General features: G+C 44.3%; 1 pseudogene; it reads right to left on the bottom strand.

Moving 5' to 3' along the window:
- Positions 1-49,352: 49,352 nt before the first annotated feature.
- LOC123450483 lies at positions 49,353-53,965 on the bottom strand (annotated as a pseudogene).
- Positions 53,966-72,089: the final 18,124 nt, after the last annotated feature.

Genomic DNA, 72,089 nt, shown 5'->3' with positions numbered 1-72,089 from the left:
CTAGTACACATCCATTTTTCCGCCTCGAAGACCGGCCACACCCGGGTTACGCTGCCAAGGAAAAACCATAAGACGGGGAGGCTCCAACCTCGACTAGCATGGCATCAAATTTCAATCGCGTGCTATAAGGGGAGATCTCTTCCAATCTCGGTCCTATACGGGAAACACCCATGCCCCCTGACCGGATGACTGGATTTAGTCCAGTGCCCTGTATACCTTCATCTCGGCCCCTCTACTTGGTGTGTACCTGATAATAGGTTTACGACCTACTGGAGCATATTCCCTTTCAGGAAGACCTGTGGCAGCACAAACGGGTTAAGGTGACACACAGACAAGACTCGATCATGGTCGACTCACGAGGTTTAAGCTATTCCCTGCATGATTAGCACAATCAAAGTGTTTCATCACCGCAGACAGAGTCGTGTCCCATCGTGGCTTCCCACGAGATGTTTGTCCCAAATTTGTATCTCCCCGAGACACCGGCTCTCTTTGGATCCCATCCGGTAGGCATGTGTGGCAGAAAGATATGACTACTTTCTCATGTGTCTCAATTATGCAATAAATGCACTTTCAATCATAAAGTCATATGCATGATCATCACATGAAATGTCATCACTCATTTAACATAACCATAGTGTTTCCTTCATCAAGCAACCCACACACAACCAAGATATATCAAGGTTCAGAATGATCCCTTCAATGTGTAGACAGGTGAGGTGCACAGCAAAACTTGTGAGACTTTCGATCTTTCTTCAAATTCCTATTTAATAAAAATTCTCAAATCAACATTCAATACAAACAACACTCAATAGTTCTTTGGAAAAATTTAAATTAAATACTAAAATAAACTACACCAAATTTGAAAGAGGTGAGAAAAAGAATCAACTCATTTGGAGTTTTATTTTAGAAACTAGGGCCAGTCAAAGTTTTGTCAAGAATATATTTTTAATATAAAATCACAAAAGAGAACACTTCAGAATAGGATATGCTTGCACGAGGGGAAACGTACTCTGTCGAATGCGCCCCCACTTATGTGGGCGACACCTAGTTCTTCCGCTGACAAGGGGGCCCGCTCGCAGGTTTGACTCTGGTCAAGCCGGTCATCTCACTCCTCTGGCCGAAGGGGAGTGAGGCCTCTCGCGGTGCCCGTTGGCGAGTGGGGCCACCAATCGAGAAGACGAAACACCAGCATGCTCACGGTTCTGAGGCGTTCCCGGAGAGTGGCGATTTGTTCGCCGGGGAGCTTGGGACCTCCGGTTGCTACTAGGCTGGCGGACGGTGGCGTGGACCAGCAAAGGGGTGCTAACCATGCTCCATCTCAGGCTCAAAGAAGACGGGGAGAAGGCTTGGAATGCTTGTTTTGTTCCATTCCGGGGAAGAACGGAGCCGGAGAGGCATCAATGGGTGCAAATTTAGACCGAGTGGGTGGCGGCCAAACCGGTACCGGAGGTGAGGAAGACGATCCTCCCTAGTCGATTGGCTGCATTGGGGGATCAAGAGGGGTCATAGGAGCTCTTCTATCCTCCTGGGCGAGCTTGGTGGGCCTTAAATACCCGACCTACGTTGGTTCTCGGTGGCATTTGCATAACTCCGGCGATAGAGCTCGCAAGCTACATGGCAAAGGCAGAAGGTTGTCAAAGGGGGTCCTGGCTGGCGCTGAGCTAAAGGACGAGGTTCATGGCTGCACGGACGGGCGGCTGGGATCGACGCCTGAGGCGACGCTGCCATTGGCGCAGCAGGTGCTGCTGGCTTCGACGACCGGCTTGGCTGAAGGTGTGAGGGCCAGTCGGTTGGGCTTGGCATGGTGCTGAACGGCTCTGCGAGTGGGGGAAGGGCCAGAGAGTGTGGGGTTAGGTGGAACGCGGTGAGTCGGATGCGCATGCTGCAAAGCGGGTGCTCTAGCTCGCTCTAGAGATGCCCCAGAGGTGGTCGACGAAATGCCAGGGCAAACTAGGCTCTTAGGTTTGAGATGGAATTCCACAGGGTGGCTAAGAGGTTTACCCAGGTTCTATTAGACATGCTAGTTGGGCATAGAAAGAAAACCTCCAATGAAATCTAAAAAATATGCCAATTTTGGTCAGGCGCACAATGTGCTTGACAGAATGCCATGGACATCTAGCGAGATTTCCTGGCCACCAAAATTTCCAGTTCAAGGTCTCTTAGGGAGCTACCAAGGATGGCATAGTTAGATTGGGCAATACAAGAACTTCCTAGTGCATGTTTTGAGAAAATACAATCCTGGACAGAAACAAAGTTAGGCTACAACATGGTCTAAAACAATATCAATGGGGTTGAAAGTCTGGACTTAAGGGTCTAGTACGGTTCTCTATGGGCACTAAATTTTCACCAGCTTTAGGGAAGAAAACAATAGGGTTGCAGTGCAAATTACAAAACTCCTCTAGAAAAGAAAAGATGTGGTTCTCAAAATTTTGAAAATACCAAAGTGAGTTTTTGCATAAAATAGATTAATAAGAATTCCTTGATTACTCCAAATATTTGTAGAATTTTTGAAAGTGTATAGCTAGGTGTTGTAGTACAAAGCATCAGATTGGACCACAGGAGAAAAGGAGATAATGAACTCAATTTTTCCAAAACACTTGGCTACGTTTTTTGCATAAAATTGACCTAGGGGCATCACAGATCATCCACAATCTTTGTGAAATTTTTAAAGAACTTACCAAATGTTACAGTGCAAATCAGGTCTTTAAAGAATTAGGAATTCAATTTTGAATAAATGAAACTTAAAATAAAATATTTCTAAAAAGTCCTTCACTAGATTTGGCAATGAAGGGGGAAATATTTGAGGCAAACACTCAAGTCAATTTATATATTTTTTAAACTCGTACTTAGGAAAGATATTTTTTTATAAAATAAAGCAAAGAATGGATCTAAAAACAGCAGAAAACCCAAAAATAAAATTTTAAATAACCATGCCCAAGTTTTAATACATAAAATCATGACTAAATTTTTGGTGTGTTACAAACTCTACCCCCATTAGGAAAAATCTCGTCCTCGAGATTTGTTAGGGACGTTGCAAAATATTTACTCCTACCACACTGCAGTATCTGCACAAAAAATAACTAATCTACGAGGTTAAAGTTAGAAATATAATTGGTGCAACTATGGTGAGGTACTGGTGCTAAAGACAATTCCTACGGTTGGGTAATCCAGACGTTCTTATGAATGGCTGCGACAAAATTTCGAAAATGGAAATACTTCAATTTATGAATTGCCCTTGTCATACCCGAGTGCATAGTGCTCTCTCTAGTTGACAGGTGGACCTAGGGCCTACTGTCAGTCCCTTCTTCTTCCTCTGGCTTTCTCCTTTCTTCTCCCTCTCTCGCGCTTTTCGCGCTTTCTCCACTTGTGGCGTCTAGCACGTAGGGCGTCTAGGGTCATACTTCTGCAGTGCGCGACTTGCTAGCTGCCAGCACAGCGTGCACTCACCTTGCATGCTAGCGTCTTGTCCGCACTACCCACAGATTCGCGTCCGAACACCATCGATCGAGCAACGAGTGGCGTTGGTGGACTGCGTCCACCGCATACCCAACTCAGGATATAAAACGACCGCGTCATTCTCCTCTGTGCCTCACATCTGTCCTCACTCCTCATGCTTCCTTCTCCTTCTCCATTACTGTGTGCAGGAGCTTGGGAGAGGCTTCAATGGTGGACGAGCTTCCGGGTGGCTGGTGATCCTGATGGCTGGACTAATGGTCGCACTGGTCAGGCTCTCGGTGTTGCTGTGCGCGATGATCCAAGACGATCATCGCGATACTGCTTCTCGAGTGGTGGTTCTCCGCAGAGGCGGTGAACACGATGACTAGGCATGCGCAAATTGCATGGGAGGTTGCTAGTGTGCTCGCAGCACTCTGCAATAATAAAACACCAACAATGTATTCCTCTGAGAAAGATTGTGGCGCTAGCGAAGGGATTAGTTCGGTGTTAGTGTGTGAGGTTCTGCCCTCAGTGCGTTGGCAGAGCGAGTGCTGTTGTGAGCCGGTTGGAAAAGAAGTTAATGAACTCAATTTTTCCAAAACACTTGGCAAGATTTTTTCATAAAATTGACCCAGTGGCATCATAGGTCATCCACAAATTTTTGTGAAATTTTTAGAAGAAGTTACAAAATGGTTGCAGTTCAAATCAGGTCTTTAAAGTATTAAGAATTCAATTTTGTATAAATGAAACTTAATAGAAAATAATTATCAAAAGGCCTTCACTCGATTTGGAAATGAAGGGGAAAATATTTGGGGCAAACACTCAAGTCAATTCATATTTTTCAAAAACTCCTACTTAGGAAAGATACTTTTTTATAAAATAAAGCAAAGAAGGGATCTGAAAACAGGAGAAAGCCCAAAAATAAAAATTTAAAATAACCATGGCCAAATTTTAATAAATAAAATCATGGCTAAATTTTTGGGGTGTTACAGCGTCACTCTGGGCTCGATCTCCTGTGGTAGCAGTTGATGGAGTCGACAGGAGAGTGTTGGCGAAGGCTTCACCAGATGTCCTCTGAGTTGGAGGTGTTGACACTGGAGGTGCAGGAGATGGTGTAGCTGAAGGAGATGAAGGTGATGATGCTTGCGCCAATTAAGTTGATCTAGCTTCCGGAACTGGCATAGATGCATACCTAGTATGAGTCATGAACCGAGTATTTATAGGAAGAGACGTATCATCATCATCACTGTTCGAATGAGGTGTGTGCACTGCATCAACTTCATGCTTGAGTTGTTCAACTGTGGTAGCCAACTGCGTTACTTTGATATCTAGGTAATGGAATTTAGTCTCCATGATCCTGTCAAGGGTCTTCTGGTTCAGCAGAATCTCAAGAATATTCTTCCCCATCCCTTGGAGGGTGCTAACAAGAAATGATATCTTCTCCACTATGGATCTTAGTTGTGGTGTAGGATCCGCTCTGGCTACCTCTCCCTATGCTGTTGCTTCTGCTTGCTGACGAGCTATAGCTGACCTCGGATGGTTGTGGTCCATCACTAACTCATTGTCTTCGAACTCTCGCTGAAGTGGCAGGTGTGGACGATCAAGTTGATATGCATGCTTCCCAATCTTGGCATTGATGGGCATGTGAATGTACGGAGCATATCCACATGATCTCTTCCGATCAGCAGCTCTCTTCCTGACTGTCTCAAGTATTAGATCCATCACTCTAATCCTTGTATGAGAATCAATGTGGTGCAACATATTGATGCTATACCCTCTCATCATCTTCTCATGTCCGTACTTGGCCATCAGGGTGTACCACGTAATGGTGTTGGTAGTGGGTAGCCCTGCTTTCGGAAAGTAGATGGAGCCAAACTTGTGTGTATTCAAGTACTAGTGGGGCACTGGATTGTACATATTCGCCATAGTGTTATGATTCATTTTTGGCTAAGAGTACACATCCTAGTCATCCTCTTGGGCTTTATGAGCACCAATGATCGTAGCCCATTCATCCACAGTTGACTCATACCTGTGACCTTCAGTCATCCATACAATCCTACCATCTCGATAAAAATGTGAAGTGGATTACAATTGCATGATCATCTCATCATTCCAGGTAGTCATCTCTTTGCCGACAAAATCTTCAACGTCAATTGCCCTGAAGTTGTGTCTCACATGAGGGAAGAAATCCTCATGTTCCTTGATGTATTACCAGTCCACATATCTCATGTCACTCACTTCAGGACTCTTGTCAAATAACACTGTCTCATAGAAATCTTGTTGCTTTTTGTGTGAAAAGTAGGATCAACAGTTGTTCTCCTCCTAACAGCATAGGGTTCTACAGTTCTCCACTTTCTGAGACCATGATACCTTCTCTTCTTCATGTCCTCATCAATTGGATGAGCATCACTGTGCAGTGGCAAATGGGCTCTCTATTTCCTCAACACAGAAATATCTTCATCCTCCTTTGCAGAAACATCTCTAGATGCAGAGCCCATGTTCTTCTTTGCTACAGGTATACCCTAGTAGTTTTATGGGAGCTACTGGCTTCTTAGAATTAGGATCGAAAGGCTTTGTCTTAGATGCATACCTGCTTGGCATAGCATCTGCCATAAGCTTCTTATTCTTGGAAGGAGGTGGATTGACAGTTTCCTCTTCCTCTTCTTCCTCAGCAGCTTCTGTTGGATCTTCATACATGGAACTTGGCCTTCCAACAATGTGCACAACTCTCTTCGTGGCTCTCTTCTGCCCTGGCTTCTTAGCCTAGTTGGAAGAGGGGTTCTCAAGGGTGAGTTTCATCCCTTGCTGAGTTGTCCCTGGTGATATAGGCGAGGGTCCCGATCTTTCGATGAGATGGTGGCTATCTATTTTGTAGAGACGACTTGGACGATCCGACTACAAACGTGCACCATGTTGAGCCTTAGCAATCGCTAAACCAACTCCAAGAGGTTACTGACCACGCCGGAGCACGATCAACCTGACCACGAAGGTCTATTCCTTCAAGCAATCGAAGAACAAGCAAGAATATGATATTGCAATCTGAATATTGCGAATATATATGAAGTATTGATAAGGGTGGGGATCGAAAAGCGGTCTTAGTCATGTCGTTGGACACAAACGAAGTACACGAAGTTGCAATGGCTAACTTTTAACTAAAAAAATCCCAAGCAAAAAGCTACTAGGTTGATCTACTCATATAGGAGCAAGGGGTGGCGGCCAAGGACGTGGGGGGACATCCCATGGCAGCCTAAAACTAACCCTAGGTCGTACAAGGCCTATGGGCCCAAGTGGAGGTGGTGCAACACCGTAGGACTTGTTGTTTGACTCGGATTCTGGTGCAACGTCATATTGTTTGGTCTATATCTCCATGCTCCGTGCAAATTTGAAGGTGATTCCAATTGGGCCTGAAAGCACATACTATTTGTTTTGCATCCGAGAAAGAATCACGCAATTCGGGGTCCGGATGAAAAAGTTGAAGGCGTTTTGGTTCAGGTATGTTTGTGTTGTCCGAATCTGAGTCCAGAACGTGAAAGACTTGGACTCTATCTTCTCTTGGACTAAAATTGACGTGAGATAACTTCTTGAATAGCAACTAATTATTTCCTTTGACATGAGAGGACCTCTTGAATAGCATCCACTACTGGAATCCAGAAATTTGCCGTCTGCTTGGCCTTTGCCGTCAGCTCACACATGGCAAAGGTACTCTTTGCCGTCAGCTCCCACAGTGCTGACGGCAAAGAGGTGGCAGATGGAAAAAGATTATTTTGCCGTCTGCCACTTCTTTGCCGTCCGCTGGCCGACGGCAAAGAAGCCCTAAGCGGACGGCAAAGGGAGGAGGACGGCAAAGCCCCGCCACACAACGCAAAGGGAGGGCGGCGGACGGCAAACGTGTCGGCGCCCACCAACCCAACCACCCACCCGGTGCCCTCCCCCCCCCCCCCCCGGGACCTTTGCCGTCGGCCTTGGCTACCTTTGCCGTCAGCCTAGGAGCGCGGCGGATGGCAAAGGTGTCGGCGCCCACCAACCCAACCACCCACCCGGTGCCCTCCCCCCCCCCCACGGGGACCTTTGCCGTCGGCCTTGGCTGCCTTTGCCGTCAGCCTAGGAGCGCGGTGGACGACAAAGGGCCGGCAGCCTAGCCACGTCCACGCGCACCCCCGCCCCCCTTCCAACCGTTCCCACGTAGCCCCCCTCCAACCCCCGCCGCCTACCGACGTCCCGCGCCGCCGCTGCCCTGCGCCGCCGCTGCCCCGCGCCGACGCCTGCCCCGCGCCGCCGCCTGCCGCCGCCTGCACCGCGCCGCCGCCTGCCCCGCACCGCCGCCTGCCCCGCGCCGCTCCTCCTCCCTGCCCCGCGCCGCCGCCTGCCCCGCGCCGCTCCTCCTCCCTGCCCCGCGCCGCCGCCTGCCCCGCGCCGCCCCCTCCTCCGTGCGCCGCCCACTCTCCTGTCGCCTGCCCCTCCCGGCGCCGCCCCTCCTACACCGCCCCTCCTGCGCCGCCCCTCCTCCCTGCGGCACCCCTCCTCCCTGCGCCGCCCCTCCTCCCTGCACCGCCCTTCCAAGATAGGTAAATTTATTTCTGTTTTTTTGTTTTTTTCTCTTTTGTCATTTTTAGGTTCATGGTAATTAGTTTGTGGTAATTAGTTTGGGGAAAATCTAAGTGGAGGCGTGCGCATTGCTTCCTTCCCGTGCGGCGGTGCAATTATCTTAAATATTTATGGGTACATGCAGCTGTAGCGCAGCAGTGTGGCTTTAGATAAAAAAATCTCTCTTTTTGTGGGCCCACAACATCATTACTGGCTCCAGCGCGTATTACCTCATGGCTACAGTAACAGCTGCTACAGTGGCTTGCTTCTTTTTATAACTACAGTTGGCTTGTTGTGCAGTGTACGGATGCCTTCTCCATTGTCTAATGAGTACTCGCTATTGGAACCTATCCGAGAAAAGTTTAGTAGCTGACAAAAAATTATGATAATTAATCTGAAAACATTTTATTACTGAGATAATAATTTGATAACTACAAGTTTCTTCACCAGGTAACTACACTGATTTGTTGCTTAAATCTGACAACTACGATCGCTTAAGTCCGAGAACTACATCTATTTAAACTGATAACCATGTGTAAATATGTGACAACCGTATCCACTTAAATCTGACAATTACACTTGCTTAATCATGGCAATCCTGTACTGAGAACATGTAATGCAACTTAACATGTTTAATTTTTTTGGCAACTAAGCACTTTATAATCTGGTGACTAATACGTTTAGCTAGCAGCCAATTAGTATTTATGTATGTGGCAACTAATCACTTTATAATTTGGAAACTAAATATTTTTAATTTGACAAGTACAATAATACAACCAATCATGCAATAATTAACTTGATAATTGGCTGCCGACTCTACCTAGCTCTGACATGCAATGCATGCTCCTCGTTTGGGACTTTTGCGACCCTTTATATGCGTGAGCTTGCATGTCATCTCGCCCCTTATTTTTTTTCTAGAAGAAAAAAGCCGATGCATGTGGCACATACATGCCGCTGTTGTCCATGAAAGGCCTAGAGAATTGTGTCGCAGGTGCACGGGAGCTAAAACGTGATTTCACATGTGGATTATTGTCATGCCCCTGATGATGTGTTTCAAGAAAAAAGTGGTGTCATTAGAAAAGAAAAAGGTTTAGGGTTGAGCACATTATTCTATCTTCGAAGATCGACCCGGTACCCTCCCAAAAAAAAAGATCGACCCGGCCCAGCTGATTCATGAGCACAGCGACGTGGGAAGCACTATGTTGTGGTGTGTGTGCTTCCACCGGACAAAACAATGAAATTTTGAAACATGGACGCGGCGCCGGACCAGGCGTTGACGGCGGAGGCGGCGGCTGTGCTCTCCCCGAGCGGGCCGGTCAGGTAGCTGATGAAGTTGGAGGAGATGCCGTAGTACGCGAACCCCCGACCCCCGACGCCACTGACCCCTGGCCCCCGACGCCACTAACCCTCGACCCCCGACCCCCTACCCGACCGTGAAGCCATTGACCCCCAACTCCCGAGCCCGGACACCTCTTTGGCCTCTTGTTGACCGAAAAGACCCGTACCCCCGACGCTAGTGACCCTCAACCCCCGACAACACTCACCCTCGACCCCCGACCCCCGTCCCCGACCCCCGACGCCACTACCCCCGATCCCCGACGCCCGACGCCACTGACCCTCGACCACCGACCCTCGACCCCCGACAACACTCACCCTCGACCCCCGACCCCTACCCCGACCCCCGACGCCACTGACCCCCGACCCCCGACGCCCGACGCCACTGACCCTCGACCCCCGACCCCCAACAACACTCACCCTCGACCCCCGACCCCCTACCCCGACCCCCGACGCCACTGACCCCCGACCCCTGACGCCCGACGCCACTGACCCTCGACCCCCGACCCCCGACCCCCGACAACACTCACCCTCGACCCCCGACCCCCTACCCCGATCCCCGACGCCACTGACCCCCAACCCCCGAGCCCCGACACCTCTTCGGCCTCTTGTTGACCGAAAAGACCCCAATCCCCGACGCCAGTGACCTTCGACCCCCGATGACACTGACCCACATAGTTATGAGTTAGGTCATATAGTTATGTTAATTATAAAAACATCATATTTGTGTTGATCGGGTGAATTTCAATGTGCAGTTGTTCGACGACCTCCACGTGCGTTGGACGAGCTCCGCCCTTGCGTTGTTCGTGAGCACAAATGACTTCTCCTCCTACCCCCTTAATTTGCTCTGTCCCGGTCTTCATGCCGATGAAACTTGCTAGCTATAGGTTTCTTCAATGTATTACATAAGGATAAATCGGAAGATCCAAGGCAACCTAGAGTTGCCATCAGCACGGATGGGTTCAATGTGTATGGTATGACGGCAGCACAATACAGTTGTTGGCCTGTATTTGTCATTCCACTAAATTTGCCACCCGGAGAGATTATGAAAAGAAAGAACATTTTCCTGACGTTGATAATTCCAGGGCCCAACTATCCGGGGAAGAATATGAATGTGTACATGCAGCCGCTTAAGGATGAGTTGCAAGAAGCCTGGGATAATGGGATCAAGACCTACGACGCGGCTACCAAATAAAATTTCAAAATGCATGTGTGGTACATGTACTCGACGCATGATTATCCGGCGTTTGCGCTATTCGCTGGCTGGTGTGTGCATGGAAGGTTCCCGTGCACCACATGCAAGGCAGCTCTTCAGTTCCGTTGGCTGCAGGCTGGTCGCAAGTATTCTTGCTTCGACATGCATAGAGAATTCCTGGATCCTGACCATAAGTTCAGAAAAGACAAGAAGAATTTCATCAAAGGTAGAGTTGTCAAAAACACTGCACCAGCTGCGTTGACAGGCCAACAGACCCTTGATCAGTTAAACGCTCTTGAGCCTGATCCTTTGCATCCTGGATACTTCAAAGGGTATAATACGGAACACGCCTGGACTCACAAGTCATGCTTATGGGATCTCCCTTACTTCAAAGACCTCCTTTGCCCACACAACATTGACGTGATGCACACTGAAAAGAATATTGCGGAGGCCATTTTTGGTACATTGTTCGGCATAGAGGGGAAGTCAAAAGATAATCCTAAGGCTAGAATCGACCTGGAGGCTCTATGTGATAGACCGTTGCAAAACTTGCGACAACGGAAAGGAAAGCAAAGCATAGCGAAGCCAAAAGCATGGTTCAATCTTGAAAGGCCAACTATGAGGGAAATGCTATTGTGGGTAAAAATGCGGTTGATGTTCCCCGATGGGTATGCTGCGAATCTAAAGAGGGGAGCGAGTCTTGAGAAATTGAAAATATTTGGGCTCAAGAGTCATGATTGGCACATATGGATTGAACGGGTAATGCCGGTGATGTTCCGTGGCTTTATCCCTGAGGATGAATGGCTAGTACTGGCAGAGCTGAGCTATTTCTTCCGTTCTCTTTGTGCGAAAGAACTATCGCCTGGCGTGCTAGATGAAATGGAAGAGTTGGTGCCGGAGTTGATCTGCAAATTAGAAAAATCTTTCCACCGGGCTTCTTTAATCCAATGTAACATTTGATTTTGCATCTCCCGACCGAGGCAAGAATGGGGGGGCCCGTTCAAAATCGATGGTGCTACTCAACTGAGAGGATGCAGAAGACGCTTCGAGCTAAGTGTAAAAATAAACGTAGAATTGAAGCATCGATGGCCGAGGCATTCATTACTGAGGAGGCGGCAAACTTCGTGACAGCACACTACGAAGCCAAAAATCATCATTTGCATAACCCAAAGCCTCGGTACAATAATGGCGATCGAGAAAAAGTTCGATCCAACCTCAGCCTATTCAAAGGTAAGCTCGCACCATCCGGTGCTTCGAAAGGGAAATCGTTGGATGTCGAAGAATGGTGGACCATTTCATTGTATATCTTCACCAACCTAACAGAAGTGCGGCCGTATATCAAGTAAGTTCTCGGTAATTTATTGTTCCGCAACTTCTAATTGCTTTGAACTACTCTTATTCCCGGATATTTGATATAGTCGATACGTTGCCGAATTCTCGGATGGAGCGGTCATCGAAAAGGATTCCGTCGAAGAGTATGAGCTTCTCGCAAAGCATGGAGGCGACTATCCTGGTTTCATCTCTTGGTTCAAACAAAGGGTAATTAATTACCATTAAGGGCCCATTTGATTTATTGGTCTAATTTGCGGCTAATGCATCCATTCTTTTGTATTAAACTTGTAGGCTGATGCAGATTCTATGGACGCCGAGTTGAGACAAGTCGCTAATGGTTTTGACTATAAGGTCCGTTCATTTGACAAATACAATATCAACGGGTATCACTTTCGTACCTTTGGCAAAGAGCTATCTAAGCCCGACCTAAAGACTACAAATTGTTCTGTCTCTGCTATCGGCGAAGGAGACACCGAGTATTATGGAAGGGTTGAAGCAATTTATGAACTTCTATTCTATGGTGAAAACCCACCGACCGTCGTAGTCTTCAAATGTTATTGGTTTGAGCCGAGGCAGACTAGAAGGACTCATGAACATATAGGACTAGTCGAAATCAACCAAAACACCCACTTAGATGTTCCCGATGTCTATATTACGGCTCAACAGGCGACACAAGTTTTCTATCTACCGTGGGCGTGCCAAACTGATCCAAATCTCAAAGGTTGGGATGTCGTTTATGAAGTGCCACCACATTTTAGACCACCTACCCTCAATGAAGAGGATTACGAACCTCACATTAACCCAGACACATATGAAGGAGAATTCTTCCAAGAAACACGTATGTCCAAGAAACGTTTCAAGAACCGCTCTACTTCACCCCAGAACATTGAAGTAGACAGCGACAGTGAATCCGTCTTAACCCCTGAGCCCGAACAGGAAGAGCTGGAAGAAGAAGAGGTTACTGCTGCGGATGACCTGTCACTTCTTGACCGATTACATAATGGTGGCCTTCCACATGTTCTTCTAGATAGTGATGATGATGATGCATTTATTGATGATAGTGATGATCATGATGCATTTATTGACCCCGAAGCATATATAGACGAGGACGATTGTTATTAGTTCATGTCCCGCTCCTTCTCCTTCTTCTTCTCCTTCTTCTCCTTCTTCTTCTCCTTCTTCTCCTTCTTCTTCTTCTCCTCTTCCTTGTCCTTCTCCTCCTCCTCCTCCTCCTTTTTCTTCTTCTTCTCCTCTTCCTTCTCCTTCTCCTCCTCCTCCTCCTTCTTTTACTTTTCCTTCTCTTTCTCTTCTCCTATAGTTAGCTAGTGTTCCACCCAAATGACATAATTAGCTTAGTTAGCTCCTAAATGGTCTATACTTAGCTAATTTCTCTCCGAAATAACCTATATATACACTACTTCATCTAGTATTATTTTTCTAACTTTCTTATTTGTCATTTTGCAGATTACCTTCACTTCACGGGAAGCTTGGTTGATGGATTGCTTGAAGATGATTTCTTGTACCATCGGTTGTATTGAAACTATTGTAGTATATGAATATATGAAACTTTGTATGCACGTGGATGAAACTGGTGTAATATATGGTTTGGTACGGATGTAACTTCCATAATATGTATGCACTATGGATGAGAGTTATTTTCATATGGCTATGAGTATGGAAAGAAATTTATTTATGTCAAATATATATATATATCCTGATTATTGTTAAAAATGCTGGATATAACAAAAAATAAATAAAAAAGGGGCTGGTTCCCCTCTTTGCCGTCTGCCAACACATGGCAAAGGGGTGGAGGCACATGGCAAAGGGGGAATCTGCCCCCTCTCTCTCCCCTCTTTGCCGTCTGCCAACACATGGCAAAGGGGGGGGGAGGCAGACAGCAAAGAGGGAATCTGCCCCCTCTCTCTCCCCTCTTTGCCGTCTGCCCCCACATGGCAAAGGGGGGGAGGCAGACGGCAAAGAGAGAATCTGCCCCCTCTCTCCCCTCTTTGCCGTGTGCCCCCACATGGCAAAGGGGGGGAGGCAGACGGCAAAGAGAGAATCTGTCCCCCTCTCTCCCCTCTTTGTCGTCTGCCCCCACATGGCAAAGGGGGGAGGCAGACGGCAAAGAGAGAATCTGTCCCCCTCTCTCCCCTCTTTTCCGTCTGCCCCCACATGGCAAAGGGGGGAGGCAGACGGCAAAGAGAGAATCTGCCCCCTCTCTCTCCCCTCTTTGCCGTCTGCCCCCACGTGGCAAAGGGGTGGAGGCAGACGGCAAAGAGAGGAGGCCTGCCGTTAACACTTAACGGGGACGTTGCAATATATGTCGTCCCACTTATTTTGTCGTCCGCCCCCTCATGGCAAAGATTCTTTGCCGTCCGCTTTGTTAAAGCAGACGGCAAAGAGCCTCTTCACCGGATTTTTTTTTTACCGTCTACTTTGCCATGAGGGGGCAGACGGCAAAGCCTTTGCCGTCCGTGGTTGCCCCCTTTGCCGTCCGCCTTGGCAGACGGCAAATTTTAGAATTTCAGTAGTGATCCAACCATTTCTCTTCCCTTGTCATCATATGTGATTCATACAAGTGTTCGGCCATTTTGTATTTAGGCATAAAATAAAAACAGGTGAAGTATTTTTGTTCCGGATAACATAAATTAATTATTGCATGAGTTTTATCATAAATCACCTCAAATAAATACGCATATGCGATGATTGTGATAATATCAAAGGTAGTCTTGTCCTCATCATCCTCCCCTTTTTGAAAATAAAACCATGCTCGGCGCTGCTTAACCTGAAATTCGGCTAACAAAAGAGACAAGGTGTACATGTTGTATATGTATATGTTATCCATTTTACATCCCTTGGTTTTTGCACATATGAAACATGTATACATGAGTAACTTTCATATGTTATGAAATATCGAGCCAAAATATTATCAGAAGAAGTAGAAAGCATGAAAATATTGCAACTCGGCTTGCACATATGAGTGAAGTCCTTATTCATATCAGAAGATTGTCAATGTTCATCATTAAACCATCCTAAGATTGGTGAATACACTTTCATTGTTTCAAATTTACATGCTACAACATGCTTAAATAAACAAACATGCAACAAGTCATTTGACATAGAATCATCACCAAGATTAGAGGTCATATTAAAATGATTAAACACTCGCACAATTATTTTGAAAAATATTTGATTCAAATTTGATTTATTCTTTGATTCACATGGTTCTTTTTCATCAACAGTTAATTTAATCGGTTCACTCAACATTGTTGATATTGTACTTAGTTGATCACATGGCAAAGTGAAATCATGAAGGCAATCATCATACTCATGTGGAGGTGGAAGGTAAGTACCTTTGTCATTACCTCTTATGATCAACTCAGATGATGTAGCCACTCTCGATGGTAACATGGCACATGGTGAAGGTGATATAGCCCTCACAAAAATTGATGTGGTTGTCATCGTCCGCCTAGTAGTTGAAGGAACAACCATATCAACTCTAGGAATAAGCACCTTGCACTATTTCTACTTGTGGGAAACACATCATTTTATTACCTGTTCAGCTTTGCAAGGAAGACGAAACAAACGATCCATAGGATAACACATTTCATGAATTAGTATCACCCGAATATCATGGTTTAATCCTCCCCAAAATCTATCCTTAAAATCGTCTTCACTTTCTACTAATGAGTAATGCAACAAGATTGTTTGGAAATCATCACAATATTTTGTTACGGTGTCACTACCTTGTTTTAAATCTTGTAACTTTTTAATCATCTCATGAGTATAATAAGAAGGAACGAATGTATGTCTCATGGCAAGTTTCAAAATCATCCCAAGTAGTATGTATATAATGAGGGTGTAACCGACAATATCCACTCCACCAAACTGAAGCATAGCCGGTGAAAGAACCAACCGCGACCGTAACTACCTTATGTTCAGCAAAATTATGGGAAGCAAATATATCATTTATTTGAAATTCCCATTCCATATATAGAGCAGGTCTACAACGACCATTGAATGATGGTATAGAAACACTCACCTGATCATGCGCATTTGGATCTCTATTGACCTCTCATAACGGTTGTTTTGGTGACACGTCTCCCACAATCGAAGAAGCCCATGGATTGACGACTCTGGATCATGTCATGACTAGTAGAAAAAACAAAATCCAAAAATATTGTTCCTATGAACTACTGGGAAGTGTTGGTGGTGTGTCACAAATTCGTCAAGCCAATCTCAAATTCTTACCAGTTCTTACCCAGCAGCAGATGGTGATTGGCAACCGGTGTAGTCAAAACACTCAAAGCTTGGATATAGCGATTTCCAGGTGGCGTCAAACACATGACATAGATATATGTGGAGCTAGGAAGTCTTATAATATGTGGTAGCAAAATATTAGCAATAATCAATTCAGAGATGCAATGTTGAATAAACTCTCAACGTCGGTACTGTGCTGGTCCTAGGCTAGACCGTACTAGAGACACGAGCCTAGAACACTAATGGAGTCACGACATACCCCAAGTATCAGCAACGGATGATATGAAGTAGCTCTCGATAGGAAGATAAAAGTGAAGATCACAATGGCAGTAAAGATATTGATAATAAATGACCCCCAAGCAGGATAAACCAAAACTATATGTACAACTTCCCTATTGAAAATATTATGTAAATTTTTTTTATAATTTTTCTCAAGAAGTCTATTTACTCAAGATTTTGAATGCAAAAAGAATCACTCAATTACGAGATCGTATGAGGACTCAAAAAATTCTGGAACGGACATAAAAAATATTAATAAACTGTGTTCCTGATGTTCGGAGGACAAAAGGTCCTATTTAGAACCCGATTTGGAGGTGAGAATAATGAACAAGCTTGATGAACGATTCAGATGCGGCTCGTCGATAGCTCTAATTTGAGTACTCGTGGAGCCAAACCGGACTTAGTATGACGAAGATACACATATTTTACTGAACAGTGCACAAAAGAGTTTTCAATCCGAATTCACATACGTGATTGACTCTAGATAGATCCGAAAGTTGTATTTTTTTTTTGTTCTCTCTTTTTTTTCTCTCACTTTTTTACTTTTTTCTACCTATATTTTCTCTCACCTTTTTTTCTCTCACTTTTTTCTCTTCTCTCAAGCAACAATTAAGATGCAGATTAGATCAAACAAACATGCGAATGACCTCAAGTATGATAATGACAATGAAGAATTGGAGCATGTGGTGAATATTGATGGATGGTGGTGGGCGACAACGGAAGGGATGACGGCAACGTGGTGGTGGTATATGGCAGCGGCGATGAAGATGGTAGGGTGGCGGCATGACAACTTGTGAACAGAACTCGAAACTCTAAAAGACTAGACGCTAAGACCAGTAACTTGACACGACGATCCAACCATTAATTCAACTACGCAAGCACTAAAATGAAAATTGCAAAGGCTCAAACTGGCTTGGACAAAGGATGACTAGATCTAACTATTTTTTGTAGTTTTTTCTTTGATAATAGGTAAGAAAAATAAATCTACTCTAGGGATAACTGGAAAATCTCACCGAGCAACCTGAAAACTGATACCACTTGATATAGGCGAGGGTCCCGATCTTTCGATGAGATGGTGGCTATCGATTTGGTGGAGACGACTTTGATGATCCGACTACAAACGTGGACGACGTTGTGCCTTAGCAATCGCTAAACCAACTCCAAGAGGTTATTGACCACGCCAGAGCACGATCAACCTGACTACGAAGGTCTATTCCTGCAAGAAATAGAAGAACAAGCAAGAATATGATATTGCAATCTGAATATTGCGAATATATATGAAGTATTGATAAGGGTGGGGATACAAAAGCGGTCTTAGTCTGGTCGTTGGACACAAACGAAGTACACGAAGTTGCAATGGCTAACTTTTAACTAAACAAATCCCAAGCAAAACACTACTAGGTTGATCTACTAATATAGGAGCAAGGGGTGGCGGCCAAGGAGGTGGGAGGACATCCCAAGGCAGCCTAAAACTAACCCTAGGTCGTACAAGGCCTTTGGGCCCAAGTGGAGGTGGTGCAACACCTTTGGACTTGTTGTTTGACTCGAATTCTGGTGCAACTTCATATTGTTGGGTCGATACCTCCACGCTCCGGACGAATTTGAAGGTGATTCCAATTGGGGCTGAAAGCACATAAAATTTACCTTGCAGCCCCGAAAGAATCACGCACTTCGGAGTCCGGATGAAAAGGTTGGACTCTATCTTCTCTTGGTCTAAAAGTGACATGGGAGAACTTCTTGAAAAACAACTAATTATTTCCTTTGACATGAGAGGACCTCTTGAATAGCATCCGACCATTTTTCTCTTCCCTTGTCATCACACGTGATTCATTCAAGTGTTCGGCCATTCTTTATTTAGGCATAAAATAAAAACAGGTGAAGTATTTTTTTTCCGGATAACATTAATTAATTATTGCATGAGTTTTATCAGAAATCACCTCAAATAAATATGCATATGCAATGATTGTGATAATATCAATGGTAGTCATGTCCTCATCACCTGGAGCTCTCATAGAACTAGTCCTGACATACTCCTTTGTCATAGTTTCTTGACTATGACTCTCTCGTTTTGCTTTTGGGGAATGTTGTCTTCTTGAATAAAATCAGCATCCTCCTCATCAGAGTTAAGCTTCTTCCTTGACCTGGTAGCTGCCTTCGGCATATCATGGGAGCTTGGAGTACCTGGGTGAGAAGCTACCCTCTCAAGGCTAGTGTGTGAGTCCATTTTCACACTCGGCTCTCTAGAAAAAATATTTCTATCATGTGAACCTCACATGCTGAGAAGAAACCAAGCAAACAAGCTGACCTTGTGAATGGAAGTACAAGAGAAGGAGTGGATGAGCATCCCAAAATGCAGATGTTTTCAAAAAAAATTGAAGTTAAAAATCTTGAGTTTAACATTATGCAAAAAGGGATTTCAGTTCTACCGAGTCAAATATTTCAGAACTACGAGACAGAAACCTCCTTAACATAAACTTGGCACACTCTTAGGTTCCACCAAAAAGAGTAGCTCAGGTTCATCGAGATTGTTCTGAGCATCCCAAAACTAAAGTCGGCCAGACCTAATTTTATGACTCGCTGACACCGAGATTCGGTTTTGCCGACGGTTAACCCTAAAATTTCTTCATTATCTAATCTAATGGAATATTTTTTTGATAGGAACATTGCAGTCATGGACTGAAGATGGAGTAAACCAATTTGCGCAAGATTTGGATTGGGAGCGCAAAGAGGGTCGAAACATTACCCTAACTTGGTGGAGTTTTCGCAATGGCAATGACGGCAGATGAGATTCCCGTCGGTTGCAAGGACTCGTGCGGAGAGGGTGCACATGATATGAATGCAATGGCATAGGGACGAGGGCTCGGCACCTAGGAGGTACGGAAGGCGATGTTTGAGTAAATATTTCAAGCATCAGGTCCACAGAGTATATATACCCCCTCATTGCTGGTGACAACGATTTGAAATTTTTTGTGCCACCAAGTGCGATACCTGTGAGGTGACAGTGAAACTCGTGAGGCCGAAATCATCCTATCGGTGGTACCGAGTTGGAAAATCCAGATCAATCCTTGGCATTGGTGGGAACGAGATTTTGGAGTTGGTCACACTAAAATGCACTTGGGAGGTTTTGGAAGTCAACCCTTGTCGAGACGGATCTCCGAGTGCCCTCTTCATAGGCAGATGCATCAATGGCAAGATTGAGCATTGTCACCTCTGCGCACCCGACCTTAGTATCCTTAAGAGCGCAGTGACGGGTGACAAAAGCTTCAACATGGGAGCTATTATAGAAAGGAGACTAAATAAGAATGCTATTGAAGGGGATTTCTTTGGTGGGATCTATTCCACTCGCATAGCAAATTTTCCTGGAGTACCCATCTGCGAAGGAGATCCCCCGCTCCATACCGCTTTCCTTGACCGCGTCGCTTTGACACGCTACCAGTTCCTTGAGAGGGATGATGAATCCCTCCTATACCAATTGATATTTACCCGGGAGCGAGTTTTCCATATTACCCTTCCTGCTCCTGCCTTCTTTGACTTTCAGGTAAAATAGCGATATTACATAACCAGAGGAGAGGCAGAGGAGTACGAGAGGGAGGCGACGGCTGCTCGTCTCCGTGAGGCAGCTATACAGGCAGTGGCTGCAGCGCTCACGTATAACCCCGATTATGATTTTGGGTTTCGCCAGGACCATCCTTGGGAGTAGACCAAGTTAGGCCAAAAGCCAAAGCTTGGGAGAGTACTTGTTCTCACCGACTTTACATTCTTGCTTATGCTTTCACTTTGTTAGCCGGTGGTCACACTTTGCCACTGTATCATCCATGCCAGTTTATTTTTTTTTCTCGTTTTCTTTTCGTGTGTCTGTCTAGTTTGAGAAAAACCCAAAAAGATTTTCTTGTTCTTCTTTTTCTTGTTGGGAGCTTTCCCGTGTACATAGTTTTCTTTTTCTTTCGGTCAAGGTAGAAGATATTGGTTACAATGTTTAGTGGCTCTTGCATGCATACCTGTTTAGCTTTCAAAGAGCCATATTACTTTGTCTTCTCCCTTGTGTTTGCCTGCAGATTCCAGCGTAGTCCAATGCACGAGCACTCTTATTATTGTTCACATCGTTCGGTCGTGCAAGTGAAAGGCAATAATGACGATATATGATGAAGTGACTGAGCGTGGAAAAGCTGGTATGAACTCGATCTATTTTGTTTTTGTAAATATGACTAGCTCATCATGCCTGATTCAGCTTTGTTGTGAGAGAAACATGTTTGCAATGACAACTTAGAGATCATAGTTGCTTATCCCATGCTTAATTAGCTACGAGCTTATAATGGTTTGTCTTGGTTGCCCACATGAATGTTGAGATGACTAGATGTAGTATGATAGGATGGTATCCTCCTTTGAATGATTCAAGTGGCTTGACTTGGCGCATGTTCACGCATGTAGTTGAAACAAAATCAACATAGCCTCTATGATGTTCATGTTCATAGTGATTTATGTCCTACTCATGCTTGCACTCAATGCTATTTAATCTCAATGCATTTTGATGACTGTTGTCGCTCTCTAGTTGGTCGCTTCCCAGTCTTTTGCTAGCCTTCACTTGTACTAAGCGGGAATACTGCTTGTTCATCCACTCCCATAAACCCAAAGTTGTGCCATATGAGTCCACCATACCTACCTATGTGTGGTATCTACCTACCGTTCCGAGTAAATTTGCATGTGCCACTCTCTAAATCTTCAACAAATAATCTATTTTTCATGCCCGAACCGCTCATGTGGTGACAGGGGGCTATTGGTATCTTCCATGCTAGGCGTGTTATCCTCGATATGTGTTTATTCACTATCATTCACGAGAAAGGGGTCGGTAATTGGAATTCCCAGTTCCATGCTCAAATCGAAAAGATAATGGCAAACAAAACTCCCACAGGATTGATGTTGGTATGCCTAGGATTCGGCTAGCCGTGGAGTGTGATTGATTGGTGGTGGGGGAGTCAAAACTTTACTTTTCTGTTTGGGAACCGCCTATAGCATGTGTAGCATGGAAGATGTTGAGAACTCTTAGTCATTGCGTTGACAATGAAAGCATGCCACCCAAAATTATTATCTCTAATTAAAAGCCTAAGATCTGGCACCTCTGCAAATCAATGATTCCCTCTGCGAAGGGTCTGTCTATTTATGTTCCTGTTGAGTCATCCTCCTCTTACAAAAGCACCAATTAGAGAGCACCTCTGTCATTTTTATGCTTTGCTTTTAACTGTGTTGAGTATGACTATGACTGGATCTTCATTGCCATGAATTACAATGTTTAGTCAGCCCTTGGTCTTTTAAGGTACTCTGCATTTATGTTTTGCGGTCTCAAAAAGAGCTAGCGAGGTACCATCTATTCATACTGCTTCATGTTGTTTTGATTGAAGTGTTGACACTTGAGGCTTATTATTATTTGCTCGCTAGTTGATTATGCCTTTGATATGAGTTTACCATGAGACCTAGATGTCATTTGCTTATGTGCTTTGATTGTGATCTTGCTGAAATTCTGGTTGTGAGTTAGACATAGTTGCAACAACAAGATCAAATAGAGTTCGTCAAAGCTTTTCTTTTGTCTCTCTCAGTTTGTTAACTGAGTTGCTTGAGGACAAGCAAGGCTTTAAGCTTGGGGGAGTTGATACGTCTTCGTCGTATCTAATTTTCCTAACTCTTTTGCCCTTGTTTTGGACTCTAATTTGCATGATTTGAATGGAACTAACCCGGACAGACGCTGTTTTCAGCAGAATTGCCATGGTGTTGTTTTTGTGCAGAAATAATAGTTCTCGAAACATCCTGAAAATTTACGGAGATTCTGGAATAAAAGAAAAATACCTGCGCAAAGATCCACCGGAGGGGGCGTGCCAGTGGGCCACAAGCCCACAGGCCGCGGCCACCCCCTATGGTCGTGTCGTGCAGGCTTGTGGCGCCCACGTGGCACCACCACCCCCAATCTCAGCTCTATATCTTCCGTTTCGCCTGGAAAAAAATCAGGGAGAAGGTTTCATCACGTTTTGTGATACGGAGGCGCTGCCACATCCTGTTCTTCATCTGGAGGGCAGATCTGGAGTCCGTTTCGGGCTCCGAAGAGGGGAAATCGTCGCCATCAACATCATCAACCTTTCTCCATCGACAATTCCATGATGCTCTTCATCGTTCGTGAGTAATCTCATCGTAGGCTTGCTGGATGGTGATGAGTTGGATGAGATCTATCATGTAATCGAGTTAGTTTTTTACGAGGATTGATCCCTAGTATCCACTATGTTCTAGATTGATGTTGCTACAACGTGGCTATGCTTAATGCTTGTGACTAGGGCCCGAGTGCCATGATTTCAGATCTGAACCTATTATGTTGTCCCCAATATATGTGTGTTTTAGATCATATCTTGCAACTTGTAGTCACCTACTATGTGTTATGACCCGGCAACCCCGGAGTGACAATAGCCGGAACCACTCCCGGAGATGACCATAGTATGAGGAGTTCATGTATTCACCACGTGTTAATGTGTTGGTCCGATTATTTATTAAAAGGAGAACCTTAACATCCCGTAGTTTCCATTAGGACCCCGCTGCCACAGGAGGGATGGACAATAGATGTCATGCAAGTTCTTTTCCCTAAGCATGTATGACTACATACGGAATACATGCCTACATTAGATTGACGAACGGGAGCTCGTTACTTATCTCTCCGTGTTATAGCTGTTACATGATGAATCACATCCGTAATACTCATCCATCACCGATCCACTGCCTACGAGTCTTTTACTACTGGTTCTCGCTACGTTACTTTGTCTAGGCTTGTCCCTTGCTACAAAAGGGATTGGGCCACTCTGCTGTTACTTGTTACTTTGCTGCTACTACTACTATTGTTCCTTGCTACTTTGATGTTACTTATTGCAAGAATTTGTTGGAGCCGTAGCAGGGGAAGCATTCTTCTCAAGAATAACCCCCCTTCAACGTGTTGGCGCCATTGATACAACAGTTAGGAATAGTCTGCCGTCAACAGATCGTTTCTGGCACCGTTGCTATCATACTACCTTGCTACTGATACTTTGTTTGCAGACACTAATCTTTCAGGTGTGGTTGAATCTGACACATTCATCTGCTAATACTTGAGAATATTCTTTAGCTTCCCCTTTGTGAGTGAATCAATAAATTTGGGTTGAATACTCTACCCTCGAAGACTGTTGTGATCCCATACGCTTGTGGGTCATCAACCTCTACAGTGATAATTTCCCCCACTAAATGCCATACTCTCTTAGGTTTTGAAACCAGTGCAATGGAGAACAAAGCTCAGATACCAATTGTAGGATCAAAAGTATGTCTAGAGGGGGTGATTAGACTACTTCACGAGATAAAAACTTAGCATTTTCCCAATTTTAAGTGTGGGCTAGTTATAGGAACTATGAATAGTCAAGTACACCCTACACATGCACATCTAAGAGTATAGCGGTGGAAAGTAAAACATGCAAGTGTAAATTAGAGGGTAAGGTAGGGAGATCAAACTCAAAGGTTGACACGATGATCTTTGACATGGTTCCGATAGGTGGTCTATCGTAAGTCCATGTTAGTGGAAACTTCAACCCATCAAGGGTAACGGCCGCGAGAGTCCATGGAGGGCTCGGCCCACAAGGGGTCCACAAAGAAGTGGCCTTGTCTATTCTACCACGGCTTCCGTCGACACATGATTAGCCTCACTCAAGGTATATCTTCATGAAGTAGGTGATCTCCTTGCCCTTACAAACATATTGGTTTAACTCCACAACACTAAGTAGGTGGCTCCCTAACGACACCTAACCAATCTAGGAGGCATCACCATCCAAAAGGTGATAGATGTGGTAGGTAAATGAAATCCTTGCTCCTGTGCTTCAAAAGATAGTCTCCTCAACACTTGGTTACTCTCGCTCAAATTTGGCAAGGGTAGGAGAGATTGACCTTGTGGAATGCAACTTGGGGAGGCTGGAAATCAAGGTTCCAATGGTTGGAATGGAATCTCTTGATCTCAACACATGGGTAGGTGGCCCTCTCTCAAAAAAATGGATCTGGCAAGTGTAAGTGTATTCTTAGTGCTTCCTCTACGAATGAGAGGTAGGTGGAGGGGTATATATAGGCATCTCCCAAAATCCAACCGTTACAACATTATTGCCCAACTGGGTGACACCGAAATGAATCTCGGTGGTACCGAGTTTCCCTAAATGTGGCAACTTTTGAATTCTCGGTGAGACCGATATAGGAATCTCGGTGGTACCGATATGCTGACCTAGAAGGGTTTTAAAATATCGGTGAGACCGATTTCAAACTCGGAAATTCTTATTTGTGAAATCCTCTCAACAGAAAGTTGGTCACACAATCTCGGTGGCATCGATACGAATGTTGGTTGTACCGAGATGGTAGGATTTTGCATTGGTTATGTGAGGTAAAAAAATCGGTAGGGCCCAATGGAAATTGTTGGTGGCACCGATTTTTCTGGTTATGGTTTGGACAAAGATATTTTGTGGGAGAATTGCTGGGTATTTTTTGTGATTGTCTCTAAGCGCTTGAGCAACCAATTCATCATAATATCTCATCCCCTATTAATAGTATGTGCTTTCCTATGGACTCAAAGTGATTTCTCATAAAGTATAATGTAGAGTCTTCTTCCTTTAAGCTTGAGTCAATCCTATTCCATCCTTGCATCAAGGGGCATCTCCTCACAATCCTGTAGCCAAAGCATCTTTGAACTCTTCTGAAATATACTTGGATAATTGATTAGTACAGTGATACATATGTTGTGATTAATTACCAAAACCGCCCTAGGGAGCAATTGTGCTTTCATTAGTGCGTTCAGGATTATTGATGTTAATGGTTCGATACCGATAAACTTCTTTGATGATATATGGTCCTTCCCATTTGGAGACAAGTTTCCTGCAAAAAAAGAAGACAAGAATTGTAAAATAGAACATATTAACCAACTTTGAATTCTCACTTTTGGATTCTTTTGGCATGCCATATTTTAACTTTTTCTTTGAATAGTTTGGCATTTTCATAAGCTTGGGTTCTCCTTTCATCTAATGAGCTAATATCAAATAACCTCTTTTCACCAGCAAGTTCGAAATCATGGTTGAGTTCTTTAATTGCCCAATAAGCTTTATGCTCTAACTCAAGAGGTAAATGACATGCTTTTCCATAAACCATTTTACGAGGAGACATACCCATAGGATTTTCATAGGCTGTTCTGTAGGCCCACACTGCATCATCTAATTTCTTAGACCAATTCTTTTGGGGCCTATTGACAGTCTTTTGCAATATTAATTTTATTTCTCTATTGGTTAATTCTACTTGACCACTAGATTGGGGATGATAGGGAGATGCAATTCTATTGTTAACATCATATCTAGCAAGCAACTTACGAAAAGCACATGAATAAATTGTGAACCACCATCAGTCATTAAGTATCTAGGGACTCCAAAACGTGGGAAAATAACTTCCTTAAGAATTTTAATACAGGTGTTATGATCGGCACTACTCGTTGTGTTGGGGATGTTATCCCGTCATGAGACCCGCCCTAGGGGGGCGGGTCAAGATGATGGTGGCTCAACATTCATACTCAAGGCGGGCCCTGACTAATGAAGCAGAAGGAACAAGGTGTTTACAGCGTGAGCCAGCTGCGGCCCAAGACTTGAAGAGGGCGACTCATGGCCCATGCAGGAGAAGGGTCGTCAAGAGTTTCCTTGCCTAAGGGGCAAGGCAAGTTCGAGACATACCAGGTCATGAATCATAACGTGACCCGGACTCTTGTAAACCTAGAGCCTCGACCTATATATAAAAGGCAAGTCTCTAGGGCTGGAAGATTTAAGTTAACATCGATCGAGAGCTAGGTTACGCGAATCCGCACCCTTGTAATTTATTTCCATAGCAATATACACATAGCAGGATGTAGGATTTTACCTTAATCTGAGGGGTCGAACCTGGGTAAATCATCTCTTGCTACCTGCTAACCCCTTTGAGTCGCCACATGGTTGCCATGCCCCCATCTCAAAGTCCTCTCAGAAGGACATCTGCCGTGACAAAACCACGACGGTTGGCGCCCACCGTGGGGCTTGCACACGGTGGAGTTGAGTTCTCGAAGGGAGCCCTTCCAGGGTTTGGGAGCTATGTGGTCGGCCTCATGACTAAGAGTCGCCGCGGAAGGTACTACATCGACAATTCAAACTGGGGTCCCGAGGCGGTTCAATCGAATTAGGATACGAGGTCCCTTCGGCAAGATCCACGTCTTCATCGGCAAGATCTAAACGCCGGTTCCCGAGCCGGACATCTACACCAACATCATCGAGCCGGCTCGGCTCACCATACCCGCCACGTCTCAGATTGGACGATGTTGCATCTTCGTAGGCTTTACACAGGGGGGCAGCCTCCTGGATGAGCCAGAAGCTTGTGGAGATACCCCTATCAATTATGATGGCGAGTCATCGATCAGAGATACCGACTCGATCTGCCCCCTCTACAAGGGAAGGCTGGGCGGTTTCCCTGATGCGGAAATTTTCGAAGGGCCACAAGACCCGCCACGCCAAGTCTCCATCCATATGGATGGGGCCACAGCGGCTCAGAACCAGCCAAATGGGGCAACCGCCAATGGTGCCATCGGATCAGGGAAGACGCCTGCCCAGGCCATGATAGATCTCATGGTTGAGATGTCAAAACTCATGGAAGTAGCCGTGATGGCTGATAACCAAGAGGAAGTTAATGTTGAATTGGCCAAAATTCGGGAAGAAATGGCTCAGATACAGTGCGAGATTGATGCGGAGAACACCCGGATGGCGGTTCAGCGGGCTCAGATCGATGAAGAGGTGGAGCGCTTGAAGTTGGAGGCGTGGCGACTTGAGCACCAGCGAGTCGCGTCAGACGTTGTTCAGCAAAGGAGGCATCAGAGTCGTGTCCCGACCAACCTTAACCCTACGCGTCTGTTCAGCAGCCCGCATACACCCGGCACGGACCATAACCCGCCTCGCCAGAGCAATCCGTAGGTTGAGATTGTCCAGCAGCCAATGCAGCCCCCGTTGAACCCGTAGATGGCTCAACACTTCGAAACGCCTCAAGGTCACTTCTCCAACCCGGTGGATAACATGTTGGCTCTGACCCATCACTTGGATTCTCTCCCTATTCGTGGAAACACCACGCTGGAGGTGGATGCAAGGAACGCCATCAAGATGTTAAAGACGACAATGGTTCAACACGCGCAGTTTTCATATAGTCGTGATCGTCTGCACTCCACACCACAGGAAAGCCATATGAAGAGTCGATGATCCCCTGGCGGTTTCCAGCGTCATCCATCGACACCAACCTCAAATCAATCCGCCCGAGCGCCGGCATCAAATGCTCAGGCGCTTGTCAACGCTGCACGAGCCACCCGGCAGGCAGAAGCAGAGGCAGCGACGACACTGGCGGGTCAGGGAGTTCCGCCATATGCTCAGCTCGCCTCTGGGTACAGTGGGCAGGAACAAGGAACGTAGGTGTCCCCTATTATCTTTTTCTCTGCGCAATGAGCACATGCCCATGGACTTCAAGGGCCCTCGTAAGGTACTCAACTATGCACCCGACATTGAGCCAGGGGCATGGTTTGAGAGCTATGAGCTGTCCATGGACATGCTTGTTGCTAGTGATGCGGTTTGAGCCAAGTATTTCACCATGATGTTAGAAGGGTCGGCTCGCACGTGGTTGAAAAAATTACCACCCAACTCCATCAACACTTGGGCGGAACTCAAGGAGCGCTTCGTCAAAAACTTCCGAGGGACCTGCAAACGTTCGATGACCATTGTAAATCTACAACATTGTGTTCAACGGACGGATGAATCGGCTCATCATTGGACGAGGCGGGTCGCGAAGATCATCCACTCTTCGGATGACATTACGATGGCTCAGGTCGTGCTGATCTTGGAGAAGAATTGTCACTTTCAGACCGTGGTGTTCAAGCTTGGCCGCCTCAAGCGAAAGGTGCAAGATATGGGCAAGTTGATGGACACCCTCACCAGGTATGCCGAGTCAGACGGCACGAAGGATGTCGGCTCTGATGATGAGAAGGACAGTGAAGTTGAAAGGGGAGATGGAGCTAAGCGTTACTTCCAAACTCATGGGCGCAGCAATAACCATGGAGCTCAAGGAAAAAGAAGGCACCAAGATGACGTGTCTGACTTTGTTGCTAATGCCTGTGCCGGGCCCCGGAACAAGCGTCGGAACATTTGTCTGGGCGGCTTTCAGGACCGGTGATTTAGCGGAAGGAAGTCGCGCAATTATGAAGCATAGTACCCCAGGTGCCCCGTCTACTCACTCTTGTGAAAACTGTTTTGTAATGCAAGAATTCCGTCTTCACGCGTCCCGGGATCATCAAGGAGGTAACGAGGGTACCCAGCAGGGTCAATTTGGCCCGGGCGAGTCGCGAGGAGGCTCGTTCAGTGACTTTCCAAACCCAAGTCCTCAAGGGCGGGACGGGTCACATAACAATGGTGGACATTCATCTGGCCAAGGCAGTTGGCAGTATAATGATCAGGGCAGTTTCCAGGAGCCAAACAATCAGGGTGGTTTCCAGAGTAATCCTAAGAAGTTGAATGGTGGGCAATACCATGTCTTCACAACTCGTACTTGTAAGAGGGATAAGAAAATAAAACAGAGGGCCATCAGTATGGTTGAGCCGGCGGTTCCCAGATACTTAAACTGGTTTGAACAGCCTGTCACATGGAGTAGACTTGATCACCCGCCTTAGATTGATAACCCTAGCGACTTAGCGTTGGTGGTGGCGCCTCAGGTTGGGGGATACGCGCTTTCTAAGGTCCTCATGGATGGAGGTAGCAGTATCAACATCCTATACTATGACACCTTCCGACGGATGGACTTTGATGAGAAGGACTTGATGCCTTCAACCACTGTAATGCCCCAAGTGTGTAGCTTGCCATATTTAGAACCTTCTCTATATGGGTCCACCTTGTCATTGTAATGAGAGCATATTGCATGTGTTATTTCATGTGTCACCTTGTTTTGTTCTTCTTTGCTTCCATGCATCTATGATTCACCCATGTCTTGTGTTTGTGCCTTGTGAATCCATGTGTGTATGTGGTGTGATGAATATGTCATGTGATGATAGTGTATGTGAGTGATGGAGTGGTGCAATTGCTAGTAGGAAACTATGTGGTTTGCATAGGCTTCAAAACCCTCTTCCTCTTTATTTATCTCAAGGTCAGGTTTCACTTGTCCTATCCTTGTTTTAAAAATGTCAATGATTTAGTATATTTTGTGGTGGATGTGAACATGTGAATTGGCTGTTTGAATCTATATTTTAAGGGTGCAAATATTCACAAGACAGCTCAACTTAATGTTGTTCTGTAAATATTTAGTTGCTCCAAATATTTCTTTTCCATTTTATTCAAATAGGTCATAATTTCTTATGACCAGGGGTATTTTTGGATTATTTTTAGCTTTATCTGTTTAGCATGTGAATTTGTTTTTCTTTGTCTGGTCTTGGTTTAATTAATAAACCGCAGGGGTTTATTTCTTCCTATCTGGCGCTTCGAGTGGGATCTCTCCCACTAGGAGGCCCATTTTTCCCTCTCTGTCTCCCGCGCGGCAACCCACCTTGCGCGTCCCTTCTTCCTTCTCCTCACGGCGTCCCCCCCCCAGTGCACGCTTTCTGTCAGCAGCAGAGAGAGAACGAGCACGCCGCGAGGGCTCACGGACGTCGAGGCCCTCTTATAACCCTCGGCGTGTGTCCCTCCTTCCCGTAGGGTTCCTCCTTTCCCCTCTAGCGTCGCCACACCTCCTCCCTCCATCTCTCTTCCTCCCCCAAGGTAAGCTTTGTAGTCCATCTAACAGAGAGAGAGAGAAGTGCGCCGCCGTCGATCCCGTGTTGCCGTCGTCTCCGGCGCCGGCCACCATGTCCAGGGGCTCGGGGCAGGACCCCGCGCTCCATTCCCACCGTCGCTGAGGTCGGGGAGCGACCACACCGACGGCCAGCTTCGCGTCAACGGCGATTTCCCGGCGGCCCAGCTCCTGCTTCGGTTTGGCGACAATACACCTACATCCTCTTTAGATCGTCTCCATTCATCTTCTTCAGGCTTCGTCCCCGATCAGATCGACCCTCTTCTTCTTCCCTAGGTGAGCCTAGCCCGTCCTCCCTTCCCTCCTTCGGTAGATCCGGCGATGTTTGAGGTCGTGCCTCTCTGTTCGGAGAAGAGCACGAGGGCAGGTGATGTTGCATGTGTTGATCTTGTGTAGGTGCTAGGGCTCGTCCCGGTGCTCGGGACAATGGCTTCCAATGGTTAGGAGAAGTAGGCGCAGTTGTTTCCCCGTGGAGCAGTAGCTGTAGGAGAGACCCTCAGGTGCTCGTTGCCGTCGTCGTATCTCTGTGCATAGCAGAGCATGGCAACCATGTTGTTCTATAGGTTACCTTGTAAAGTTCCCCTGTTCTATCGAGTCCTGGAGTGCAGCTTAGTGGTTGCAGTGGTTGTGTTGTTCTGGCACGTCAAGGGTTCGAGTCCCCGCGGTGCCATCCCCCTTTTAATTCTGGTTTTTGGCACAGTAGCGCAGAAGGACACGTTAACCTGGTTGCCATCCCTGTTCTGTCGAGCCAAGGTGTTATAGCAGAGTGGTGATTGGTTCGGTGGCTGTACCAGGGGGTCTAGGGATCGAATCCCTTCCCCAACCTTTTTATATTTTTTCCTTTTCTTTTCCTGTTTTGCATTGATCACTTGCATACTTGTTGTGGTGAGCTTAGCACCTCTTGTGCTATTTATTTTAGCTCTCAACAAGTAGGTTTCTCCTATGTATGAGATAGAGTTTGATTTAGCATGTGTAGGTGATGTTTTGGGCATGTGATTGTACTAGTGATATGTGTGTGAGCTAGTGATGCATGTGTGGTGTGTGTTTATGAGTGAGTGATGCTTGTGTGCATGTGCAAGCTTCCAAGTGTTATGATAAGCTTATGCACTACATGTGCAAGTGTGTGAGGTGTGTGTGTGTGGGTTCCCCCCCCCCACATACCTTGTGTGTGTGTTAGTGGCTCATGTGTAGTTGTGTGTGCTTGTGTGTGAGTGTCTCCCACATGCCAAGGCATGATGTGCCTTGATGAGCACATGAGCAAGTTAGTGTGTGTATGTGTAGACATGCTTATGTGAGTGTAAGTTAGTTGTGAATTCTATTTAGCATGTGTAGGTGATGTTTATGCTTGTGCTTGTTGTATGTGTGTGGGAATGGTGATGTGCTATGGCACACATACATGAGGTCTAAACCCTCATGTGCACCATTGTACTGTTGACAGTGTGCAACTGGTTGTGTAGGTGTGGTTCAAGTGAATAGCACATGTGATGATGCACTATTCACACCTTGTGATTCCATGCTCATTTTACTTCTTAGTTTGTGCCCATTTGTTCTATGCAAGTGCATATGTATTATATATGTTTTTGGGGTAGAATCATCCCAGGAATCCAAAGATGGGTTCAGATTCCACATTGGAAAATTTCTGGGAATGTCATATTTCAGTTTTGTTCCATGTTTAGAGCTTGGTTCCATGTATTGTGATGAGCCCAAGAGGTTGATTCTTTGATGTGGCAGTAGAGGGTGAACCCCTCTACCACATGTTGGTTTTGTTTCATGCTTAGTAGTTCATGTGTGCAAGTTGTGCCTAGTGAAAGTAGGCATGTGGCTGAAATTCCAGTTTAGTGAAAATCTGAGATTTTCACTAAGTCTGAGAATCTGTTTATATTTTCTTCTCGTGTTGTGGTGCTTGTAGAGATCCATGTGTTGGGAATCAGCCTTTTCTATCAACTGGAAAGTTGTAGCTTTTGTGTTTATCTAGCTCTCTGTCAACTTTCATTCCATTTGGAGTCTTGTAGATATTGTTTTGGGTGCTGTCAAAATGCTTCAGAGCATAAACTGCTAGTGAGAATCTAGAATTTTCACTAAGTCTGTGAAAACTGATATTTTTGTGCAAGTTAGCAGTTGTAGAACTTTCTCTCTGATACTCCTTTGCATTATATTTTTGCTTGTGCTTGTAGTACTCTTGGATAGCTTCTGCCACATATCTTATTTGGCATATTTGGGTGGCTGTAGGTGCCTTGCATGTAGCCCTCAAACTGCTATGATGTTGTTTATGGCAGATTGTATAGTTTTGATGTTTTGATGCTTGTGAGTGCATAGATGATGTTGTGGTGATATTTCTTTGCACGACCCCATCCATTCTTGTTTGTTTTGTGATATGGCAACCTGGGATCATCAGGAGTATGCCATTGGAGTGTGTTGTGGTGATTTGGACACGTAGGACATCATTACTTGTTTCGTTGTTTCCCATTGATCCGTAGCTCCGATCGTTACGTTCTTTGTACGTTTTTGCGTCGTTTTAACGTGAAGCGTCTGTTCATGTCATTCTCATGCATGTCAAGATAGATTAGAGTGCAGTTTTGTCTACGAACTTGTATTTTCTTCTCATGCATGTGCAAGTGAGTAGTATAGAGATGCGTGTTCATTTTCATCTCATGCATCATGTGTTTGTTGCATCTTGTGGTGTTGTTGTTCATTGGATGCTATTTTTATGTTGGGTAGCACCGGGATCGGAGAACGAGTACGTGGATCCGTGAGAGTACGGGCAGGACGAACAAGAGAAGTTCCAAGCTGAGGACATCACAGGCAAGATGATATGACCTTGATTCCATCTCTAGACTTGTTATGCTAGATTACGTTTCTTCGTCATATGCTCACTGCCTACCACTAAAATAATTGCCTCCTGATTTTGCCATGAAACCCAAACACTTATCCCTTCCTAGCAAATCTTGTATGGCTAAGTAGGCTTTCCTAAGCTTCTAATGTTAGCGTTGCTAGTTGCAGGTGCCTTGTCTCATGTGATAACATGAGTTTGATATCATTATGTTAAATCTGATATTTAATTAATGCACCTATATACTTGGTAAATAACGGAAGGCCTAGACTTTTGCCGGGTGTTTTGTTCCGTTATTACCGCCATAGTTACCGGCTACCGGTGTTTGATTCCATAACTGATCGCTCCTAACACGTTCGGGGTTGTTATGGGAACCCCCTTGATAAATCGCGTAGTGTTAAGACTTGTCCGGCAGGACCCAACATTGGTGTTAATTTGCTAATCACTTCTTAATAATCTGCATAGGGAATGATCACCCCGAGGAACTTTTATCAACAACCCGGGCCAATGCTCCTCATGAGTGTTGGTCCGACCTGGTCCGCCTGCGGGGCCACCACAAGGAAACTTAAGGTTTGGTTCTCGTAGCTAGTTCCATCCGTCGTGTCCTCAGACTGAGATACGCCGCTCTTATCGGCGTCGTCGACACGACGGGAGGTCCTGCTAGTCTTGTCTTACCTTAGCGATATATCTTGCGTATAGGAATCCCGGTGAAGTATTGGTTCTCCCCAGAGTTGAGGTTTCCTCTAAGGAATCCGACGAGATCACGAGATTCGTGATACAGGATTACTTTGCGACCCGTGATCGTTTGTGATGGACTAGTTGGAGCACCCCTGCAGGGTTTAATCTTTCGGAAAGCCGTGCCCGCCGTTATGTGGCAACTTGGAATATTTGTTAACATCCGGTTATAGATAACTTGAACCTAATCTAATAAAATTGCCAACTGTGTGCGTAACCGTGACTGTCCCCTTCGAAGACATCTCTTCGATTGGGAACACGGTGGGGTTATGATTGACATAAGTAGGTGTTCAGGATCACTTAGTCATCAGCTAAACATCGATCTCTAGTATAGACCACCTTCAACACTTGTTCTATGTAAGTTAGCCACCATATATGCTTAGGATGCTGCAATCTAAACACTCCACCTTCCTTACCTAATAACTTGACTAGTTCTGGCACCGAGGTCATAGATTGCCGAGTCCCCGTGGCTCACAGATTCCTTCAAAACACCAACAGGTACAGGTAACCCCGACTCAGGTGATCCCGACGGCATGCAGCTGGCGTGGCAGTACGATGAGGAGAACGACCACATGTACGTGAACTATCCAGAAGACCGAGGAGTGGTCGTGATCATGGGCAAGCATGCAGGGTAGCATAGTCATTTCTCATGTTTTGTAGTCCGTAGCGGAACTACCTTGTTTGAATGCGTGATGTAAACTCTGATATTGTGTATGAGATGGCAGTTGACTCCCTAATTGGCATTCTATTATTATGTTTGTGCTATATTATCGTGCTTGTGAAACGCTTAGATGCGCTTCTTTCCAATTCGGGGCCTCGTTCCCCAAATCGGAAAGGACCGCATCTTAGTCCTTACAAGTTGGTAATCAGAGCCAGACGACCATAGGAGCCTTTGTGTGATCGTACTTGGCCGAGTCGAGTCTAGTAAAATGTTTAGAGTCTTAGTTATATCGGAGAGTAGGATTCTTTTTTCTCCTCTTCCATGCTCTGGTGAGGTTCCCTACTTAGGAATTCTTAATACTACTCCTCTTATCGCTCAAAAAAATTAGGATCACGCGGGTATTTTTTAATCTATATGATATCGATGTGACGGAGTTCTGTCTTGGTGCCTCCTGTCTGCCTTGAGTTCTTCAGGGGAGTTGTGCTCCAGGGGATTCTTGCGCACATCGCCATCATTCAGATTTCTGAGTATCTAAGAACGTAGGATGTTCGTAATTGCTTCAATACTAGTAGTGGCGAGATAACCCCTATGTCCCCAGTACTGGTGCAGATTGTTCGGGAGTACTGTCATACTTTGTATCGTTGTGATCACGAGGGTCTGTTGTAGATGAAGGTCCGAGATTCTAGTTATGTCTTGACGGATGTGATACAGGTGACGGGTTAGTATAGGAGTTGTGTGATTATTACTCCTTGTATCCGTGTGCCAGATTGCATGACCAGATATTTCGGGAATTCATAGGTGGGATATCAAGTAGTAACTTATAGGATAATCTTCCTACAGATGCATGATGGGACGTTGGGATTCGATATTCAGTGGGTATGTTTGTTCACGGTCGTCTTACATCGGTTCTCGTTGTGTCTTAAAGAGTCCTTGTAGCTCGCTACGACTCGGGGATACTTCGTAAGTCATGTGCACTACCTTGCACAGGATGGCTACTGTAAATTCGAGCCCGTGCGATCTTATCCACGAAGATATCGGATGAAATCTCGATCATATGTTTGTTCCGAGCAGTTCTAGCTCATACTTGTTTGCAAGTGGTCTTAATCAGAATTTTGTCGACCGTCACTTTGAGGAAGCATTCTTACTATTTTTGTTTGAGTGCAATTGCTATATTCCTGTTCAGATATTCCTACCGTTTTTGATTCAGTTATACCTTCAATTTATTATGTGGGCTAATGTGTTGTCCGTCTTCAGGATGGCTCCACCAACTCGTTAGAATCCAGGGCGTGAGGATGTGCCGCCACCACCTCCTCCTCCAGAGAATCCTCCTCCGCCGCCGCCTCCTCCTGCAGAGTCTTGGCAAGCGGTGATATCTGCTACAAATGCAAACACTCAGATGATGCTACACTTGTTGCAAGAGAGGGCTAATCAGCAGCAAGGCAATTTCCGACATGGTGGCAATCAGTTTGCTAATCTGAGTCAGTTCCTGTCAAATCAGCCGAAGACTTTCACTTCCTGTGACCAGCCGTTTGATGCTGAGGATTGGATCCGTGACATGCACAAGCACTTTGAATGCAGCAATGTTCGTCCTGAGGATTTCGTCAAGTTTGCTACATTCCAACTAAGGGGGCTAGCATCTATCTGGTGGCAACAGTTGAAGGATTCCACGGGTGCTAGAGTGATCACTTGGGATGAGTTCTGCCATGACTTCAGATCCCACTACATTCCGTCCAGCTTCGTGGAGGAGATGCGTGAGAAGTTCAGGTGCTTGAAGCAGGGTGGTAACTCCATGTACAAGTACAACATCGAGTTCCACGAGCTAGCCCGATACGCCTTGCAGGATATCCCTGATCAGAAGAGCAAGATTTATCAGTTCAGAGGTGGCTTGAAAGAAGATTTGTAGTTAGCTCTTGCTTTGCACGATCCTGAGGAGTTCGATAAGTTCTACAACTTAGCTCTCAGGGCTAGGCATCTTTGCTCAGGGTGGAGAATTCTAAGAAGCACTTCAGATATTCCAGCTCCTCTTCCTCTACTCGGGTGGTTTAGAAGCAACAGAAGTTTTGGGTGTCTCCTCCTCCTCCTTGGCACACACAACAGTTCAAGCATTCTAGTGGACGTGGTTCTTCCCACCAACCCAACCCAGTCTTTCAGCAAAGATTCCAGCAACATAAGAAAGGGCCTTCTCAGACACAGTACCGTCAGCCAACAGATGTTACTTGTCACAAGTGTGGGAAGAAAGGTCACTATGCCAACAAGTGCACTTCTCAGCTCCATCTGCCGCCTCCTCCTCCAGGCAAACCTCCAAGCAATGCTCTCGTGAAGTTCAACCCCAGGTCAGCTCGAGTCAACATGGTGAATGAGGCTGAGGCAAAAAACTCGTCAGATGTGATCATGGGTAACCTCCTCGTTAATGATATTCCTGCTAAAGTGTTGTTCGATTCTGGCGCATCGCATTCTTTCATGTCATATCCCTTTGCATCTGGTAATAATATTGCGACCGATTTTTGTACCCAAGTCATTGCAAGTTGTGTCTCCGGGTATGCGGATGAGCTCTTAGTTGTTCGTTCCGGGTGCTTCTGTCAAGATAGGCAGTTATTCTTTTCTGACATCTCCTATTGTCATGGGAAATTCCGACATTGATTTGATCCTTGGTATGGACTGGTTGGCCATGAACAAGGCATCGAATGATTGTGAAGCTAAAGAAGTGAAGCTTACTCACTCGTCGGAGGACGTGATTATATTCGCGGCGCGCGATGATACAATCCGTCTGTTCTCGTTGAATGAAAAGGGTGAGATTAATCCTATTTCGCAAGTCCTAGTGGTGTGTGAATATGAAGATGTGTTTTCAGAAGAACTGCCAGAAATGCCTCCGCACCGAGAAGTTGAATTTCTCATTGAGCTTGAACCAGGTACTAAGCCTGCGTGCAAACGGCCGTACAAATTGGGTCCAGAAGAGTTGAAGGAACTTAAGAGGCAACTCGATGAGCAGGAGCGTTTGGGTCTCATCAGACCGAGCTCGTCTTCGTGGGGCTGTGGAGTTCTGTTTGTCAAGAAGAAGGATGGCACGGACCGGTTGTGTGTCGATTACCATCCATTGAACAAGAAGACAATCAGGAAGAAGTATCCACTTCCGAACATAACTGAGTTGTTCGAACAGTTCAAAGGGGCTAAGATCTTCTCCAAGCTCAATCTCAGAATGGGCTATCATCAAATTCGCATTCGCGAAGAGGATATTTCGAAGACTGCTTTCAGGACTAGTTTTGGCTCGTATGAGTATACGGTCATGTCTTTTGGTCTGGCAAATGCTCCTCCGACATTTTTTCGATTGATGATCTACGTATTCTCTCCGTTCAAGAATGAATTCGTCTTGCTCTATCTCGACGATATTCTGGTATTTTCTGAAACTGAGGAAGAACATGAAGAACATCTCAGATTGGTGCTTGATAAGCTGAGAGAGTACAAATTCTATGCCAAGTTTTCCAAGTGTGAGTTCTGGTTGAAAGAAGTTGTCTATCTTGGGCACATCATCTCTGCCGAGGGCATCAAAGTTGATCCATCGAAGGTGCAGGCCATTGTTGAATGGGAGCCTCCGCAGAATGTGAAGCAGCTTCGAAGCTTTCTCGAGCTTGCAAGCTATTGCAGAAGGTTCGTTGAGAACTTCTCCAAGATTGCTAAGCCTCTCTCAAGTATTCTTCAGAAAGTTGTGAAGTATGCTTGGTCTCCAGAGTGTGATTTGGCCTTCGACACACTCAAAGAGAAGCTCACCTCTACTCCTGTCTTGGTTCCTCCGGATGATTCCAAGCCTTACCAAGTGTTCTGCGACGCCTCTCTTCAAGGTCTTGGTGCAGTTCTGATGCAAGAGAAGAAAGTGGTTGCTTATACCTCCAAGCAGTTGAAGCCAGCGGAAAAGAATTATCCTGTGCATGATCTCGAGCTAGCAGCCGTGGTACACGCTCTGATGACTTGGAGACACCTCTTGTTGGAACGAAAGGTTGAAGTGTTCACGGATCACAAGAGTCTCAAGTACATCCTCACTCAGCCTAACCTGAATCTTCGGCAAACTCGTTGGGTGGAAATGCTCCAAGATTTTTATCTGAGTGTTGAGTACACGCCAGGCAAAGCTAATGTAGTGGCAGATGCTTTGAGCAGGAAAGCTTACTCCAACAGTCTCATTCTGAAACCTCTCCAGCCTGACCTTTGTGAGTATTTCAGGAAGCTCAACCTTCAGTTAGTACCTCATAGATTTCTTCCAAATCTTCACATCTCTCCTACCTTGGAAGATCAGGTCCGAGCAGCACAGCTTCTTGACACAATGGTGAAGAAGGTCAAGATTGGCGTGGCAAAGGGTCTTCCCAAATATAAGTGCTTCAGTGTTGATGCCAGAGACACATTGTTCTTTGAGGATCGTCTTGTCGTTCCCAAAGGTGATCTCAGAAAGGTAATCATGGAAGAAGCTCATAACTCTCTGCTCTCTATACATCCTAGAAGCTCCAAGATGTATCAGGACTTGAAAAAGACCTTCTGGTGGACTCGCATGAAGTGTGAAATTGCTCAGTTCATAAATGAATGTGATGTATGTCGAAGGGTGAAAGCAGAGCATCAATGTCCAGCAGGTCTTTTGCATCCTTTGCCCATTCCCGAGTGTAAGTTCGATCATATTGAGATGGATTTCGTCACCAGGTTTCCGAAGTCCAAGAAGGGTAATGATGCCATCTTCGTCGTCATCGACAAGTTGAGTAAAGTGGCTCATTTTCTTCCAGTCAAGGAATCCATCTCCGCTGCTCAGCTTGCAGAGTTGTACACTTCCAGGATAGTGTCTTTGCACGGCGTGCCTATGATGATTTCTTTGAATCGCGGAAGTATCTTCACTTCCAAGTTCTGGGACTCTTTTTAGTCTGCGATGGGCACGAAGATACGCTTCAGCACAGCTTTTCATCCTCAAACTAGTGGTCAAGTGGAGCGAGTCAATCAAGTTCTTGAGGATATGCTGAGAGCTTGTGTTATCTCTTTTGGCATGAAGTGGGAAGATTGCCAGCATTTCGTTGAGTTCTCGTATAACAACCGTTATCAAGCTACTTCAGGCAAAGCTTCGTTTGAGATTCTCTATGGCAGGAAGTGCCTTACCCCGCTCAACTGGTCCGAGACCGGCGAGCGTCACATTCTTGGGAATGACTTGATAGAAGAAGCTAAAGAGATGTGTCGGGTCATTCGAGATAATCTCAGAGCAGCTCAGTCCCGTTAGAAGAGCTATTATGATAGCAAGCATCGTGACATGTCTTATGAGCTTGATGACTTCGTCTATCTCAAGGTGTCGCCTATGAAGGGTACGTAGCGCTTTGGCATCAAAGGCAAGATTGCACCTCGTTTCGTGGGTCCGTTCAGAATTGTTGGCAAGGGAGGCGACCTTGCGTATCAGCTTGAGCTCCCGTCAAACTTTGCAAATGTGCACGACGTGTTCCATGTCTCTCAGCTCCGGAGGTGCTTCAAGACCCCCGAGCACGTTGTTCATCTTCAAGACATCGACCTTCAACCCGACCTATCTTATCGTGAGCATCCAGTTGCGGTTCTCGAGGCGACTGAGTGCAGGACCCGCAACAAGACTGTCAAATTTCTCAAAGTGCAGTGGTCACACCATTCCGATAAAGAGGCTACTTGGGAACACGAGGATCACCTCCGTTCTGAATTTCCGAAGTTCTTTCAATCTTAGATCTCAAGGCGAGATCTTTTTTGTAGTGTGGGAGAGTTTCTAATGCCCCAAGTGTGTAACTTCCATATTTGGAACCTTCTCTATGTGGGTCCACCTTGTCATTGCAATGAGAACATATTGCATGTGCTATTTCATGTGTCACCTTGTTTTGTTCTTCTTTGCTTGCATGCATCTATCATTCTCCCATGTCTTGTGTTTGTGCCTTGTGAATACATGTGTGTATGTGGTTTGATGAATATGTCATGTGATGATAGTGTATGTGAGTTATGGAGTGGTGCAATTGCTAGTAGGAAACTATGTGGTTTGCATAAGCTTCAAAACCCTCTTCCTCTTTATTTATATCAAGGTCAAGTTTCACTTGTCCCATCCTTGTTTTAAAAATGTCCATGATTTAGTATATTTTGTGGTGGATGTGAAGATGTGAATTGGCTGCTTGAATCTATATTTTAAGGGTGCAAATATTCACAAGACAGCTCAACTTAATGTTGTTCTGTAAATATTTAGTTGCTCCAAATATTTATTTTCCATTTTATTCAAATAGGTCATAATTTCTTATGACCAGGGGTATTTTTGGTTAATTTTTAGCTTTATATGTTTAGCCTGTGCATTTGTTTTTCTTTGTCTGGTCTTGGTTTAATTAATAAACCCCACGGGTTTATTTCTTCCTATCTCGCGCTTCGAGTGGGCTCTCTCCCACTAGGAGGCTCATTTTTTCCTCTCTCTCTCCCGCGTGGCAGCCCACCTTGCGCGTCCCTTCTTCCTTCTCCTGACGGCGTCCCCCCGCATTGCACGCTTTCCGTCAGCAGCAGGGAGAGAGCGAGCACGCCGTCAGGGCTCACGGACGTCGAGGCCCTCTTATAACCCTCGGCATGCGTGCCTCCTTCCCCTAGGGTTCCTCCTTTCCCCTCTAGCGCCGCCACACCTCCTCCCTCCATCTCTCTTCCTCCCCCAAGGTAAGCTCTGTAGTCCATCTAGCACACACAGAGAGAAGTGCGCCACCCTCGATCCTGTGCTGTCGTCGTCTCCGGCGCCGGCCACCATGTCCACGGGCTCGAGGCAGGACCCCGCGCTCCATTCCCGTCGTCGCTGAGGTCGGGGAGCGACCACACCGATGGCCAGCTCCACGTCAATGGCGAGTTCCCGGCGGCCCAGCTCCTGCTTTGGTTCGGCGACAGTACACCTACATCCTCTTCAGATTGTCTGTGTTCATCTTCGTGAGGCTTCGTCCCCGATCGGGTCAGCCCTCTTCTTCTTCCCCAGGTGAGCCTAGCCCGTCCTCCCTTCCCCCCTTCGGTAGATCCGGCGATGTTCGAGGCCGTGCTCTCTGTTCGGAGAACAGCATGAGGGCACGTGTTGTTGCATGTGTTGATCTTGTGTAGGTTCTAGGGCTCGTCCCAGTGCTCGGGACAGTCGCTTCCAACGGTTAGGAGCAGTAGGCGCAATTGTTTCCCCGCGGCGCAGCAGCTGTAGGAGGGACGCTCTGGTGCTCGTTGTCATCGTCGTCTCTCTGTGCATAGCAGAGCACGGCGACCCTGTTGTTTTGTAGGTTACCTTGTAAAGTTCCCATGTTCTGTCGAGCCCGAAGCGCAGCTTAGTGGTTGCAGTGGTTGTGTTGTTCTGGCATGTCAAGGGTTCGAGTCCCCGCGGTGCCACCCCCTTTTAATTCTGGTTTTTGGCATAGTAGCACAGAGGGACACGTTAACCTGGTTGCCATCCCTGTTCTGTCGAGCTAGGGTGTTATAGCAGAGTGGTGATTGGTTTAGTGGGTGTACCAGGGGGTCTAGGGATGGAATCCCTTCCCCAACCTTTTTATATTTTTGCCTTTTCTTTTCCTGTTTTGCATTGATCACTTGCATACTTGTTGTGGTGGGCTTGGCACCTCTTGTGCTATTTATTTTAGCTCTCGGCAAGTAGGTTTCTCCTATGTATGAGATAGAGTTTGATTTAGCATGTGTAGGTGATGTTTTGGGCATGTGATTGTGCTAGTGATATGTGTGTGAGCTAGTGATGCATGTGTGGTGTGTGTTTATGAGTGAGTGATGCTTGTGTGCATGTGCAAGCTTCCAAGTGTTATGATAAGCTTATGCACTACATGTGCAAGTGTGTGAGGTGTGTGTGTGTGGGTTCCCCCCCCCCACATACCTTGTGTGTGTTAGTGGCTCATGTGCAGTTGTGTGTGCTTGTGTGTGAGTGTCTCCCACAGGCCAAGGCATGATGTGCCTTGATGAGGACATGAGTAGGTTAGGGTGTGTAGGTGTAGACATGCTTATGTGAGTGTAAGTTAGTTGTGAATTCCATTTAGCTTGTGTAGGTGATTTTTATGCTTGTGCTTGTTGTATGTGTGTGGGAATGGTGATGTGCTATGGCACACATACATGAGGTCTAAACCCTCATGTGCACCATTGTAGTGTTGATAGTGTGCAAGTGGTTGTGTAGGTGTGGTTCTAGTGAATAGCACATGTGATGATGCACTATTCACACCTTGTGATTCCATGCTCATTTCACTTCTTAGTTTGTGCCCATTTGTTCTATGCAAGTGCCTATGTATTATACATGTTTTTGGGGTAGAATCATCCCAGGAATCCAATGGTGGGTTCAGATTCCACTTTGGAACACTTTTTGGGAATGTTATATTTCAGTTTTGTTTCATGTTTAGAGCTTGGTTCCATGTATTGTGATGAGCCCAAGAGGTTGATTCTTTGTTGTGGCAGTAGAGGGTGAACCCCTCTACCACATGTTGCTTTTGTTTCATGCTTAGTAGTTCATGTGTGCAAGTTGTGTCTAGTCAAAGTAGGCATGTGGCTGAAATTCCAGTTTAGTGAAAATCTCAGATTTTCACTAAGTCTGAGAATCTGTTTTTATTTTCTTCTCCTGTTGTGGTGCTTGTAGAGATCCATGTGTTGGGAATCAGCCTTTGCTATCAACTCGAAAGTTGTAGCTTTTGTGTTTGTCTAGCTCTCTGTCAAGTTTCATTCCATTTGGAGTCCTGTAGATATTGTTTTGGGTGCTGTCAAAATGCTTCAGAGCATAAACAGCTAGTGAGAATCTGGAATTTTCACTAAGTCCGTGAAAACTGATATTTTTGTCCAAGTTAGCACCTGTAGAACTTTCTGTGTGATACTCCTTTGCATTATCTTTTTTCTTGTGCTTGTAGTAATCTTGGATAGCTTCTGTCACATATCTTATTTGGCATATTTGGGTGGCTGTAGGTGCCTTGCATGTAGCCCTCAAACTGCTATGATGCTGTTTATGGCAGATTGTATAGTTTTGATGTTTTGATGCTTGTGAGTGCATAGATGATGTTGTGGTGATGTTTCTTTGCACCACCCAATACATTCTAGTTTTTTTTGTGATATGGATACCTGGGATCATCAGGAGTATGCCATTTGGAGTGTGTTGTGGTGATTTGGACACGTAGGACATCATTACTTGTTTCGTTGTTTCCCGTTGATCCGTAGCTCCGATCGTTACGTTCTTTGTATTTTTTTGCATCTGTTTCACGTGATGCATCTGTTGATGTCATTATCATGCATGTCAAGATAGCTTAGAGTGCAGTTCTGTCCAGGAACTTGTATTTTCTTCTCATGCATGTGCAAGTGAGTAGTATAGAGATGCATGTTCATTTTCATCTCATGCATCATGTGTTTGTTGCATCTTGTGGTGTTGTTGTTCATTGGATGCTATTTTTATGGTGGGTAGCACCAGCATCAGAGAACGAGTACGTGGATCCGGGAGAGTACGGGCAGGACGAACAAGAGCAGTTCCAAGCTGAGGGCGTCATAGGCAAGATGATATGACCTTGATTCCATCTCTAGACTTGTTAAGCTAGACTACGTTTCTTCGTCATATGCTCGCTGCCTACCACTGAAATAATTGCCTCCTGATTTTGCCTTGAAGCCCAAATACTTATCCCTTCCTAGCGAATCTTGTATGGCTAAGTAGGCTTTGCTAAGCTTCTAATGTTAGCGTTGCTAGTTGCAGGTGCCTTGTCTCATGTGATAACATGAGTTTGATATCATTATGTTAAATCTGATATTTAATTAATGCACCTATATACTTGGTAAATAACGGAAGGCCTAGCCTTTTGCCGGGTGTTTTGTTCCATTATTGCCGCCATAGTTACCGGCTACCGATGTTTGTTTCCATAACTGATCGCTCCTAACACGTTTGGGGTTGTTATGGGAACCCCCTTGATAAATCGCGTAGTGTTAAGACTTGTCCGGCAGGACCCAACATTGGTGTTAATTTGCTAATCACTTAATAATAATCTGCATAGGGAATGATCACCCCGAGGAACTTTTATCAACAACCTGGTCTGCCTGCGGGGCCACCACAAGGAAACTTGAGGTTTGGTTCTCGTAGCTAGTTCCGTCCGTCGTGTCCTGAGACTGAGATACGCGGCTCTTCTCAGCGTCGTCGACACGACGGGAGGTCCTACTAGTCTTGTCTTACCTTAGCGATATATCTTGCGTATAGGAATCCCGGTGAAGTTTTGGTTCTCCCCAGAGTTGAGGTTTCCTCTAAGGAATCCGACAAGATCACGAGATTCGTGATAGAGGATTACTTTGCGGCCCGTGACCGTTTCTGATGGACTAGTTGGAGCATCCCTGCAGGGTTTAATCTTTCGGAAAGCCTTGCCCGCGGTTATGTGGCAACTTGGAATATTTGTTAACATCCGGTTATAGATAACTTGAACCTAATCTAATAAAATTGTCAACTATGTGCGTAACCGTGATTGTCCCCTTCGAAGACCTCTCTTCGATCGGGAACACGATGGGGTTATGATTGACGTAAGTAGGTGTTCAGGATCACTTAGTGATGAGCTAAACATCGATCGCTAGTATAGACCACCTTCAACACTTGTTCTACGTAAGTTAGCCACCATATATGCTTAGGATGCTACAACCTAAATACTCCACCTTCCTTACCTAATAACTTGACTAGTTCTGGCACCGAGGTCATGGATTGCTGAGTCCCCGTGGCTCACAGATTCCTTGAAAACACCAATACGTACAGGTAACCCCGACTCAGGTGATCCCGACGCCACGCAGCTAGCGTGGCAGTACGATGAGGAGAACGACCGCCTGTACATGAACTATCTACAGGACTGAGGCATGGTCGTGATCATGGGCAAGCATGCATGGTATCATAGTCATTTCTCATGTTTTGCAGTCCGTAGCGGAACTACCTTGTTTGAATGCGTGATGTAAACTCTGATATTATGTATGAGATGGCAGTTGAATCCCTAATTGTCGTTCTATTATATGTTTGTGCTATGTTACCGTGCTTGCAATACGCTTAGATGCGCTTCTTTCCAAATTGGGGCCTCGTTCCCCAAATCGAAAAGGACCGCAATTTAGTCGTTACAACCACGGTTTTTCACGGCATTGTTCCGGGCAAGTCGGCATATCCTGTTCGTTAGATCAAGTTGAATATGGCTTGCAATATGTTGCAAATATTCTGAACGCATGGTTGAGAACTTTGAGTACGTGGATTTGAGACAGAAATGTGTTGAATATTACAGTAATTTCCTTCATGAGTTTAATATATGGGTTCTCATAATGTTTTTTAATGAGGTAATATCAACATGACATTACATGTCATACTTTCTGTTTTCCACACCAGGGTTTCTAGAAAAATATAGACAACATATTTATTGTCCTCTAAATTCTATGAGTTCTCTCGTATTGAGTTAAAAGAGACAATAACCATTATATGTTACATTTTTTCCTTATTTCCAAGAATTTCTTCAGGTTCCTGTTTCTGCAAAGATCAATCTCTCGCCATGCTCAGAAAGGATTCCTTATGCATAATTGAGAATCGGTTATTAGATCACACGAAGACAAAAATTATATAGATCTTCTCCCAATCGACGACGTGTATCCATGTCGATGCATGCATGCATGCTTCTCTTTGACAATGAAACGTGTGCCATTTGCATCCCGTGGCCATCTACGATGGTAACGACATCTGTAACCGTCGGAGATGTCCTAATCTATCTCGTGGTTGTCTCCTCTCGGCCAGAGTGTGCTGATAACGTGTTAAAAAGAATCGAAAAACGAACGAGTGATTCAAGTGTCTCTTTATTAATGATGTATTCTTGCTTATATACAATGGGAAAGGATGTGACGGTTTGCTAGGGGTGCCTCTATGGGAGGCAAATATCGTGACGATTCCCACAGATGTGGAACCGCACATCCAATGAGGAGCGGGGATTATCCCCCTAATAACCATTAGGGTTATTATTTCTAACATGCTTGATGGCACCCCCTACGTTGCCCCTTGATTCATGCTACAAGAAGATCGACATGCATTGGTCAGCAGTTCAAAGTGCCTTGAATCAGGTTTCGAAATGCAGCTAAATGCTTTCCCTATCTCCTAAATATTATGCCTCAACCAGTAATACATTCCTAAATGTTGTATTTAGTGGAAAGATATCGGTGAAATGGCATATACAAGAACTGGTAGGCTTTTATGGGAATTTGAAAGCAATTTCGCAATGGAAAAAAGCTTAAGATCAAAGGTAACATTTTGGGGCATCAGTTTAAATAGGCTTTGTATGTGTATTCGGCATTTAAGTACGACGTGCCCATCCAAAAAATAAACTATGTACGAAGTGTGCAAAGGAGACCAACTAGCCATGGTAATCTCAATCCGACGATTGAAATACAAGATTGCAATGTCATTGGAATGCCCCTTTGTTTTTGGTATCTTCTAATTTATGAAGTTTGCCTTTCTTCTATAGCTGCTTCAAAGTAACACATTCAAATTTCATTTTCCTTACTGAATCTGGTCTGACATTTTGCAACTGGCATGCTGTATTCCAGGCCTACCCTTGAAGGAAATAAGATCACACTCTGCCCCATAATGACGAGGCCAAAACATGTTTATTTGCGTGTCTCAGTGCAATAAGAACGCTTAACAGGAGATTGTGTAGTGGCGTGCTATTGCACTATACTGAACTTAAGGGGAACCCAATTTTTCTTATATGGGTTTGCTCGATGACTCCCCCTACGTATGGCTACATTGCCCCCGGATTCATGCTACAAGAAGATCGTCATGCATTCGTCGGCAGTTCAAAGAGCATTCAATCAAGTTCTGAATTGCAGCTAAATATTTTCCCTATATCCCAAATATTATGCCTTAATCAGTAATAGATTCCTAAATATCATATTTAGTGGAAAGATATCGGTGAAATGGCATATACAAGAACCGGTAGGCTTTTATGGGAATTCGAAAGTAATTTTGCAACGGAAAAAAGCTTAAGATGAAAGACAACATCTCGGGGCATTGGTTTAAATAGGCTTTCTATGTGTATTCATCATTTCAGTACGAAGTGCCCATCAGAAAAATAAACTAAGTATGAAGTGTGCAAAGGAGACCAACTAGCCATGGTAATCTCAGTGTGACGATTGAAATACAAGATTGTAATGTCATGCTCATTGGAATCCTACAGGATTTGAGTTTGTTCGATTGCATCGCAAGAAAAACAAAAGATCTTTTCAAGACTTGTGAGTGGGCGTTAGATTTCTTATGGAATGTAGAACAAATGATGCCTTAGGAAAAAAAACTATGGGGTTCAATTCTAAAAATTAAACGGCCAATGTAAAGGAAAATCCTAAGGATTCCAATCCTCCAAAAAATTTATGAAAATCCATTGAATCAAAGAGGCCGTCAATAACAAACGGCATGGATATGTTTGATCTATGAACCTTCTGAGTGTATACGGTGCATAAAATATTATAGAAATATTAGTATTTGAGTTTCATACAGGAACAAGCAACCAAAATGATACGAGCAGATGTGGATCGACACCTGAAACCAAAGCTTCTTCATACTGTCTCACTTCAACTGAGGCTTCCTCCTTGTAGCTGCTACAACAAACCACAAACGACATTAATATCACTACCACATGCACTCTACTTGACTTAACCATCTCAGCGCAACTAAAATATTTCAGCAATCAATATGGTTAAACCATCGGTCTACTTCCAGTGGCGGAGCTAGACGGAAATTGCAGGGGGGCGAAAAAGAAAAATTGAGTGTTTGGGGAGCCAAATACTAAAAAACTTCTCATCTAAATCTTTCCAATAAATTTTTCTTCGCAAATTGGACCAAAACCGGGTGGGGGGAGGGGTGCACATAGCTCCTCCGTTCTAATTCTTGAAAAACTTCACAAGGCAGTTTAGTTTCACTAAGAAAATGCAAAGATAACTTGCATGAGATAGTTGGCATAGCTCTCTACTTCAGATCGAGCCAAGTTTGTCCATGTAGTGTTCAGGGTCAATTCAGAAACTTTAAACAGTCGTTGTGGTGTCTGGCTACCAGCCTCTTTCATAAAACTTAACTTTATAGATAGGTAGAGAACATTCATGTGTTTTAATTAAAAAACTGGAAGTTTGAAATGCCTTCTTCGATTATTCAAACACTGGATTTCCCAAAAACTCTGCACTCTTCACTCACTTGTATTTGGAAGAACCAAAATCGTGTAATATGATATCTGTCAACGCTGTTCTCAGCAACTTTGGATTGTATACAGCTTCACTCAAATTGAGATCGTTGTTGTGTAGGTTCTCTTCGCTACAGCTGAGCATCTTAGAAGGTGAAGATGATGTGAGTGAACGGCAGCTATTAGGTCGACTTGAACAGAAATGAGCATGTGTTGCATACTACCACAGCAGTGGCTTTACTACTACCATGATACCAAAAGAGCAGAGGGCTTGCCAATGATCATGATGCCAAGCCAGAGGAGCTTGCCAACAGGCCTTCACTTTTATTACCGTCAAGATTGTTGAGAGAGAACTACTGAATTTTCAAATTCAAGTGTTAAGGCAGGTTCAAGAACCAGAACCCAACACAAGCATCATGATTTTACACGTACAAGCAACTCAGATTTGTACCAGTACTAAAATCATAGGATACAATATAGCATTCATCCAATCAATTCAGATAAACCAGAGGTGTGCAAGGACGATCAAGTCTCACAACATTAAGTGCACTTTAATTCAGGCCACAGAAGAAAACCGCAACCTATTGAGCACTCATTACATTCATAAGCCTAGGCAAAAGACAAAGCTAGCGTTCAAGCAGTTGATTCAAATGCGGTAGAGCTTAAGTGCAGTTTACTTCTGAAGACAGGAAAAGCAAGCGCTCAGTGCAGCCTCCTAGCCTCCCGCTCAGACTCGAGCAGGGTGAGGATGTCGCCCTCACGAATAGGGCCCTTGACGTTCCTCATGATGAGACGGTTCTGGTCATCCAGGAACTTCACTCTGACCTGGGTCACCTAACCCCTCGAGCCGGTGCGGCCCATCACCTTCACCACGACTGCAAGCTTGACCTGTGTATCCATGCTGAACAAACGAGGAATTGCATTAGGCAAAGCAGGACTAAACGACCCCAACAGCTAGTGTACAATTCAATTGCACTGCAAATCATGCAGAAGAGCACCCAAATCATGTATGCAGATTGATATAAAAATGAAATAAGAATGCCTAAGTGATTAATGTACCTCGTAAATAACATAGTCACTGATAAGCAAGCAATTAAGAGCCCCTGTTTTGCATAGTTTTTGACGGGTCAAATCAAGAAATCGACAGTTTAATATCTACCGAGTTACCCTGTGCCAAATATGGCTCCAACTAAAATATGTTTCACACACAATAATGTCCAATTCGTCAATTTAGATGTTGGACAAGAATTTCACAACTAAGAACCCGGGGATTTTTCGAGATCTAAGCAGCGTCTACCAATATTGGCACAAAACGAAGAATTACAAGTGGAAATTGGAACGAGTATCTCAACGAACGATAAAGCAACATCATCGGGAACTAAACTTCCAACGAAACTAGGCAACACAATCATCAATCACAGCAACTAAATCTAGCACAAACGAAACGATAAAGCGCACAGATCCATAGAGCCAGGGTAAACAGGCGTGGGGGGGGAGGTAACAACCTTTCTTCGGCTGTTGGCGATGGAAATCGCTGGTTCTGCTACAACGACGGAGGCGGCGGCGCAGGTAGGGTGGAAAGAATAGAGGGTAAAACCCTAGTGCTCGTCCGATTCTTATATAAGGTTGCGCTGACGGCGGCCTTGGGGTCGTAGTCGTCGTATGCGAGCGAATGGTTTGTTGGGCCTAAAGCCCAAACAAGTGCTGCTTTTCTCTAGTTTTCCTTTACCACTTCCTTCTTAGTTAAGATAGTTTTTTTCCTCTCGTTAGGGTTTCTCGTTCTCTGAGGGGCGATCCGCCGCCGTTGAGTTTTTTGGCCATCCATGCCATTGTTTTCCCCGCCGTCAACCTCTACCCTGCTGCGATCGCAGTCGCCCGAGGTTCGGGTTTCTACCAGGTGGAAGAGGCGGAGTTAGGGTTAAATCTCCAAGACCCGATCAGATCTCATCGAGCAAGAAATATCACATGGCCTCGGATGGCGCCTCTGGCTTAGGGGAGGGAGATGAGATTGAGAAGATGATGCAAGAGCTTGGGTGCAGGAGGAGGATCTGGACAACGTCATCTTTGACGAAAAGGAAGCGCCAAAGGAGGCGGCTCGCTGGGTGGCGCTAGCTAGGGTTCACACCGAGAAGACATATAGTCACACATGGTTCTACAAGAACATGAGATCGGCATGGGACCTAGCTCAAGAAGCAAAATTCAAACCGATTGAGGACAATCTCTACACGATTCAATTCTCTTGTCTTGGGATTGGGAGAGAGTTAGACAGGATGGTCCATGGCGCTTCCGTGGTGATGGACTCATTCTCAAACCGTATGATGAAGTGACCAAGCCATCCATGATCAGGCTTGATACGATTGATATTTGGATTCAAATACATGGTGTGCCTGATTTGTATGCCCATCTAGTCTCACCTCTGCTTCCAAGGTGGATGTGGTACTGTTTGTCGAGCCTCCATCACAAGACTTTTCTGGAAATTTCTACTGTGTTTGGGTTAGCATCAATGTCACAAAGCCGTTGAACAATGTCGTTGTAACATCTAAGATGCGACACTTTCCTTGTTTTGGGGTGAGGCCTCAAAAGGGGAAAGAGTCGCATCTAAGCGCTTCGCAAGCAAGATAAACATTGCATTCCCTAATAGATTGAAGAGTAGTAAGGTTCGGCTTACACTCGCCACAAGCTAAATTACAGATCCACACAGTCGTACATATTGCAGATAGAAAAATAGGTCCGACTACGGATGATATAAATGACAAAAGCTAATGTTATCCCACCTTGCTAGGCCCATGATCACTACCAAGTGCCTCTAGTCCTCGCGATACGTCACGTATAGCCGACCACTGTCCTCGTCAAACTCCCACTTCAGCTGGATATCCTCGGAAGCATCTGTATCTGGGGTAACTGTACCTGGGTGGTTGTAGTAATCTGTGAGACAGAATGAATCAACAATCTCATGACCTTGGTATCTAACTAAGTTATTACGAAAGGTTGGGGTATGTGTTTGAGTTTAAAGCACCCTAAGTATTTATGGTGGCTAACTGTTGGAAATATGCCCTAGAGGCAATAATAAATTAGTTATTATTATAAGATTTCTTTGTTGATGATAATCATTCATTATCCATGCTATAATTATATTGATTGGAAACACAAATACGTGTGTGGATACATAGACAAAACACTGTCCCTAGTAAGCCTCTAGTTGACTAGCTCGTTGATCAAACATGGTTGAGGTTTCCTAACCATAGACAAGTGTTGTCACTTGATAACGGCATCACATCATTAGGAGAATGATGTGATGGACAAGACCCAAACTACAAACATAGCATATGATCATGTCAGTTTATTGTTACTGTTTTCTGCATGTCAATGTATCTGTTCCTATGACCATGAGATCATGCAACTCCCGGACACCGGAGAAATACCTTGTGTGTATCAAACGTCCCAACGTTACTGGGTGACTATAAAGGTGCTCTAGAGGTATCTCCAAAGGTGTCTGTTGGGTTGGCATGGATCAAGACTGGGATTTGTCACTCCGTGTAATGGAGAGGTATCTCGGGGCCCACTCGGTAATAAAACATCACAACAAGCCTTGCAAGCAATGTGACTAAGGAGTTAGTTACGGGATCTTGTATTACGGGACGAGTAAATAGACTTGCCGGTAACGAGATTGAACTAGGTATGGAGATACCGACGATCGAATCTCGGGCAAGTAAAATACCGAAGGACAAAGGGAATAGTATACGAGATTATATGAATCCTTGACATAGAGGTTCAACCGACAGAGATCTTCATAGAATATGTAGGAGCCAATGTGGACATCTAGGTCATGCAGTCGGTTATTGACCGGAGAGTGTCTCAGGTCCTGTCTGCATAGTTCTCGAACCCGCAGGGTCTGCGCACTTAAGGTTCAGTGACGTTTCGGTATAGTTGACTTATATGTGTTGGTGACCGAAGTTTTGTTTGGAGTCCTGGATGAGATCCCGGACGTAGCGAGGAGTTCCGGAATGGTCTGCAAACGAAGATTGATATATAGGAAGTTGGTATTCGGATTTTGGAAGGTTTTCGAGCATTGCCGACAGTGTACCGGCACTAACGAATGGGTTCCGGGGGCCCACTCGGTGGGCCCACCACGCCCCAAGGGGTCCACGTGGGTTTATTGGATGCGCAATAAGTTACAATGTGCTGAAAAAGTCATCCAAGGAAAGCCCATGAGAAAAAAATGGAAAATCCAAAAGAGGTGGGAAAATAAGGAAGGAGTCCTAATCCAAGTGGGATTGGAGGAGGACTCCTCCCTCCTCCACTTCGGCCGACCAAAGCAAGATTCCCTGGTGATGCCAAGGCTTCCTCCTCCCTCCTCCTATATATACTAGAGGTTCATGACTTTTTGAGACACAACTTTGCCACGTACAACCCTAAACCTCTACTTCGTAGTTCTTCCTCTAGATCGGTTTTCTGCGGAGCTCGGGCGGAGCCCTGCATGAATAGATCATTATCACCGGCGCGTCGTCGCGCTGCCGGAGAACACAACTACTTCCCCGTCTCTCTTGCTAGATCAAGAAGGCGGAGATCGTCATCGAGTTGTATGTGTGTGGGACGCGGAGGTGCCGTCCGTTCGGCACTTGATCGGGACCGACCGTGGGGCGATTTGTGGGACGGATCGTGAAGACGTACCACTACATCAACCGCGTTTATTAATGCTTCTGCTTAGCGATCTACAAGGGTATGTGGATCCGATCTCCCTCTCGTAGATGGACATCACCATGATAGGTCTTCTTGTGCGTAGGAATTTTTTTGTTTCCCATGCGACATTACCCAACACTAACTTACGTTGAACGAGAAGTAAAAATATTGTGGTCTACGCAAGACGTTCGTTAACTAAGAATAATCACTAAGTGATCCTGATCACCTACTTACGTCAGTCATAACCCCCACCATGTTCTCGATCAAAGAAGGAACTCTGAAGGAGACACTCACGGTTATGCACACAGTTGGTAGGTGTTAATGAAATTACTTCAAGTTATCTAGAACCGGATATTAACAAAGTTTCCATGTCTGCCACATAACCGCGGGCATGACTTTTCGAAAGATTTAACCCTCCAGGGGTGCTCCAAGTAATCCATCACAAATTACCACAGGCCACATAGAAATCCTCGATCAAGAAGCTCGCGATCTCGTCGGATTCCTTAGTGGAAAACCTCAACTTTGAGAAGACCCAAAGTCTCACCGGAATCCCAATGCACAAAATTATCTCGTAGAAGGTAAAACTAATCCAGCAAGGCCGCTCGACGTGCCGACATACCCGATAGGAGCTGCATATCTCGTTCTGAGGGCACGACCGGATGAGCTAGACGTCGAGTTGGCTGAAACCCCGGGTGAACAGGGGGCGCCGAACACCGCTTAGGTTGGACCAACACTCATGAGGAGCACTCGACCGGGTTGTTGATTAATTCCTCGGGGTAGCTATTCCCTATGCTCTGTATTAAGTTGTTAGCAAATTTAACACCAAAAGTTGGGCCTTGCCGAAAGAGCTTTGCACTAAGACGAATTATCAAGGGGGTCCCCATAACAGCCCCGAACGTGTTAGGAGCGCTTAGTTATGGAATAAAACACGGGTAGCCGAAACTAATGCGGCAAAAGCGGAACAAATCACCAAGCAAAACTTTGGCCCTTCCGCCTTTTACCAAGTATATAGGTGCATTAATTAAGTAGCATTTAAGTAAGATGATAACCAAATTGCCCATGTTATCACATGGACCAGCTTGCACATGCAACTAGCAACGCTAATGAAATGGTTGAGAAAGCCTAACTTAGCCAAACAATATTTTCCTAGGAGGGGAAGTGTTAGAGGTTTCATGGCAATGTTTAATGGCCTATATATCAGGTGGTAGGAAGCGGAGAATAACGACGGAAATGAATCAAGTATGTATAACAAAGCTAGAACCGGTATCAAGGTCACGATCATCTTGCCCGTGAAATCTTCAAAGTGGAACTGCTCCTCATCTTCCTGAATGAACTCACCGGACTCCTCAAACTCGTTTCCCGCACCCGTTTCTACCCAAAAGAAACAATCACCCAATGAACACCAGCAAGTGATAATGCAACAGACAATATGATGCATGTATGGCACAAACTTCAAAGCATGCACATAATTAATCCTACTCAAATGACAAAGTGCCACCTCACCACAAAATGGCACTTTTGCAAATCTTCTCAAAACTGAAATCCAGTGCCGCCATCGGACTCCTTGGGTTTTTCTACCCCAAATCCTTATATCATACTGCTACACTTGCATGCATAAAAACACCACAAAACTGAAAAGGAAATCTACCCAGCATCATGAATCACTTATATCAAACATGTTGGGGAACGTTGCATGGGAAACAAAAAAATTCCTCACGAAGACCTATCATGGTGATGTTCATCTACGAGAGGAGATTAGATCTACGTACCCTTGTAGATCGCTAAGCGGGAAGCGTTAAGAAACACGGTTGATGTAGTGGTACAACTTCGTGATTCAAATCACCGTCGTCCCACGATCCGTTCCGATCTAGCGCCGAACGGGCGGCACCTCCGCGTTCAGCACACGTACAGCTCGATGACGATCTCGACCTTCTTGATCGAGCAAGAGAGACGGAGAAGTAGATGAGTTCTCCGGCAGCGTGACGGCGCCGGTGTTGGTGATGATCTATTCCTGCAGGGCTCCACCCAACCTCCGCAGAAATCTAATCTAGAGGAAGAACTACGAGGTGTAGGTTTGAGTTGCACGTGGCAAAGTTGTGTCTCAAACAGCCTAAACCTCAAGTATATATAGGAGGAGCCAAGGGGTGGGGCAAGCCCTTAGAGAGTCGACCAAGAAGGCCTCCTTGGGTCGGCCGACTTGGGGAAGGGAGGAGTCCTTCTCCAACCCCCTTGAATTAGGACTCCTTCCTTATTTTCCCACCTCTTTTGGATTTTCCACTTTTTCCTCATGGGCTTTCCTGGATGACTTTGTCAGCCCATTATACCTTATTGTACATCCAATAAACCCACGTGGACCCATTGGGGCGTGGTGGGCCCACCCAGTGGGCCCCCGGAACGCATTCATCACTCCTAGTACACTGCCCGCAATCCCCGAAAACTTTCTAGACTCCAATCACCAACTTCCTATATATGAATCTTCGTTTCCGGACCATTCCAAAAACCCCCGTGACGTCCGCGATCTCATCCGAGACTCCAAACAACCTTCGGTCACCAACACATATAATTGAACTATACTAAAACACCATTGAACCTTAAGTGTGCAAACCCTGCGGGTTCGAGAACTATGTAGACATGACCCGAGATACTCCTCGGTCAATATCGAATATATAGCGGGACCTTGATGTCCATATTGGATCCTACATATTCTACGAAGATCTTATCGGTTGAACCTCTGTGCCAAGGATTCATATAATCCCGTATAACATTCCCTTTGTCCTTCGGTATGTTACTTGCCCAATATTTGTTCGTCGGCATCCCTATACCTATTTCAATCTCGTTACTGGCAAGTCTCTTTACTCGTTCCGTAATACAAGATCCCTTGACTTACACTTGAGTCACATTTCTTGCAAGGCTTGTATGTGATGTTGTATTACCGAGTGGGCCCCGAGATACCTCTCCATCAGATGGAGTGACAAATCCCAGTCTTGATCCATGCTAACCCAACGGACACCTTCGGAGATACCTGTAGAGCACCTTTATAGTCACCCGGTAACGTTGTGAAGTTTGATACACACAAGGTATTCCTACAGTGTGAGTGAGTTACATGATCTCATGGTCATAGGAATGAATACTTGACACACAGAAAAGAATAGCAACAAAATGACACGGTCACATGCTACGTTCATAATTTGGGTCTTGTCCATCACAGGATCCTCCTAATGATGTGATCCCCTTATCAAGTGACAACACTTGCCTATGGCCAGGAAACCTTGACCATCTTTGATCAACGAACTAGTCAACTAGAGGCTCACTAGGGACAGTGTGTTGTCTATGTATCCACACATGTATTTGTGTTTCCAATCAATACAATTATAGCATGGATAATAAACGATTATCATGAACAAAGAAATATAATAATAACTAATTTATTATTGCCTCTAGGGCATATTTCCAACAATCTCCCACTTGCACTAGAGTCAATAATTTAGTTCACATCACTATGTGATTTTAACAAATCCAACACCCATATAGTTCCGGGTCTGATCACGTCTTGCTTGTGAGAGAGGTTTTAGCCAACGGTTCTGAACCTTTCAGATCCGTGTGTGCTTTACAAATCTTTATGTCATCCCATAGATGCTGCTACTACGTGCTATTTGGAAATATTCCAAATTACTACTCTATTATATGAATCCGGTTTACTACTCAGAGTTCTTCAGATTAGTGTCAAAGCATGCATCGACGTAACCCTTTACAACGAACTCTTTAAGCACCTCCATAATCGAGAAAAAAATCCTTAGTCCACTTGTTACTAAGGATAACTTTGACCGCTGTTTAGTGATTCAATCCTGCATCACTCTTTGTACCCCTTGACAGACTCATGGCAAGGCACACATCAGGTGCGGTACACAGCTTGGCATACTTTCACAGACTACGGCTAGGGCATAGGCAACGACCTTCGTCCTTTCTCTTTCTTCTGTCATGGTCGGGCTTTGAGTCCCACTCAAATTCACACGTTACAACACAGCCAAGAACTCCTTCTTTGCTGATCTATTTTGAACTCCTTCAAAAGCTTGTCAAGGCATGCATTTCATTGGAAGTTATATTATGCGTTTTGATCTATTTCTATAGATCTTGATGCCCAATGTTCAAATAGCTCTATCTAGGTTTTCCTTTGAAAAACTCCTTTCAAACAACCCTTTATGCTTTACAGAAATTCTACATTACTACCGATCATCAATATGTCAACCACATATACTTATCAGAAATTCTATAGTGCTCCCACTCACTTCTATGGAAATACAAGTTTCTCATAAACCTTGTAGAAACGCAAAAGCTTTGATTATCTCATCAAAGTGTATATTCCAACTCCGACATGTTTGCACCAGTCCATAGAAGGATCACTGGAGCTTGCATACTTGTTAACCTCCTTAGGATTGAAAAAACCTTCTGGTTGTATCACATACAACCTTTCCTCAAGGAAACCGTTAAGGAAACAATGTTTTGACATACTATGTTCAATATTTCATAAATAATGCAACAATTGCTAACATAATTCCAACAGACTTTTAGCATTGCTACGAGTGAGTAAGTCTCATCATAGTCAACTCTTTGAACTTGTCAGAAACATCTTTGCGATAAGTCGAGCTTTTCATAATGGTGACTTTTCACCATCATCATTTGTCTTTATTTTAAAAATCAATCTTTACTTAACAGTCTTACAACCATCAAGTAGTTCTTCCAAAGTCTACACTTTGTTTTATACATGGATCCTTTCTCGGATGTCATGGCCTCCAACCATTTGCCGGAATCCGGGCCCACCATCTCTTCTCCATAGCTCGTAGGCTCATTGTTGTTCAACAACATGTCCTCCAAGACAGGGTTACCGTACCACTCTATAGCAGTATGTGACCTTGTCGACCTACGTGGTTTGTAGTAACTTGATCTGAAGCTTAATGATCACTATCATCAGTTTCCACTTCAATTGGTGTAGGTGCCACACGAACGACTTCTTGTGCCCTCCTACACACTAGTTGAAGTGACGGTTCACCAAGCTCATCAAGTTGCACTACTCTCCCACTCAATTCTTTTGAGAGAAACTTTTCCTCGAGAAAGGACCCGTTTCTAGAAACAAACACTTTGCTTCTGGATCTGAGATAGGAGATGTACCCAACTGTTTTGGATATCCTATGAAGTTGCATTTATAAGCTTTGGATTCGAGCTTATCAGACTGAAACTTTTTCACATAAGCATCGTAGCCCCAAACTTTCAAGAAATGTGAGCTCAGGTTTCTCCAAACCATAGTTCATATTGTGTCATCTCAACGGAAATATGCGGTGCCCTATTTAAAGTGAATGTTGTTGTCTCTAATGCATAACCCATAAACGATAGTGGTAATTTGATAAGAGACATCATACTATGCACCATATCAAATAGGGAGTGGCTATGACGTTCGGACACACAATCACACTATGGTGCTCTTGGTGGCATGAATTGCGAAACAATTTCCACATTGTCTTAACTGTGCACCAAAAACTTGTAACTCAGATATTCATCTCTATGATCATATCGTAGATAGTTTATCCTCTTGTCACGACGATCTTCACTCTGAAATAGCTTTGAACTTTTCAATATCTCAGACTTGTGATTCATCAAGTAAATACTCCTATATGTACTCAAATCGTCACTGAAGTAAGAACATAATGATATCCACTGCGTGCCTCAGCACTCATTGGACTGCAACATCAAAATGCATTGCTTCCAATACGTTACTTTCTTGTTCCATGTGGTATGATTTTGCATGTCTCAAGTGATTCAAAATCAAGTGAATCCAAACGATCCATCCACAAGGAGTTTCTTCATGCGTTTATACCAACATGTATGGTTTGCATGTCTCAAACGTTTCAAAAAATGAGTGAGTACAAAGATCCATCAGCATGGAGCTTCTTCATGCATTTTACACCAACATGACTCAAGCGGTAGTGGCACAAGTAAGTTGTACTATCATTATTACTTTGTATTTTTTGGCACCAATATTATGAACATGTGTAACACTACGATCGAGATTCAATAAACCATTGAGGGTAATTATTCAAGCAAATAGGCTATTATTCTCTATAAATGAAGAATCGTATTACAATAAACACGATCCAATCATGTTCATGCTCAACGCAAACACCAAATAACAATTATTTAGGTTTAACACCAATCCCGATGGTAGAGGGAGCGTGCGATGTTCTGATCACATCAACCTTGGAAACACTTACAACACGTATCGTCACCTTGCCTTTAGCTAGTCTCCGTTTATTCCGTAGCTTTCATTTCGAGTTATAATCACTTAGCAACCGAACCGATATCCAATACCCTCGTGCTATTAGGAGTACTAGTAAAGTACACATCAATATCATGTATATCAAATATAATTCTGTCGACTTTGCCAACCTTCTTGTCTACCAAGTATCTAGGGTAGCTCCGCATGAGTGACCGTTCCCCTCATAACAGAAGCACTTAGTCTCGGGTTTGGGTTCAATCTTGGGTTTCTTTATTAGAGCAGCAACTGGTTTGCCGTTTCATGAAGTATCCCTTCTAGCCCTTGCCCTTCTTGAAACTAGTGGTTTTGCTAACCATCAACAATTGATGCTCCTTCTTGATTTCTACTTTCGCAGTGTCAAACATTGCGAATCGCTCAAGGATCATCATTTCTATCCTTGATATGCTATAGTTCATCACGAAGCTCTAGCAGCTTGGTGGCAGTGACTTTGCAGAACCATCACTATCCCATCTGGAAGATTAACTCCCACTTGATTCAAGCGATTGTTGTACTCAGACAATCTGAGCACATGCTCAACGATTGAGCTTTTCTCCTTTACTTATAGACAAAGAATCTTGTCGGAGGTCTCATACCTCTCAACAAGGGCACGATCATGAAATCTCAATTTCATCTCTTAGAACATCTCTTATGTTCTGTGATGTTTCAAAACATCTTCGGTGCCTTGCTTCTAAGCCATTAAGTATTACACACTGAACTATCACGTAATCATAAAAAATGTGTATGTTAGATGTTCGCAACATCCACACACGACGCTCGTGGTGCACAACACTGATGTCAGCTGTGTATCCCCAGCAACGGCGCCAGAAATACTTCTGACACTGCAACAAAAGACCTTCCAATGGCGCCAGAAATAGGAACGTCGACGGAGAATACTTGGCTTGATCCTTCTGCTGCGGCTACGCCTTAAGGGACTTCCTAGGCAAGTATGCAAAGGATTTCCCCTGTGGCCTTGGAGCCTTGCGTTGGTATTCCCTCGAAGCGGAAAGGGTGATGTAGCGTAGCGGTGGTAAGTATTTCCCTCAGTTTGGGAACCAAGGTATAAATCTAGTGGAGGAGTATCTCAAGATCCCGCACAAACACAAAAGCTTGCTCCCAATGCTATGAAGGGGTTGTCAATCCCTTATAGATTGTTTGCCAAGTGAGAACTGAAAGCAACAAAGTAACAAAGCAAAGTAAAAGCGGAGGTGTAAACGATGGATGTGAATATCCCGGGGCCCGTAGTGTTTGCTAGTGGCTTCTCTCATGAAAGAAAGTAGACGGCGGGTGAACAAATTACTTTCGAGCAATTGATAGAACCGCGCAAAGTCGTGATGATATCTATGCAATGATTATATCTATAGGCATCACGTCCAAAACAAGTAGACCGATACTTTCTGCATCTACTACTATTGCGCCACACGTCGACCGCTATCCAGCATGCATCTAGTGTATTAAGTCCATAAGAACAGAGTAACGCCTTAAGCAAGATGACATGATGTAAAGGGATAATCTCAAACCAATGATAAACCCCCATCTTTTTACCCTTGACGGCAACTACTTGATGTGTGCGTTGCTGCCCCTACTGTCACTCGGAAAGGTCACCACATGGTAGAACCCAAAACCAAGCACTTCTCCCATTGCAAGAATCATAGATCTAGTTGGCCAAACAAAACCCAAGAATCGGAGAGCTTACAAGGATATCAAATCATGCATATAAGAAATCAGCAAAGACTCAAATATATATCATAGATAATCTGATCACAAATCCACAATTCATCGAATCTCGACAAACACACCGCCAAAGAAGATTACATCGGATAGATCTCCATGAAGATCATGGAGAACTTTGTATTGAAGATCCAAGAGAGAGAAGAAGCCATCTATCTACTAACTACGGCCCCGTAGGTCTGAAGTGAACTACTCACGAGTCATTGGAGGGGCGATGATGATGATGAAGAAGCCCTCCAACTCCAAAGTCCCCTCCGGCAGGGCGCTGGGAAGGGTCTCCAGATGAGATCTCGCGCAAACGGAAGCTTGCGGCGGCGGAAAAGTATTTTCGAGGCTCCCCTGATTTTTTGCTGAATATTTGGGAATATATAGGCCAATGATCTAGGTCAGGGGGCGGCCAGGGAGGCCACAAGCCCTGACACCGTCGCCTCCCCCTGGTGGCGGAGTGGGAGCTTGTGGGCTCCCAGGAGCCCACCTGGCTTGGCCCAGAGCCCCCCTGATCTTCTTCCGTTCGGGAAAAAAATCATTTCAGGGTTTTTATTCCATTTGGACTCCGTTCCAACATCAGATCTGAAAAGAGTCAAAAACACAGAAAAAACAGGAACCGGCACTTGGCACTTAATTAATAAGTTAGTCCCAAAAAAAGATATAAAAGGTACATAAAATATCCAAAGAAGACAAGATAACAGCTTGAAACCATAAAAAATTATAGATACGTTTGAGACGTATCACACACCGAGTGGTGCATTAAGGACATAAGCCTTCTGCACAGCAATGAGGAAAATCCTCAGTTTTAGGGACTCAATCCGCAAAGTTGCTACTATCATCTTTCAACTAAATTTTCTCTAGGAACATAAAAAAATAGTAGAGCTATAGCGCAAGCTACATCATAATTCGCAAAGACCTTTTGACTTTGTTCATGATAATTAGTTCAATTAATCATATTACTTAAGAACTCCCACACAAAACATACATCCCTCTAGTCATTTGAGTGGTGCATGATCCAAATCCAGTAACGTGAGTTGAGTATAGTTTCAGTGGTAAACATCTCTATGCTAATCATATCAACTATACGATTCATGCTCGACCTTTCAGTCTCCTGTGTTCCGAGGCCATGTATACACATGCTAGACTCGTCAAGTTTAACCCGAGTGTTCCGCGTGTGCAACTGTTTTGCACCCGTTGTATGTGAACGTTGAGTCTATCACACCCGATCATCACGTGGTGTCTCAAACGACGAACTGACGCAATGGTGCACAATCGGGGAGAACACAATTTCATCTTGAAATTTTAGTGAGGGATCACCTTATAATGCTACCGTCATTCTAAGAAAGATAAGGTGCATAAAAGGATTAACATCACATGCAATTCATAAGTAACATGATATGGCCATGATCTTGTGCTTCTTGATCTCCATCACCAAAGCACCGGCATGAACTTCATCGTCACCGGCGCCACACCATGATCTCCATCATCGTGCCGCCATCGAGGTTGTCGTGCTATCTATGCTATTACTACTAAAGCTACAACCTAGCAATATAGTAAACGCATCTGCGAACACAAACGTTAGTTTAAACACAACCCTATGGCTCCTGCCGGTTGCCGTAGCATCGACATGCAAGTCGATATTAACTATTACAACATGATCATCTCATACATCCAATATATCACATCATGCCTTTGACCATATCACATGTAGCGACCCGACTCAAGACGAGTCAAGCCTCTGTGTATTTGTGCCATCCCTGGATCAGTATGCTGGCACACACAGTACATCAATGTATATATCAAAGTGCAATCACATGTAAATAGCGTAAAACTGATATATACCTTAAATATCTCAGCGGAAGCAGTCAAGGGAGTGGAGTCCCAATAAACACCAACGGCAAGTTGAGTGTAGACCGTAACCCTGAATCATACTCTTACTCGTCGAAGAAGAAAAATATCTGCAACATAAGACGTTGCATCCGTGTAGGTCAGCATAATGAATATGCTGGCAAGTCACATATGAGAGGGGGTAAAATATCATCTATACTATATGCATATATGGCAGGTGGTGTTGTAAGTTTTAGCGTAAAGCAAATTTTCTCCTACAACAAGAGGGGCTAAAAGCAAAATATTACTACGCTGTTGGTTGTTAATGAGATGGTTCCGCCAACCAGTTCTCATACCCGAGTTATCAATAATTCCCACATCAATATTATTATTTGTGTTGAGAATTTCAGATAACTTCAGTTCCTTTGGCTCAAGTTGTCCATGACCGTGGACACGGCTAATCGATTAGGTTTGAGTACTCTGCAGAGTTTTCCACACGTTCCCCACAAGATTTGATCGCCTCCGTGTATGTCCTCGCACTTCAGGGTGTTTGAAGACCGGATGATCAAAACATGGTCTTTCAACGGGTCCCTCTGAATCCCTGTCGGTGCCCCTCGAATCCTACCGTTCTTCTACATCTGCTAGCACTGCCTGTCCAGAGTCGCCGCGTTGTCCAACCAAGCCAGAGCCCATAATGACTTGTGGCTGTGCAGGTAAGCCTTGGGTCTTGAAAATATCCGTCCGTCTCTTTGAGCCTGGGTGAAGCTTTCCGCAGGATGTCATGGCCTCTCCAGCATCCCGGGTCATCCACTGGGTTCTCCAGGGAGCCGATCAACCGTCCTTCACCCAGAGTTGCATTGCGTTCGAGGTCTTGAAAATCTTGTCTTAATCGGTCTTGATTATTTAATCAACCTTGCATCACTCGTGTTAAACTCTCAACCAGAATCCCGTCTACTCAAGCATAGCAATATGAAATTTGTCGTCCCGGGCCAAGTAACGGGGTTGTTGGGTGCCTACCACATGATACTACAATCTATACTAAAATTTCCAAGTACCTAAGCAGCATGCAATTGGGCATAGGATGGTAGAACTAAGATGCATGAAACATAGGTGATAGTGTGATCAAAGTGACTTGCCTGGCGATGTTGACGAAGAAGAATTTCTCGAGAAATAACTTGATAGACTACTCGTCACTCTCCGATGAAATCTATATAACAAACATATCATTCACATAAGCACTCAAACTAGCAATCATTCTAGCAATCAATTAACAAACAGCAATAAAAGTTGATGCAATCAAAAATCAATAAGAGAGAGCGGATAAAATCCAAAGGAAACTTCAAAGAAGTTAGGAATCTTCTACTACATCAAACACTAAATAGTTTTTTTTGTTCTAACTGAAAATAAAACATTAAATAACACAGAACTAAGATATAAATTTAACCAAGATAAAATAAAGTATTTTACATAAAACTATTTTGGAAGTATTTTCAAATGGGAGTTGAAACAGTAGAGAAATCAATTGCAAGTTATTAGAGAACTAGAATTGATTTCATGATAACAAATAAAATAAAAATAAAAACTTGTTGAGAACCTACTGTTTAACTAACAGAAACTAAAGATAAACTTTCTGAAATAATAAAGAAAATATTTTAAAACAAAAGTAGAAAAGGAATTAGCCGAAATCCTAAAAGAGGTGAAACAGAAATTGTTTCACATGAAACAGTGAGCTAAAATACTCAAACAAATCTGAAATTTTTACCAATGATAAATAAGATCACTAGTGATCAGTACCAAAAGGAATCAAATTAAAGCTATTTTTAAACTCCTGGAATAAACAAAGCAAGCTTTAATTCAAATCTGATCTAACTCAATTTTTATAAATCCAAACATAGAAAAATTATATATCTACAGAAACTGCATAAAATTTGTGATCCAACGCAAAAAGAATCACCGAATTCGGAGTTATAGACTAATAGATATGAATTTTCTAAGATTGCACTTTTCTGAAAAAACTGCAATACGGGATTTCGTGAATCTCACCATGGGTGAGAGAGAGGAAGAACTCCGGCGAGGTAGCTGCTCCGGCGAGGTGGGGAGGTCGCCGCCAGGGAGGGGGAACGGCAGAGGGGGTCCCGGAGGCGAGGAAGGGGGCGTCAGGGGCTCCTGGGCGTTCTTCTGTTCGGCTCCTTGCAGGAACAACAATGGTGGGGGTGTCGTGGCTACGGGCAGGGAGAGGGCGAGCTGATGGGGAAAATGGAATGAGGAGAGTAGGGGCCTTCTTATAGGGGTGGTGGGAGGCTCGGGAAGGAAGTGTAGCCCGCGAATCGGGGGAGGGAAGCTTCGTGGGAAGCTTCTCCCATGGCCACAAAAGGAATCTCGTGAGGAGGAAGAAGAAGGTGGGATTGGGCCGGATTGGTTTCCTAACGTGGCCCAAGTACATTCCTAAAATAAGAGATCTCTTTCCCTTTTTATTAAAATAGGAATTAATACGATTAAAAGGAAATAGAATATCCTCGGAATATAGGGGTATAATATATTAAAATTTTCAGAAAAATAAATCCAAAAAGATGGGCATTTTTCCACTACCAAAATAAATACTTGAAAAAAAATGTTTTTTTGGAAATCCCTAAATGCTTTGTTTCTTTTTGCGAATATTTTCTCAAATAAATCTTGGGTTTCATAGCTCAAATATTTCAAAGAATATCCCCGGGTTTTGGAGGGTCATGTTTCTCCTCTCTTTTTCTTGCTTGACAAGATATGGTTCCGGCTTCCGTGAGTGTGGAACAAACAAAATGCAAAGCAAAATCGAAAGGAATTCCAATGCCACCTTGATTCAAATTCTTTATAGTTGAAGAAGTCATGCTATCTCCTCTCACTGATTTAAAAAAAATGAATTTGAATTCAAAGGAAAAAGGGGAAAGTCATTTTATTCCCTCTCATTCAAAAGTTTTGAAAAGTTTCAAATTTCACACAAGTTTCAATCACTCAAGCAGACAAACAAACAATCTAATAATTATTTTAACATTCCAAAATTTGGGATGTTACAAACTACCACACTTAAAATGAATCTCGTCCTCGAGATTCGAAGAGGCTAGAAAGAAAAGGTTTAGAGTTTGGGGGTCTTCTAACAAATCCAACTTCCGGCAAAGTGGGATGCTACCACACTTAAAATGAAGGTTACTGGTCCCTTAAGATTTTAACAATCCTCTGGGGTCTTGGCATCTCGCTCGTCACATTCTTCATGGTAACTTCTTTGGTGAAGTTCTTCCATTATATTCATAATGTTTCCATCAAAATCGAGGGTTCTTCTGTTCATATAAGATTCTTCCGTCACTGGGTCTTCTAACTGACAAGTCTCGTGACCATTCGAAATAACCTACCGATGATTCTCATGGTGGTCTACCATTTGTGGTTATCCTGCAGAGAGAAGGGTCTTGGCTTCATCCTCACCGTAAAATTTCCTACGCATGACAACAAGTGCCCTGTACATGGGCTTTCCTAGTACCATTCTAAGGCTTAAACAAAAGCTTCAAAGAACGTCGTCTCTCTATGTGGGTAAGTCTCTCAGATTTACCATTCCGAATAGCAGGATAAATGAAAAGAGTAAGTCGTCATGGTGATCAATCCATTCCGCACCCAAATCATTTCTCTGTATAAGGTTTAGCGAATCTCGCATTCTAACACTTGGGCATCCTCACAAGCGTTGCAGAATTTCTCTTGTCCACAAACGAAGTTCGGATAATACATTGGTTCTGCAAGTTGAACGAAACATCTATCGTATCTTCACAATTCTCAAGTTTTCGTATGCTCCTAAGAAAACGTTTTGCTGATCCATCATAGCTTCTTCCATAAATCATATTCATTTCATAATCAATCCTTTATTACATCCTTGCTTTCTTCAAAATACTAACTCAAAAGTAATTTATTACAATTGCTGCCATCCACATTGGTCGGTATGGTCGAGCATTTCTGCCAACTTTATTCATCTGCCTCTCTTGGAGGTACTTTAGTTCCACTCGAACTTTCCGAGGTTCTCCTTGAAATCATCCATCTTTCGCTTCATCATGGTGGGTATGACGGAGTCTTGCTTCAAGTATCTCTCCAATCTGACATATGGCTTCCATGGCAGCTTCACGAACAGCATCAAAGAAGATTGCTCGTGGTACACGTGAAATGAAAAAGTATTGCCCCATAGTCTTTGGACAAACTCCTTTCACATGGTGGAGGTGTACTTCCACATACCAAAGTTCCACTCCATTTTCCATGAATGGGTAGCCTTTGTAGACTGCATCTCCTTCAAGGTGAATGTGCTTCATCATGTCCTTCAGGATTTTCGGGTAATCATGATCACTGGTCAGGGTCATGATCGTTTCTGGGCCCTTGAGGAATGACTCGTAGAGAGCTGTCATCTGCAGGTGTCAGTAAATAGGTACTCAGAGGAATGTATATGTCTCCTTGGTAATCATGGTACATTCCTACTCAGTGGATCCTGTGGGTTTACCGATTACTACCACACTTAAATGAATTATACTCATACCTGCATAGACCATATTTTCCCATATCCTCATAATTGTTCAGAGAGCTTGGTTCGATGAGAAACAACGCATATAGTTTCAACATAGGCAATCATGAGACAATAAATTCCATTTATTCATGATGGTATTACAATCTCAGGGACTTCTGTTACAAAATTTCACTCCATGATCTCATGAAAAACATGAGTGCTTCGGATTACACTTATTGCCATGGTCAAAACTTAACTACTCCTTTCTAGCTTTCTTCCTTTGTGGACAATTGCTGGCAAAATGTCCTGCTTCCTTGCAACAAAAACAAATGATTTCTGACAAGTCTCGAGGCTTCTTAGCTTCTGCTTTTGCTCCTTGGATTCCCGGCTTCCTTCCTGAGCACATGTATTTGTAGTGGCCAAATTTCATACACTTGTAACATCTGACATGACTCAGGTCTATGTCTGCAGAGATTTGGTTCTTCCGAGGGTACTTTTTCTTCTTTCCGGACTCCTTTATTTTGGCCAGTTCTTCTATTTCAAGTGGATCAAACTCCACTTCTTCCGTCGGGAAGTATCCCAGATACTCTTGGCTTCTCTTCGTGCAGTCCTGTGAATAATGTCCTTCTTCTCCACATGAGTAGCATGCATTGGAGAAAAATCGGATCAGACCTTGTCCATCGGGGTCTTCAATATTTTCGTTCATCACTGGCTCTTCTAGAATCTTCTTCTTGAGTGTTTCCTTCATTGCTTCTTTTTGCTGTTGGACAACTTGTTGTACCTTGGGGTAAATGTGACACTGAGCTGGGTAGTGGGTGGTTCCTTCACAAAGGAAACAAGTCACCTGACTACTTGGGCACTCCTCAGCTGGGTGATTTTCTTCACAATGGGTGCATCCATCCTTGTGTTACTCCTGGGTGTGTCCTATATCTCCACAGATCTTGCATGCACAAGTCTTCTTCTTCGGATTATCATAGCACTTCTGAATAAGACGGGATCTTAACAGAGTCTTCTTGAATTCGTCCCAGGTTTCTGCTCCACTAAATCCTTATATGGCATGATGCATTTTCCACCAGATTGCAGCACTTTGTGTAAAGTACTGGAGAGCGTGTTCCACTTCATACTTCCTTGAGATCAAGTTGCTCCCGAAGTGGTTCTCCATGTTCTGAATCCATATCTCAGCTTCCAGCTGGGTCATTGGTCCAAAGACTACAAGTCCAGCTTCATACTCCATCTGGTAGGGTGGAGGTTTTGGGGATGAGACGGGTAAGAGAGGGAGGGAGATACACACAATACAAACAATATTTTTGAGAATGGGTTTTATTTGTGGCCATCGGAAAACACACACCAATGACGGCTCACAAATCATCGTATCTAACGTGGGTATATAACAGGGGTTTGGACTTCTAATGGTCATATAAATATTTGAACGCTTCAGGGTCTTCGAATTCTTCGGGTCTTGAGAGTCTTCAATTGGTGTAGCTTCAATTCTTCAATTGCATGGAGATATCCTCTTTACTTTGATGTGGGAGTCGGTTGATCCTTCATGTGGTCAAAAGGGGAAGGGCATTGTCTAACTATTTGAGGTGAGAGAGAACGTTTTATGAAATCAGAAAAGATGAGAAGTGAAGGATGTTCTTGAAAAATAGAAATTTTTGAGAGATCATTTCCTAAGAAATTTCCAATTTCTAGGGGTCACGTCCTACAGTCAACATGTGCTCTGATACCATCTTTGTAGCGACCCGACTCAAGACGAGTCAAGCCTCTGTGTATCTGTGCCATCCCTGGATCAGTATGCTGGCACACACAGTACATCAATGTATATATCAAAGTGCAATCACATGTAAATAGCGTAAAACTGATATATACCTTAAATATCTCAGCGGAAGCAGTCAAGGGAGTGGAGTCCCAATAAACACCAACGGCAAGTTGAGTGTAGACCGTAACCCTGAATCGTACTCTTACTCGTCGAAGAAGAAAAATATCTGCAACATAAGACGTTGCAGCCGTGTAGGTCAGCATAATGAATATGCTGGCAAGTCACATATGAGAGGGGGTAAAATATCATCTATACTATATGCATATATGGCAGGTGGTGTTGTAAGTTTTAGCGTAAAGCAAATTTTCTCCTACAACAAGAGGGGCTAAAAGCAAAATATTACTACGCTGTTGGTTGTTAATGAGATGGTTCCGCCAACCACTTCTGATACCCGAGTTGTCAATAATTCCCACATCAATATTATTATTTGTGTTGAGAATTTCAGATAACTTCAGTTCCTTTGGCTCAAGTTGTCCATGACCGTGGACACGGGTAATCGATTAGGTTTGAGTACTCTGCAGAGTTTTGCACACGTTCCCCACAAGATTTGATCGCCTCCGTGTATGTCCTCGCACTCCAGGGTGTTTGAAGACCGGATGATCAAAACATGGTCTTTCAACGGGTCCCTCTGAATCCCTGTCGGTGCCCATCCAATCCTACCGTTCTTCTACATCTGCTAGCACCGCCTGTCCAGAGTTGCCGCATTGTCCAACCAAGCCAGAGCCCATAATGACTTGTGGCTGTGCAGGTAAGCCTTGGGTCTTGAAAATATCCGTCCGTCTCTTTGAGCCTGGGTGAAGCTTTCCGCAGGATGTCATGGCCTCTTCAGCATCCCGGGTCATCCACTGGGTTCTCCAGGGAGCCGATCAACCGTCCTTCACCCAGAGTTGCATTGCGTCCGAGGTCTTGAAAATCTTCTCTTAATCGGTCTTGATTATTTAATCAACCTTGCATCACTCGTGTTAAACTCTCAACCAGAATCCCGTCTACTCAAGCATAGCAATATGAAATTTGTCATCCCGGGCCAAGTAACGGGGTTGTTGGGTGCCTACCACATGATACTACAATCTATACTAAAATTTCCAAGTACCTAAGCAGCATGCAATTGGGCATAGGATGGTAGAACTAAGATGCATAAAACATAGGTGATAGTCTGATCAAAGTGACTTGCCTGGCGATGTTGACGAAGAAGAATTTCTCGAGAAATAACTTGATAGACTACTCGTCACTCTCCGATGAAATCTATATAACAAACATATCATTCACATAAGCACTCACACTAGCAATCATTCTAGCAATCAATTAACAAACAGCAATAAAAGTTGATGCAATCAAAAAATCAATAAGAGAGAGCGGATAAAGTCCAAAGGAAACTTCAAAGAAGCTAGGAATCTTCTACTACATCAAACACTAAATAGTTTTTTTTGTTCTAACTGAAAATAAAACATTAAATAACATAGAACTAAGATATAAATTGAACCAAGATAAAATAAAGTATTTTACATAAAGCTATTTTGGAAGTATTTTCAAATGGGAGTTGAAACAGTAGAGAAATCAATTGCAAGTTATTAGAGAACTAGAATTGATTTCATGATAACAAATAAAATAAAAATAAAAACTTGTTGAGAACCTACTGTTTAACTAACAGAAACTAAAGATAAACTTTCTGAAATAATAAAGAAAATATTTTAAAACAAAAGTAGAAAAGGAATTAGCCGGAATCCTAAAAGAGGTGAAACAGAAATTGTTTCACATGAAACAGTGAGCTAAAATACTCAAACAAATCTGAAATTTTTACCACTTATAAATAAGATCACTAGTGATCAGTACCAAAAGGAATCAAATTAAAAGCTATTTTCAAACTCCTGGAATAAACAAAACAAGCTTTAATTCAAATCTGATCTAACTCAATTTTTATAAATCCAAACATAGACAAATTATATATCTGCAGAAACTGCATACAATTTGTGATCCAAGGCAAAAAGAATCACCTAATTCGGAGTTATAAACTAATAGATATGAATTTTCTAAGATTGCAATTTTCTGAAAAAACTGCAATACGGGATTTCGTGAATCTCACCATGGGTGACAGAGAGGAAGAACTCCGGCGAGGTAGCTGCTCCGGCGAGGTGGGGAGGTCGCCGGCGGGGAGGGGGAACGGAGGAGGGGGTCCCGAAGGCGAGGAAGGGGGCGTCAGGGGCTCCTGGGCGTTCTTCTGTTCGGTTCCTTGCAGGAACAACAATGGTGGGGGTGTCGTGGCTACGGGCAGGGAGAGGGCGAGCTGATGGGGAAAATGGAACGAGGAGAGGAGGGGCATTCTTATAGGGGTGGTGGGAGGCTCGGGAAGGAAGTGTAGCCCGCGAATCGGGGGAGGGAAGCTTCCTGGGAAGCTTCTCCCATGGCCACAGAAGGAAGCTCGTGAGGAGGAAGAAGAAGGTGGGATTGGGCCAGATTGGTTTCCTAACGTGGCCTAAGTACATTCCTAAAATAAGAGATCTCTTTCCCTTTTTATTAAAACAGGAATTAATACGATTAAAAGGAAATAGAATATCCTCGGAATATAGGGGTATAATATATTAAAAT

The sequence above is a fragment of the Hordeum vulgare genome, chromosome 4H (assembly GCF_904849725.1).
Source record: "Hordeum vulgare subsp. vulgare chromosome 4H, MorexV3_pseudomolecules_assembly, whole genome shotgun sequence".
NCBI lineage: Eukaryota > Viridiplantae > Streptophyta > Magnoliopsida > Poales > Poaceae > Hordeum > Hordeum vulgare.
Note: the sequence above shows the minus strand (reverse complement) of the source record. Positions and strands in the feature narration are given on the sequence as shown.